The sequence below is a fragment of the Pelodiscus sinensis genome, chromosome 27 (genome assembly GCF_049634645.1).
Source record: "Pelodiscus sinensis isolate JC-2024 chromosome 27, ASM4963464v1, whole genome shotgun sequence".
NCBI classification, from domain to species: Eukaryota; Metazoa; Chordata; order Testudines; family Trionychidae; genus Pelodiscus; species Pelodiscus sinensis.
In genome coordinates, this window is record NC_134737.1 from 6,402,497 (window position 1) to 6,468,420 (window position 65,924).

General features: G+C 46.4%; 2 protein-coding genes across 3 annotated transcripts; one reads left to right on the plus strand and one right to left on the minus strand.

The window, feature by feature from the left end:
- Window positions 1–306: 306 nt before the first annotated feature.
- On the minus strand, window positions 307–17,305 carry RHEX (regulator of hemoglobinization and erythroid cell expansion). 2 transcript variants are annotated; one of them, XM_075910366.1, is made up of 7 exons: window positions 17,211–17,305; window positions 13,921–14,088; window positions 9,049–9,120; window positions 7,523–7,620; window positions 4,411–4,518; window positions 3,567–3,628; window positions 307–2,560 (listed from the first exon to the last, which is right to left on the minus strand). In XM_075910366.1, the coding sequence occupies exons 3-7, from the start codon at window positions 9,060–9,062 to the stop codon at window positions 2,354–2,356; spliced, it is 489 nt and encodes a 162-aa protein (XP_075766481.1). In that variant the 5' UTR covers window positions 9,063–9,120; window positions 13,921–14,088; window positions 17,211–17,305; the 3' UTR covers window positions 307–2,353. The 2 variants fall into 2 exon arrangements, with proteins under 2 accessions (XP_075766481.1, XP_075766480.1); XM_075910365.1 differs by lacking the exons at window positions 13,921–14,088; window positions 17,211–17,305 and adding an exon at window positions 3,213–3,378 and having other exon boundaries at window positions 9,049–9,090.
- A 13,253-nt stretch (window positions 17,306–30,558) lies between these two features.
- On the plus strand, window positions 30,559–56,015 carry CTSE (cathepsin E). The gene is made up of 9 exons (XM_075910034.1): window positions 30,559–30,921; window positions 44,312–44,468; window positions 45,622–45,739; window positions 48,298–48,416; window positions 49,480–49,679; window positions 50,031–50,153; window positions 52,260–52,401; window positions 54,062–54,160; window positions 55,233–56,015. Exons 1-9 carry the CDS (start codon window positions 30,914–30,916, stop codon window positions 55,395–55,397), a joined length of 1,131 nt encoding a protein of 376 aa, XP_075766149.1. The 5' UTR covers window positions 30,559–30,913; the 3' UTR covers window positions 55,398–56,015.
- Window positions 56,016–65,924: the final 9,909 nt, after the last annotated feature.

The following is a 65,924-nucleotide window of genomic DNA, read 5'->3' on the forward strand; positions in this document are numbered from 1 at the left end:
ATTTTTTTAGAGACAGGATTTTAGAATCTTCAGCAACACACTTAGGAAATATTTTTAAAACAAATTTTAAACAGAGGCCCTGTCAAATCAAACACCATAAATTGACAGAGCTTGGCAAATGCCTGTTAAATGGCTTTGTTACTACGTGAATGGCTCTTTCACAGGTGCTGCTAACAGGCCTGGCCGGCTTTTTCACTTCTAAGTCAACTAGATTCTCTCGGGAGGAAGCAGAGCCGCAGAATAGGGAGGCGGCGGGGGGGGGGGGGGGGAGGAGGGGGGAGCATTAAGACCCAGCAGTGCCCCAAATCTTTGGGTGCCCTCTTCAGCTGTGTATTCTATGTCTGGGTAAAGACGGCTCTGCCTACAGGGAAACCGTGTGATGTGATTCTGTGTGTTCAAATGCATCTTGTGCCCACGGACTGTCAAGCGTGTTATTAAATTCTGGCTCTGACATTACACCTGACATTTCAGCATCAGGGCCCGCTACTCTGAAAGGGAATTGCAAGGCAGGCCGGGATTCAAAGCTGCAGGCTGGAAATGGCAGTGGTGACTGAGGTGGCATTTTGGGACTGGATTAGGGAAAGGCTCACGGAAAATGTAGGTGGAATTTCATTTTCATTGAGTGAGAAGGCCAGCACATTATTGCAAGACAAATAGCGCAGGACTAAACTTAAAACCCTTCCGGTCTCAGGCTGCATCTTGAGTTTTAAAGTTTATTTTAAGTGAAACTCTCTTCCCCAAGTTAGTCGCCAGATACTGGGATTGGGTCTGCTCATGTGGAAAGGGTGAAATTTGCCAGTATAGACAAGGCCTTAAGGTCAGCATCTAGGCATGTTACAATTTTGTTTTATACATAATCATTTGTTTCCAAAAAAATCTGAGCCACGGTCATGTGAATCTCTGTTCTCTGTTCATCAGCTTATTCTTGTTTTCACCATCACAGCACCTTTGTGCTGTCATGTTAACTGAGGATCACCATTTCACTCAAGTCTTAGAAATCAGTGTGCGTAGCTCTGTTGGTACCAGCAGGCCTTTTTGCTCTGTGGGTGGATGCTGCAGAGACACTCTTATGCCAGGTCTACACTAATGGGGAAGGTCAAATTAAGATACGCAACTCCAGCTACGTAAATTATATAACTAGAGTCCACGTACCTTGTTTTGAAGTTTTCCTGCCATCCCCACAGTGGGAGGCTGACGAAAGCAAATGCTCCTGGTGGCTTCCCTTACTTCTCGCAGAAGCAGGAGTAAAGGCCACCACTCGGGGGTACCCTCTGAGTTTGATTTAGCAAGTCTTTACTAGACCTACTAAATCAAACTCTGGAAGATTGATTGCGGTGATGTCAATCTTCCCCAGAGTGAAGACATGGCCTGAGGATGCTTGGGCTGGTGTGTGCCTATTGCTACCTGGTCAGAGACCGCGAGGCCTGTGGGGGCTTAGAAGGTAGCACCTGTACTGCTGCAAACTGGTGGTTGCAGGGAGCTGCTTCTCAGCTGGCACAGAAAAGACTTCCTCACATCCTAGACAGATGGTGGAGAGGTGCCCTGCAGCCCTGTGTACCCTGAGGAATGTGACAGGGCTTACTAAAGCCTGTCACAGGCAAATCATCCTCAGCAAAGAGAGCCCCTGCCTCTTGGCTGGATTTGACTGCTGGCAGACATGCGCTCAGAACTGTCACTCAAGCACTGTCAAGAACTTAAAAAATAAAATAGAATCAGAGAGGAACAGTGAAAAAAAGTCAGTATTGGTCAAGGGAAAAGACAAAGGAGGCCCAGAAAATATATTTATGCATTTTAAAAGGTGGGTATTTTAAATTCATTTGATATCAAGCAAATAAAACAGAAGTCAAGTCAAAGGGCCAGGGCAATTAGCATAGCCCCATTGAAGCAGAATTAGGTTTTGCACCAGCTGTGGATTTGGCCTGTATTATATGTATTGGGTGTTCTGAATTACTCTCTCCTTTAACATGAAAACAAGGAGAAGTCAATGAAATGGAAGGGCACGATTGTCTGAGAGACAAGAAAATTCTGTTTTTACACAAGCTGTGACTAACCATTGTATCAACACAGTTGAGAGCTTTGTAGGACTCAGAAAGGGAGAGAGCGTTGTATGGACAACAAGAACATGCACAGTTACATTAGGCAGAATAAAATGTCAAAAGGAATATAAAATGTCATGCTTTGGGACATGGCAGTGGCTAATTGACGAGGATTAGGAGGAACATACCTATATGAACAGCTTGGCAGGGATCAATGTGCAGAGACAGGATTCTGACTACCAAAGGCTCACTTATTTGACCTGCTGTGGCAATTGTGATGTTCCTGCGGAAAACTTGGTCAATAGCATCTCCATAAATCACAATTTCACTTCGGTATATTCTATCGGTGCGGAAGCTACAGGGCTCAAGCAAGGCCAGAAATCCACCGTCCTTTTTTTGGGATCCACATTGACATAGTCTGCTCCCGTCTTCATGTTCTCATAGTCCCCCGTGTTGCTTGCGCTGTGACCTGCAGCTTGGAAGACGAGGGATGTGTAATCGATTTCCTGTTCGGACCGAGGACACTAGCAAATGAGAAATCAGAATCAGACCAGAATTCAGTCTAGCTTTCATGGGCATTGTCGGTTTTGATTCAGCCATACTGGCAAGCAATACTAGACGGGTCATAATACTTAATATACTCTCTAAGGCTAAGCTCACTGCACAAATCCTACCCGTGTGTCCATTCCACTATAAGCAGAGGTGTTTGCACAGCACAGAGAACAACTCCCATTCAAATCTTAAGTCATTTTGCTGGCTAGTTTAGTAAGATATTGAAGTGACTTTGCTTGGGATTTTGGATCAGCAGCAACAGCTGCCAACAGCCCAGAGGCACAGAGATCATGAACACTCTGTGTTATCTTTCAGCCTCTCTCTCTCTCTCTCTCTCTCTCTCTCTCTCTCTCTCACACACACACACACATGAACACTCACACACACACATGTATCCTGAGGTCCTGGATCATTCAGGCTATCTGTCTGCTCTTTTTGGCACCCTCCCCTCCCCAGGATGCTTTGACTCTTTCTCATGTGTTTCCTCCCTCTGACCAGGGAGTGCTCTGCAGACAACAGACAGCCCAGCGTCACTGTCTGAGAGCCTGTGTCCTATAGGGCGAACCCGGAGAGGTCATCATCAATGAGTAGGACCAGGAGAAAAATTCAAGTGTGTCATCTGACCTGGCCAGCTGCACCCTTGGCAAAGTTCCCACTCTCTTCTCTGATGCCCGCACCCTTTCCCTTGGTTGTCTGCTGAATGGTGCAGAAGCTGAGAGTTAGGCCGACGTCTTGCAGGGCAGGGATTGTCTCTTGCGATAGGCCAGATTCCCACAAGAGTTTGGCTCCTCTTTATGCACCAAACAAGAGGGAGAATTTTCAGGGGGGCTGCTCAGCCTTAGGGGAATCTAGTCTCATGTAAATGGAAAGCAGGATCTACCACAATGGGGCTTCACCCTGATTCAGGGGGACCCATTAGGTCTACATTTAAATAAATAGATAAATGAATAAATAACGAGGGTGGTGCAGTTCCATTACCTGTCTCGAGGAAGGGCTGCTGTCTGAGCTCTCGGCGCTGTCTGAGGAACTGTCGCTGTCACCTTAGAAAAAAGATGACAGCATGTGTGTCTCTAAGCACTCTAAAAGGTGGAGAATGGGCAGGGAGCAGTTATCTGGCGAAATGGAATGGGGGGCAGCAGATGACTTGAATTGCTAATGCCCATAGCTCACATGTACAGGTCTTTGCTCTGTACTCAGTCCCTTGCACTGACTCAGGCGGGTAGAGAAGCCTTTTCAAAGCTAGTGAAGGAAGACGTGATTGTGTGACGAATACATTATCGCGTAATGAATAAACCGTTCCCCCTCCCCTGCCCAAACACTGAAATATGAAGGCAGGAGCCACACCTGATAGCATTTGCAAAAAAAAAGGTGCAAACCATGTGTAACACACTCCCATTCCAGAGGCGTAACATGCTATTCTCCCTTAGCGTCAGTGTTAAGTATCCACACAAGGTGAGACACAGGGGTGAATCTAGTCCTATGTTTATAAATACCTGTCGGCCGAGGTTCCCACTGATTTTTTTTCCACCCATGTGCAGCATACATTTTGTTATGTGCACGGAAGAAGTGTACCACCAAGCGAAACACATGCTGCCGGCCGTGGGCACTCTACTAATCAGCTTTAGATCTCTCTTGGGTGGCTGCCCGAGCACTCAGCTTACAGCGTTGCTGTCAGCAGGGACAAGTACCTCATGTCAGAGAGTCAGCTGGTGTTGGGCCACTGCAATGCATGAAGCTGCGCCCATTTGCAGCTGGTGCAAGCACAGATTTGCAGACTGCAGCTGAGCTCACCGAGCCGAGACCCCCAAAGGTGCAATCTTACCCTGGACGGCTGGCCTTCGCAAAGCCTCCTTTCCTGCGGGGGACGTGTTGGGCTGTTCTGGTTTTGGGAAAGGGGTGCTACTCGCCTGCTTGCTACAGGCATGGTTGTCTGAAAGAGAAAGTCAGATTTGCTCACTACTTCTGCTACGGGAGGGAAAACACGACAAGGGCTATCAGGGCTGGCCACTCGGCAGGGAGAATCCAAAACAATTTAAAAAAATCCTTCCTATTCCAGTAAAGTAACGCACAAGAAGCCAGTCATTTGAGATTTTATTATTTTTGCCATTTCTGCCTGCCAGTGGAGCACATAGGGTTGCCAGATGGTTTCAACAAAAATTCCGGACACACTTGACATGACATCCCAATCTACATGACATCGTATTTAGACAATACCGGACATTTCTATTTTCTATTTCATTTATATTTTCTCAATTTGTTTCCTGAACAGAAAGCTTGAACACTGGACTGTCCGGTTCAAAACCAGACACCTGGCAACCCTACATAGCACAGGGCATTACAGAATGACAAGCCACTGAACTACAAGGAAAATTGGTCCCTCCTAGAAGTGCCCAGCACTTATAAATGTAACAAAAAAATAACAGTATTGGTTTGAGAAAGTCAGCCCCCCGACACACACACACACACACACACACACACACACACACACAGTCCTGTGTATCCAGGCTTGGCCTTTGGGCAAGTGAGTGAAGCGGTTGCCTTGGGCCCCGTGCATTCAGGGTACCACGCTGCCCAGCTCCTGGTCCTGCCCACCTGGTCACTCACTTGCTGCCCTGACTGGGAGCTGCGCGGTTGTCATACTGCATGCTGCCTTGCGCCCCGCAAACTCTTTGGCTGGGCCTGTATGCCCCCGACATCCAGAGCTGCCAGTGCCCCTGAATCCACATCTCAGCATCCTCTGTTATTCCACTTCTGGGACTTCCACACGGGGTGTGTCTGGATTACAGGGTTTTTTAAAAAAAAGTGGCTTTTTTTTAAAAAAAAAAAAACTTCCTCTGCTTCTAGACTGTTGCCGCATTCTTTCAAAAGTAAATCAAAAGAACGTGGCGGTTTTCTCGACCGTGAAAAGCCTCGTTTTACGAGGAAGACCGCCTTTTTTCAAAAGTGCTCTTTCGAAAAAAGGCACTATGGAATGCAAAATGTGCTATTTCAGAAAAGAGCATCCAGAATGCCTGGGTGCTCTCTTTCGAAAAAGCGGCTCACTTTTGTAGTTTAGATGCTCTTTTTCGAAAGTATCTTTCAAAAAAGTTTCTTTTGAAAGAGGCTTGCAGTCTAGATGTAACCAGGGAACCAACTCTGAACTATTGCCCACTTCTGGAGCACCTCCTGTCTCCCCCGTCAGGGTCACTCCTGAGCAGAAGTACTAATTTATATTATGTAACGTAAGAGGTGAGTGGGCTATTTTATTTCTGAGCTGAGCAAACGAGTGAGAAAGTGAAAAATGACTGAAGCTGCCAAATTGTGATCTGAAGCAGATTTGGGCTCAGATATCTTGCGGTGAAAGGTTCGCTGTGCTTCTGAATCTCAATCTACACAAATACATTATCAGATTAAGCAATAGGGCAGTTCGGAGCAAGTATTATATTTAACACTTGCCAATGGCTTTGGTATGAAAATGTTTCTCATTGGAAAATGTCACTTAATCAAAATCAAAGGCTGATTTTGGTGAAAATGTCCTAACTTTCAATGGGGAGAAGTGAAACAAAACATTTTCAAATCAGCATTTCAAGATGCAGTGGCATTTTTTGTTTGTTTAAAATTGTTTATTCAAAAGAAAAAAAATTGTTTTGAAACACAAACAATGAAACATCAACCTGTTGGCTTGTTTCATGTTGATCAAACGGGTCAGAATTTTCCGTTTCCACATTTCTGATGCAAAACTTTCTGGAGTTTTTCATTTATTCATTTTTGCTACAAAAATATTAATTATAGACCAGATTCTGCTTGTCTCACTTGTGCAACGGACCCTGTTGACTTCAGTGGGTCCGCTCATGTGAATAAGGCTGGCGGGATTTTAGCTTTCTTAGTATGCATGTGATAACAACATGGGATGCCTCTGCATCGGTACAATTCTCAGCTTGGGTAGCCATGAACTCACTAGCTCTGCATGTGCTGGCCCAGTGATGGGCAACCCATGGGCTGCGTGCAGTTCTGTGTGTGGCCCGTGAGACATTTTGTTTCCTGTTGTTCATGTACAGGGTTGGCAGGTTGTTCTGATTTCCATCTGCGTAGTTTTTACCTATCACAGCCAGGGCATGTGAACTGAGGTGCATGCCGACTGCACACAGCACTGACGTCAAGAGCTGTGCACTTCCGCTGCATCTGATCACGGTGCCACTACAGTGCAATCGGCACCCCCTGCAAATTCGAGCTATGCAAGCGGAGTGAGCATCACAGCCCTATTCCAGGAGACCGTCTTGGTTACGACAGTCTTGTGGCCCACTGAGATGAAGGAGGGCCCCTCATGCAGCCCCCTCAGTAACCTCGCTTGCCCCTCATTGCGCTAGCTCAAGTGACACTTGGGTGTCTAGTCTGAGCCAGCTTCTATTTTTAGGCACTCGCACGTCATACTTCCCCCGCGGCCATGTAGACATACCCACGCTGTCCTGTTCTAACATTGCTATGCTGCACAAAGTAGGCTGGGCTGCAGCCAAGCCACGTCAATGCTAATTCTTTTACCCCCGGCCACTACTCGCTTTTCCACCCCCAAAACATGCGACTTGTGTGGGCCCCTCCTGTCCTGTTTTTTTCACACACTATCCAGAACCTCAGCTAGTGTCAAGCAGAGTAGCTCCATTGGTTTCAGTGCATAGAGTCAATGGTACTGCGATTTATACCTGCTAAGGAGCTGATCCATCTCTTTTTCAAATCTCATTGGACAGTGTTTTAAAAGGATCCCCATTCATTCCCCTCTCCCATCTCTTGGAGTGCTTGGCATTTCATGAACCAGACTAGCCTTGTGCAATTCAACAGTGCCCTTCATAAACCAAAGAGTTACAGCTCTTGGGCCAAATTCATCCCATTCGCTTAAATTGATTCACACGAGGGATGAAGAGAGGCACATTATAAATTAAACCAATAAGAGTTGAAATTACCTATTTTCCTGCTGAGCTTGATGTAAAACACCACAAGGAGAAGAACATGAAAAGCAGAGCTCACAGCTGAGATGAGAATGGGTATCCACCAATATATGCTAAGGGAGCAAAAACAATTAGGTTATGTTGGATCTTTCAAGTGCTGATGGGCTGACATGGTGTCAGACTAGGACGTTGTTTTTAAGGTGATTTCCCAAGGATTTGGGCCAATATTTTTCAAGAGTGACCAGTGGTCTGAGGTGTCCAGTTTGCAAAAAACTAACTGATTCTGATTTTGGGTGCTCTGCACTTTCTGGGGAAAAAATGGGTCCTTTTCTAAGACTCAAGTTGAAAGGCATCCAAACACGGTGGCGCTAAGCATGGTATAAGACTAGACTAGAATAGAAATTGGGCTCCTGAAAATAGAGATATCCTAAACTGCTTGTGTTTATTGACTATCGGACCTGTTTGTCCAGCAAGAATATATAATTGCCCAATGACTGACAGACAAAATGAGATTAAAAAACAAAAAAGCAGAAGAATCATAGAATCATAGAATACTAGAACTGGAAGGGACCTCGAGAGGTCATCGAGTCCAGTCCCCTGCCCTCATGGAAGGACCAAATACTGTCTAGACCATCCCTGATAGACATTTATCTAACCTACTCTTAAATATCTCCACAGATAGCCCAGAGCAATCTTTTGGAATTGGACACCCTTGAATTTTGATGCCTTACAAATCGGGATCCATTTCTAAGTTCTTCAGATTTGGTTAATGGGGTGAAGATTCTCTGCTCAATTCTATAGCAAACTGATCATAGACTTTTTAGAACAGGTTTCTCTCTATATTATGCAGCACAAATGGCTACTGCTCTGTATTATGGGTGGGCACAATGCAGGGCAGAATTGTTTTATGGCGATGTGATGGATGGGGGGAAGAAATGCCTATAAAGGGTTAAACTCAGAGAATCTGAGAATCCCTGAAAAAAAAGTGATTTTATTAACAAAACAAAAAGACATACTTGGTAAGTATACTTGGTTGCTAGGTGTTATAAAGCAACTGAAAAAAGAATAGATTAAAGCACCTTAGTGCTTAAGCAATTCTTAAATTGCTTCCCTGGGATTCAGCTTAGTTACAATGTATGCGGGGGGGGAGGGGGGGGGCGGGGGAAGGCACATGGACTCAGCACAGAAGAGTTTAACCAAACAACAAAACAAAGAAAATGACCCGATCACATCTAACTAAACATTCCCTATCACATGCCCGTATCTTCAAGGTCCGGTCCATTTCTAGGCATGGGAATTCCTTTTCTGGGCATGAATATCCCTGTGCTTCAATTCATCCGCCCTCTCCCCCCAGCTTATGGTTTAAAAACTCCCACAAAGAAAAGCAGCAAGCAGATTCCCTTTCAATTCAAATCTCAACACTTTCTTCCCATTGGTTCTCCTGGCTCCCTATCAACACTTCCTGGATTTTTCAGGGATTCTCTGAATTTAACCCTTTGTAGGCAGTACTCTTCCCCCTCCCATCCATCACAAGAGCTTACCTTTGAAAAGGCATCCTCCCAGGAAAGGGTCTTCACAGGCTCGACAACTGCTGAACAAGCAGCTAAGGGTTTCTTTTAAGGAAAGAAAAAGAGACAAGCTAAGGATATCCCATGTCCTGATAGCAAGAACAATGGGCATCATCACCTTCAGGGTTAGATTAATGCATAAAGGAACATGGCTGGGTTCCCCTGGCTCCTGTAAAACAATCACACTGTTTTATCCAGCTGTGTTGCAGGATAGGGGGGAAATGCAGACACAGAGAGACTGAGCAACTTGCTCAGAGCAAAACAATGGCTCAGGAGCTGAGCCACGGAATGGAATCCATAATACCTAACTCCCAGTCCTGTACACTGACCACTAGATAAAACTCCCGCCTGTGCATCTTGGGCTGTCTATTGTGGTCCTCCTGGCTTCCATTCTCCTGGAGGTACCCTGAGCCACAGAGGTGAAAATCATGCAGTGTCTCACAGAAGCCACCGGCAACCCATACATCAGGGGCCAACAAGAGGGCCAATTAATGCTAACTATGGCGCTGACCTGTACCAGGCAAATAGCAGCTTCAATAAGTCTTTCTTACCACCCACTGAACCTTATATGGGCTTGATGCTTCACAGCCAACAGCAGTGAGGGGACCAATCTGATGGAGCAAAAAACGCAATAGTCTAAGCAGACTGATGCAACAGGGAAAATAAACCGATGCGGCACTAACATAAGCTGAGTGGCAAAGTTGTAAAACAAGGGCAATGAAAGGAACTGTGTGCTGGAAACAAGGGAGCGAGTAGGGTTAAGTCAGAGGAGCTGTTATCATCTCTAGGCCAGACCCCAGTGCAACTCAAGTCGATTTCCACCAGCCAAAGATCTAGCCCATTAGGTTTCTCCAGTAGCATCAGTCCAGTAGGACTTTTCCAAAGCTTCAAAAATTAGCGATAGGAAAATAAACAAAGGGACTTCTTGTTATTTCTAATTCATGGCCTCTCTTTTATGAAGTGTTGTTCCTAGACCCATCTAACCAGTTCTCCATCCTGTAACAAACGCACTGAAACTCACTGGCTTGCTCTGTGGTAACCCAGGGGAGAATACAAGTCCCTTTGGCTTGTAGGGGAGGTTCTCCACTGACTGCAGTGGGAGTTGGATCAAGAGCTGGGAAGGGAATCTATTGTAGGCATGATAGGACTCCAGATATGTATCATGTCTGTTTTGCATTGTTGTGGCCCCTACTGTTTGTACATGCAGTTATTTTCCATATGCTTTGCCTAACCTAAATTTACTTTACATGTACTTCTACAATATAAATGTTTTAGAGGGAAAAACAAAGCAATACATTATCATTCAGGCCTGCAGCAAGAGGTGCTTAATAAAAACTTGCCACACATGATATAGAACTGTAAATAATAATGTAATTTCCCTGTCTCTACTGCCATTAGACAGCATCTGTCTTACATTCTCCCCAGTACAGCTGATGTGGGAGCAGGATTAGGGTTCCATAAGGGACTCTCTACGTAGTATATAACAAGCAATTCATAAAAGGACTTGACACCAATGAGAAAACCACTTCTTATCCAATGTTAACAGCTGGCTAGATGGCCCCCTTTCAGTGCAAAGCTCTGTTCACTGCAAATTGTGGACCTGCTGCACGACAGACTCGTCTTACTTCAGCAACGCTGGTGTTCTTTGCAATCCGAAGCACTATTCCAAAGAGTAAGTTTCTCTATGGGCCCTGGAATCTACAAAGCAGCCACCATTTCTATCGACTGCAGTGGGAATCAAATGGTACTGTAGCGATTCCGCATCTCTCCAGGCTTGGCCCAAATGGTGCAAGCAGGGCCCAAAGTTATTCAGAAACAGTAATGAATAATCTCAGAGAGGGAGCCGTGTTAGTCTGTAACTAAAAACGAGTGGTTCTGTGGCACCTTAGAGACTAACCAAAATATATGGGGTTTGTGGCGTTTTGCTCATGGAAGCTCATGATTCCATATATTTTGGTTAGTCTTCAAGGAGCCACAGGATCACTTGTTTTTAAAACTAATGAATAATAAATACCTAGCTCTTGTATGATGCTTTGAATCCAGATATCTCAAGGTAATGCAGCCTCAGACATGCAGATTGCTAGCTTCAAACCCACAGCTCCATTCCGCATCCTCGATTCACATAAATAATCCATACTCGTGCAAACAGCCCCCTGACTTTGGAGAGACTGATAAGGCCTATCATTAGCCTTCACTCATGAGAGGGAGCAAATGTTCACTTGCTAATTTTTGGCGGCATGCTGTGATAACAAACCGAGTGAGCTTTTGTGCCGGGGAAGTGTTAGAGAATTCACAGCGTATTATGCAAATGTTGGTTATTTAAAAAAAAAAAAAGGCTGATTTGGCTTTCTTTGCCAGAGGTTTAGGACTTTCTTAGAATGCTCCTGCATTGATCCACTGCTCTCTGGGGAAATCTGTGGGAATGTTACACTGTCTGCAGCAGTGAGAACTCCCAACCTAGGTCGGCGGCTTCGAGCTAGGGGGTTTCATGCTGGCGTTCTAAAAATAGCTGTGTAGACAGCACTTCGAGGAAGTGGTTCAGGTTGAAGCTTGGGCTCAGAAGCCCAGCCCACCCCAGGCTTCAGGGCCCGAGCTACAACTTCAAAGTGGTGTTTATATAGTTACTTTTGTTGCACAAACCTGAATCTCTACATCTGCCCATCCAGGCTGGAAGGCCTCAAATCAGGAGAACGCTTAAGCATGTACTGAACTGGAGCAATTTGCTTACATCCCCGTGTGTGGAATGAGCACTCCTGGAATAGGGATGCTTCTTCAAATTAGTTTGGGACAAGATGTACCTGACCGTTATCCGTGAGTTTTACCAAAAGATGGCACCCTCCAAAGCTGTGATCCTGGGCACGAGCACCCAGAGGGTGTCAGAAATCATTAGCCTGTCTCCGGCCATTTTGTGGGGTTTTCCTGGTGTACGTTACAAAGGCTCGTTCAACAAGGGTTGTATTGACTTTGACCTTCCACTGGAAACCCCAATCATTACACTCTGCATAGGTCTCACCGGCTATTGTTTAAAAGTAAAAAGAGTCATTGCATGAGTGGGACAGAGACACGGCCCCTTGTGTGTGTATGTGCTCTGTGCCCTTCTCAAAGGGGCCCCGATCCTTCATTGGAACTTCTGAGCACTCCTGCAATCCAATAAAGCATCACAATGGGCAATTACTTAATAATGAATAATTAATAGTTAATTATATTAATAGTTAATATAATAGATAATAAAAGTTAATATAATAATATAATAATTAATGCCAGTTAATATAATTAATAGTTAATAATATTAATATTACATAAGAACATAAGAATGGCCGTACTGGGTCAGACCAAAGGTCCATCTAGCCCAATAGTCTGTCTGCCGACAGTGGCCAGCGCCAGGTGCCCCAAAGAGGGTGGACTGAAGACAATGATCAAGCGATTTGTCTCGTGCCATTCATCTCCAGCCTTTGACAAACAGAGGCCAGGGACACCATTTCTATCCCCTGGCTAATAGCCTTTTATGGACCTAACCTCCATGAAATTATCTAGCTTCTCTTTAAACTCTGTTATAGTCCTAGCCTTCACAGCCTCCTCTGGCAAGGAGTTTCACAGGTCTACTATACCCTGTGTGAAGAAGAACTTTCTTTTATTAGTTTTAAACTTGCTACCCATTAATTTCATTTGGTGTCCTCTAGTTCTTCTATTATGGGAACTAATGAATAACTTTTCTTTATTCACCCTCTCCACACTACTCATGATTTTATATACCTCTATCATATCCCCCCTCAGTCTCCTCTTTTCTAAACTGAAAAGTCCCAGACGCTTTAGAAAAAATGGATTGTTAACCATTGATAATTGATGATAGTAACTATAATTTGTTTTTCATAATTTTATCCTTTTATTTCTTAATACCCAAAGGGGCATTTGCTCTATTGAATTTAAAAAAAAGATGAAATAATCAATAAAAGCCACAAACCATAAAAGGCTAAAGGTTAGGCTCCTAAGACCATACTTAGGCACCTAAATAAAGGAGCCTGGATTTTCAATGTGCTGAGTGCCAGCAACTCCCAGTGGGATTCGTAGGCACACAGTACGTCTGAAAAAAAAATCACACCTCTTTTATTTAAAGCCAACACACGGATTTAAAAGCCTAACATTAGGTTCCAGACCTTTAAAGGTATTAGGCACCTAACTCTCGTTGATTTCAGTGCCTAGATGATTTAGGTGCCTAAATACTTTTGAGGATCTGGCACTCAGGTCTTGATTCAAAAAAGACCTTTTGAAAATCCCAGTTTAAGCTAACGAGGTGCCCAAATCCCCTTGCAAATTAATGGGAATCAGTCATCCAGTTGCCTTATACGCCTTTGAACATCCCAGACTTGTGTTTAACTTGAAGTTAGTGCTTAAATTCCATTCTAATTAGTGTGACTTAAGCATATAGATAAAATTAAACATGTGCTTTGCTGTACCGGGGGCCCACGCTTGAAACTTTTGGCCATAACGTCCAAGAGAATTCAACTTTATAACTAAAACAGATTGAATTTGCATGGCGTGATTTCATTTTTGTAAGGGCGTGTTCAGTTTTAGCTCAAAGCCTTAAAATGATCAAATAATTATGATGAAATAAATGTTTATGCCTAATTATTAAACAAATGTCTCCTCTACTGAGGCAGGGTTTAGACACCACGTGGAGAAGAGTCTTAGAAATGAGACATTGGAGGCTCAGTCTGCACTGCAAACCAGAAAATTATTTTCTATTCTGATCCCAGCACAGAATTTCCAAGAGTTGCTCCACAAAACATTTCTTGAGCATCCCGTTGAACTTCCCTCTGAATCCATCTTCCATATAATTCTACTTACCTGAAGTGCTAGGCAACTACCAGACTAGAAGTCCATCCACACTGGATTTTTTCCACCTCCCCAATTGAACTGATACATCCCCCGAAGTATCCTTCTTAGATGGCTGTCATTCTTAAATGGTTCATTTCCTATTGCGGCGCAGGAGATGATGCTGAAGCAGATAGCAATCTGAAAGTGAGTCGGTGCAAAGGAAATTACAAAGAAAGACCCAAATCCAGAATTCAGTAGCAGGCGTCTTTTTTGCTTATATGGTGATAGTTAGATAGAAGAGATTATTTAAAAAAAATACATTTAAATATATATTTTAAAGATAAAACCTAATGAGATATTGACTGCAGCTGCACTTGCTTTGCTTATTATGCTCTCTCCTGTGTGCCTGCCCCCTGTCCCTCGCTTCCTCTCCAGGTATTAACACTGCAGATTTTGTGAACCCTTCATTCCTGTTTGTAGCTCTGGCTCAAGGAAGATACCCCATTGAAATCAAGGATTTGCAAGGAACTTGTACTACTAATGTTTATTGAATGTAGCAATCAAGGGATATGTACCTGGTCCAAAGGAAGTCACCAGAAAGACAATATTAACATCAATAAGCGTTGGATTAGGCCTTTATAGCCTCAATCCAGCAGACTGCTTAAGTACACACCTTGGGTATGTCTACTCTACAGCATGATTTTGAAATATCTTATTTCGAAATAGTTAATTCAGAAAAAGCTATTTAGAAATAATGCGTCTACGCACAAAATGCATTTCGAAATAGCGTTTTGCTATTTCGAAATAGAGCATCCACACCAAGTGGACGCTAAATCACATTTAAGGCCAGCCGAAACCAGGTCTGGCAGTACATCAGGTCAGGAGTTTGTGTGGCTGCTGCCTGAGACTATCTGAGGCCTGTGCTTAAAGGGAACTCCCCTGGACAGCCGGTTCTCAGCTTTCCCTGCTTGCTTGCCTACCTCAGTGAGGAACAGCAAAGCATTTTGTCTCTGCGTGCTCTGGTTGTCCTCACTCGGGACACCACAGTACTCTGCAACATGGAGCCGGAGCCGCACCTGGGCACTCTGGTGCTTCTCTTGGACATGTTGTTGTGAGCCTGGCTGCAGTTCTGCAGGCTGCCATCTGGGAGGTCCATCGGGGGGCTGTCAGTATACAGGAGGCCCTGCGGGAGAGCTTCCACCCTGAGGAGCACTAAGAGCCTCCCTGGTCTGCCCCACTGGAGGCTTGTGCCTCATTCCTCCCTCATGGCCTTCCACTTACCCCTCCTTAACCCCCCTTCCTGATGTCAAATAAAATAAAGGTATTTTCATGAACACAAACTCTCTTTATTTAACAAAACTGGGGTGGGAAGAATGAAACTCTGGTGAGACTGGGGAAAGGAGGTGGAAGAGGGGAGAAGAGAAGGTGGGAGAGGGGAGGGGGAAACCTGAGAGGAGGGAGCTGGAAGGAGGAAGCAAGGGGAAGACGGGGGAGAGGAAGCTCAGGGTTGGGGAGTCTCGCTGGACCAACTTGATTTTCATGCGAACCTGCTCCTGGGTTCACATGTGGCTTTTGGTGGCCAGGCTGGCAGCTATCCTGCCATAGACGGCCACGTTCCTCTGTCTAGAGCGGAGATCATGGATGTTGGGGGCATCCCCCCCCCAAACCTGAATAAGGTCCATGATCTCCATCCTGGACCAGAAAAACGCCCACCTTCTCCGGGCCCTGGAAGGCTCCTGGGAGCTGGCAGATTGCTTGTGGGCTGCCAGTGGCTTGCTGGCTCATGTTTTGGGGCCACTGGGTCAGGGGCAGTGACTGCTGGCTCTGGGCTGGCAGGCTTGGAGCTGGCACAGGCACTGTGGCCAGAGTCAACCCCTTTAAGGGCTCCGGGGGGAGGGGGGAGAGGAGTGTTCTTGGATGAGGCCGGAGTGGCCACCAGGGCACCCTGGGAAGGCTGGAGGCCCCCTATTTCGATATAAGTGTCTACACAGCACTTATTTCGAAATAGCTATTTCGAATTTGGTGTTATTCCTCGTGGAATGTGGTTTACCAAATTCGAAATAAGTGCGCCACTATTTTGAATTAATTTCGAAATAGCGGTTTGGCTGTGTAGAAGCTGGGAAAGTTATTTCAAAATAACTTTGCTGTGTAGACATACCCTGAGAGTTAAACATGCCTTTGAATGCTTTGCTGGCCTGGAACCCATATGAACAGTTACAGTCAAATCTTCCCCTTATTACCAGCCTCTTTGGTGCCCATGCCATACCCACTGCTCCACTGGTTTGAAGCCAACGGAGTGGGGTGAGCAAGCCAGCTTGTGTATTACACTGGAGATTCAGGCCTCGGGTAGGTTTGTTTTCCTTCAGCAATCCTGAACTAAGAAGTCCCAGCCATGTCGATATGAGGATTTGAAGAGGTGATGTTAACAGTGGAGGTTCACGATGTACTAACCGGGCTGAGTTGAAACGTAGGCTTTCTTGAGTTTCACTGGCCAGTGCAGTGCACATTAAAGGCAACATGCTTTGTCTACACTTAGAACTTGTGTCTCAACCTGTTTCAACAATCTCCCTCCCCTTTTCTCCTGGTCTAGACCAGGTGATACACACCAAGCAAGTGACGCTAATTAATTGAGTAGGAGAGGGATCCTCATTCAGGCTGTTTAAAGCTTCTTGGATTGATGCTCACATCTATTTAATTCAAATGCTTGAATAAACACTAGGAAGAAAAGCTCTTTCATTAAAGACTTACCAACCCTATGCCTTCCAATCTGAGTGGAGAGGACTATGCACCATGTACATCCTATCTAAGGTTAATTATGTGACTGGAGTTAATGTATCTTAATTCAAATTTCCCCACCATCTCCACAGTGGGAGGCAGGCAGGAGCAAATGCTTCTGTAGACTACCCTTACTCTTTGCAGGAGCAAGAGTACCAGCCGCTGATGGGGGTCTCCCTCTGAGTTCAATTTAGCGGGTCTTTACTAAACCTACTAAATCAAACTCCGGAAGATCGATCACAGCAGTTTCGATCTTCCCCCTAGTGGAGAGATGGCCAGAGCTTATCTACACTGAGATTTCAAGGGATGCTATTAAGAAAATAGTAGCTAACAAGAAGGTGGTAGCCAAAGCATTCTAGAAGTCTAGTGTAGAAAAGGCAGTGTAGATTTTAGTGAGGACAACAATTCTCAACTCCCTCCGTAAAGTGCTTTGGGATCTACAGATGCAGAATGCTACATAGGAGCTATGTATTACTAATTATTATTTACATGAATTAAGATGGCAGAGCCTCTTGGGAGGTCAAAGGCTGAAGCAGTACACATACCTACTGCTGGCCCTGTGTCTAGGGGTGCTTATTCCACATGATGGGGTCCTCCAAGGAAAACAGGAAACACAAGACTGGACCTTCCTGGCATTGCTAGAGTAAAAGGCACACTATTAATATTAAAAAAAAAGAAGAAGGAACAAATATGCACAAACTCAGTTATGTTCCTTCCCACATTCAGATTGCCTTTAAACCCTGGAACTAGCTATGTGAGGGGGGCTCTAAGTCATATGGGAATGAAAGATGCCTTTGGTATTTATTTATTTATTTGTTTATTACTGGAATAGAGCTGAGACCACTCCTTCTACTGGCTTCGTTTTTTCTGTCCCTTCCCCCCGTATTTTTCTGTATTTTCCTTTGTTTGCCTGCTCTCTTCTGGCTTTGTCACCATTGTCAAATGACCCAGCATCTGCTCAAACAATGAGGAGTTCTGTGGCACCTTAAGGACCGAATACAATTTATTAGGGCACCAGCTTTTTGTGGTTTCATGGCTTTCATGTCTGAAGTGGAAGCTTCCGTCTGGCAGAGCTGTATACACACACACAGAGATAGGAGTGTTACATTAGTGCTGATGAGGTTAATTCAATCAGGGTGGAGGTGGCCCACTTCCAACAGTGATAAGAGGAGAATGGGCAATGAGCTAGCCATTCCTAGTCTCTATTCAGACCCATTCTGATGGAGTCAAAGTTGCATGGGAATTCCAGCTCTGCAGTTTCTGGCAGCAGTCTGATTTTGAAGGTTTTTTACTCAAGGATGGTAACTTTCAAGTCTGTAACTGTGCGTCTAGGAGATTAAAGAGCTCCTCTACTGGATTTTTGTATGTTACCATTCTTGATGTCTGATTTGTGTCCTTTTATTCTTTTGTGTAGGTCAATGTACAAGGCAGAGGGGCATTGCTGGCCCTTGATGTGTAGGTGAATGAGCCCCTGATGGTAGGGCCAAAGTGGTTAAGACCTATGATGGTGTTGCTTGAGTAGATGTGCTGGCAGAGTCAGCAATGGGGTTTGTTGCAGGGATTGCATCTGCTCATGTGAGCTGAGTGAGACGTTCAGATGCTGCCTAGGTTCCCATGCTCCTGGGACAAGTAGCTGGGAGGGGGCAACAGGGATGTGAAAGGCTGAGAGAAGAGGCTGCACAGGATTAAACCCACCTCACTGTGGGCATATCTGTCACATTTAAAGATCTGAATTCAAACCAAAATCAGGGTTGGCAGAAGATTAGCAATGGAAAGTCCCATACGCCATTAATAAAGAGCATTAATTATTACTACTCATATTCCAGTACCCCTTAAAGGCCCCAAATAAGATCAGGGGCCCACTGTGCTAAGTGGTGTACATAACACATACTAAGGCCAGGTCTACACTGTGGGAGGAAGGTCGGCTTAAGGTATGCAACTCCAGCTATATAAGTAATGTAGGTGGAGTCAACGTTCCTTAAGCTGATCTTGGCTCCATCTCCACAGCAGGAGATAGATGGAAGAAGCACTCCCATCAACTTCCCTAGTACCAGCACCAACCGGGGTGCCCTCAGCATTTGATTTAGGGGGTCTTTACTAGACACACTAAATTGAACTCCAGAAGATTGATCACCGGAGCATCGATCCTTTGTAAGTGGAGACATGGACTAAGGAACAGTTCCTGCTCTGAAGAATTTACAGTCCAAATAGATAAGAGAGGTGAAGAGGGGGAGAAAGGAAGGGTTATTTTACAGATGGGCGACTGAGTTCCAGAGAGAAATTAAATGATTTGTCTAATGTTTCATGCGGAGTCTGTGGCAGAGCCATGAATGGACCCCAAATCTCCTAACTCCCAGACTGATGGCTTAACCACAAAAGCATCCTATCTCTGTAAAACATTTCTCTTCTCTGATGAGCATAGTGTAATGACCCAGTCAGAGAGCTATCTGGGGGCAGAAAAGAGGTTCAAATCCAGCCCAGGCTGTTAGTAGAATGTGTAGGAAAACAGGTTTTCCATCACAGAGGAATTTCCGATGTTCCAGCATTTATTTTCATCCTGAATGAAGATGATTTTTTTCCCCAAATTTCAAACATTTCACAAAATGAAACATTCAAACAAATTCCTTTCAGAAATGGTTGGATATTTTTGAATGAACAAAACTTTCTGTTATTCAAAAAAAAAAATTTTTTTTTTGCCTTGCACGGGCAATTCAAAACAAAACCCTTTGGAGTCGACAATTGCACTTACTTCAAAATGAACATTTTCATTCAGACTTTTTCTGCACGGAAACTTTAAAAACCAGAATCAATCATTGATCGTTTCCCACAACGAATTTTCATGAAAGCCGCATTTTCCTGTGGAAAAACTGAGTTCAAAATTTTCAACCTGCTTTAGAGCTTAATGGCCAAAAGCTGTTGCTGACTCTTTTGGGGTCCACCTGAAGAAAGTTTTGTGAATCTCAGCCAGATCGTATCACAAAGCCACTACAGTTAATGGCAGACTGGCTGGCTTAAAAGGACAGGTGAGCCCTAAACGCCCCAGATTAGAATTGAAGGCCCTGTTACCTATCAATGTACCTATCCGGTAGATAATGAGGTGGCAGTATCTTAGGGTATGTCTACAGTAGCCACCCTAGTTCGAACTAGGGTGGCTAATGTAGTCATTCGAACTTGCAAATGAAGCCTGGGATTAAACTATCCCGGGCTTTATTTGCATGCTTCCGGGCGCCACCATTTTTAAATGCCCAGTAGTTCGGACTCCCTGCCCGCGGCTACACGAGGTACGAGCTAGGCAGTTCGAATTAAAGCTCCTAATTCGAACTACCATTACTCCTCTTTGCAGGGAGTCCGAACTACTGGGCATTTAAAAATGGTGGCGCCCGGGAACATGCAGATAAAGCCCGGGATAGTTTAATCCCGGGCTTCATTTGCAAGTTCGAATGACTACATTAGCCACCCTAGTTTGAACTAGGGTGGCAGTGTAGACATACCCTCAGTCTGTTAGCTCTCCACCTGCTTACATGAATTCCACTGGTTTGTGCTTTAACCCCTCTATTGGCTCTGTGAAGCAATTCCTTTCCATTGCGGGAGGTGTGAGGGGAATTCATGCAGCTGAAGATCAGAAGACTGATTAAAAAAAATACTGTAACAGTGTAACGGCAACAGGAAGTGGCTGCTAATCAGATAGCTCCACGGGGCTGCTGGCTTTATACATGTCGCCTGAGAGAATAAACCTGCGCCCCCTACTCCAACTTGTATCGCTCGTTGCCCTCTTCTAAAGCTCACGGAGAAGCACTCCAGGCAGTTTGGTCTGGGGTTGATGGAGAAATAGTCATACAAAGTCTCAGAGGGGTAGCCCTGTTAGTCTGTAACTTTAAAAACAACTACCCAAAATATATAGAATCATGAGCTTTCGTAGGTAAAACCCAACCCATCTGATGAAGTGGGTTTTACCCACGCAAGTTCGTGATTCTATACATTTTGGTTAGTCTCTAAGGTGCCACAGGATCACTTGTTTTTAACAGTGGTACAGTTAGATGGAATGGATCAACAGCGCTTGTTGATTTCTAGTCTATGCTGTTGGTCCATCTTTCTCGCTCTGGGAAATAAATGGCCTTTTGGTGGGCTGAAACCTGCCAGCTGCACTCCCACACACAGAGATGCTGAGCGAGTGTTAATCAGCCTTGTATTTTTTAATAGATGTAGGCTAGTAGCTCCCAAAGGCCTCAGTCAAGGTTGGAGCTCTGTCATGCACACTGAGGATGCCTTGCCCGAAAGAGCTGGCAATGTGCATACACAAAGCAGTTGAAAGGTGAGTGGGGAAGCAGGTCCAGGGTGGGGAAGTGGTTCACTCTCATTGCTTGGCCAGTGGCCGAGCTGGGAACAGAGCCCAAATCTGAGATGTTTCCATCCTCCTAAGAGAGTTAGGAGCTCAGATGGCCAGAATCTCAATCCATTGACCTAACCACTGGGCCTTGCTGCCTGTCTGATAACGGCAGGACTATTCTGACTCCAGCTGAAGAGCAAGCCCAGGCTGTTGCACTGACAAGTGGTCCTCCAGGCAGGCAGTGTCGCTGGAACTAGTGTTGGAGTGCTCCCCCCCCCACCCTTAGACCTGTTGAGATCAGGTTGCCAACTCTCCCAGACTGGACCGATCTGATTCCATTACTGCAAATGGTGTCTGATCCATCCAGTCCGGGAGAGTTGGCAGTCCTCTCAGCTCCAGGCTGGGGCCACAGCTGGGGGCAGCTACAGTGCCCTGGGCTGGCGGCAGGACCCGGGGCTGGCTCAGCAGGATTCCAAGGGCTGGCATAGCCAGTGGACCCAGAGGGCAGCAAGCATGTGGGGCCAGCAGGATCCTAGGTGGGCTACCCACAGGCTGGGACCCAGGGCTAGGGGAACCAGCAGCAAAGCCAGTCTCCGGGTGTGAGGAAGCCTGGTACAAAACCTGGGGGTACTGCGGTACCCCCTGCATCTCTACTTCCCATGCCAATGCTGGCAGGGCTACTTGTGTCATTAAGTGCCAATGTGCCCTCTAACTTTCTCCATCCACAAGTGGAATAAATTTTGTTCTGCGCACTGAGGCATGTGCCAATGTGCACCAGCAAAAACACATGCTGCTGGCTGTGGGTGCTCTGCTAATCAGCTGGGCAGTATTTGAATCTCTCCTGGGTGGCTGCCCAAGCACCTGGCATACAGGGAACATAAGAACATAAGAATGGCCATACTGGGTCAGACCAAAGGTCCATCTAGCCCAGTAGCCAGTCTGCCGACAGTGGCCAGCACCAGGTGCCCCAAAGGGGGTAGACCAAAAACAATGATCAAGTGATTTGTCTCCTGCCATCCTTCTCCAGCCTCTGACAAACAGAGGCCAGGGACACCATTTCTATCCCCTGGCTAATAGCCTTTTATGGACCTAACCTCCATGAAATTATCTAGCTTCTCTTTAAACTCTGTTATAGTCCTAACCTTCACAGCCTCCTCTGGCAAGGAGTTCCACAGGTTGACTCCTTGGAACACTGGTAAGTGCTACGTGTTGTAAACACAGGTTGCGGAGATAGGCGCTCTGTGGTCACAGACACTTTTGCAAGTCGCGTGGCAGCATACACGCACCCTGAAGGCCAAATCTCAGCCACTTTCCTATCCCAAAGACCCTCAATACAGAGCTCTGTTTTCAAACTGTCTCCAGTTGGGCCTCCAGCCCAGGCCAGCAGAGATCCCTTCCTTCCTGGCTGCTGAGGGGCCAATGGGAGGAGAGTTACAGGCTCTACAGGTGGTCAAATATTGGAATAAATTGCCAAGGGAGGTGGTGGAATCTCCCTCTCTGGAGATATTTAAGAACAGGTTAGATAGACATCAGTCAGGGATGGTGTAGACGGAGCTTGGTCCTGCCATGAGGGCGGGGGGTTGGACTCGATGACCTCTCGAGGTCCCTTCCAGTCCTATGATTCTATGATTCTAACCCAGCTGAGTGCATATATTAAATATTTACTACCACAGCTGGCACTAATTGGCCCTTTTATTGGCCGTCGCAGTCTCAGCCTGGAAGCTAAAGACTGGCTGGGCCCTGGAGGCAGGCCGGAAGTGTCTTGGCAGAGCAGTATGGAGAAGGGTGACCAAGCTGCACCTGTTGTGAGGAGGGAGAGGATTTCGCTCTCTGGGGCTGCTGTAAATCGAGCACCTCTCCCCAGCAAATTCACTAACAGGGCCAACTCCTCAGCCAGCGTCTCCAGAATCCCATTGATTCACATCAGCTAAGGCTCTGGCCCGCCAACTTTCACAAAAACAACGTGTTCCCCACAACAGAAAATTGCCCGAGGCGCTGCGGCACATTAGCAGGCGCGAGAGGCAACACGCACGCACTTTCATTCCAAGACGCTACGTCAACGCACATACAAATAGACAACAGATTCAACGGGGGAAAGGAAAAACGCATCCCAGGACAGATACTTTTTCAGCACAAGAAGAAATATCAGAATGTACGAACGGGCGTATTGGGTGAGACCAAAGGTCCGTCTAGCCCAGGATCTGGTGTGACAGTGGCCAATGCCGGGAGCCCCAGAGGGAATGATCAGAACAGGGAATCAGCAAGTGATACCCGCCCTGTCACCAGAGCTGTTCGGTCCTTAGGATGGTTTGGAATGGCCACCCCAGAGCTCGCAGTGGCCGCCTCAACCATCCTATGGGCAGGACCCATGGGATTACCATGGGGCCTGGCACAGGCCGGAAGGAGAGGTCTCTTCCCCTGCTCACCATGGCAGTGGTAGCCGGAGCAGCACAGCATCCTGCTCTGCCCTGCCATCCCTTTGGGCCCACTGCGCTCAGTGGCAGCAGAAAGCAGAGCATCCCGGCCCCAGGGTGCTCTGTTGCCGTGGAGAAGCAGAACACAGTGGGCTGGGAGGGGGCAGTGGGGAAGGCCCAGAAGGCAGGATGCTGGGCCATTCTGGCTCCCGTTGCCATGGTAAATGTGAGGGGAGGGCAACCTTTGCTGCTGCCCTATGCTAAACCCTGGTAATCCCCTGGTTTGTGTCGTGTAGGAGAGGGGGAAAGGAAGGGATGGAACAGGGGCGAGAAGGGGCATGGAAGGGGTAGAATAGGGGCAAGGCTTGGGGAAAGAGGTGGAGTGGGGGTGGAGCAGTGGCAGGGCAGGGCCTGCAGTGGAGGGTTGCCCCAGACCCCGTGGTCCCAGTAGGGACAGCCCTGCTTGTCACCCATTCCCAGCTTCTGACAAACAGAAATGAGGGACACCATCCCTCCCCTTTCTAACAGCCATTGATGGACCTATCCTCCATGGACTTATCTAGTTCTTTTTTGAACCCTCTCATAGTCTGGGACCTCTGGCAAGGAGTTCCACAGGTTGACTGTGCGATGCATGAAGAAATACCTCCTTTTGTTTGTTTTAGCTGTTAATTTCATTTGGTAGCAGTTCTTGTGTTATGGGAAGGAGTAAATAACTCTTCTTTATTCACTTTTTTCATGCCAGCCATGATTTAATAGATCTCTATCATACCCCCCCCTTACTAGCTAAGGGGGGGATGTGATAGAGGTTCAAGATGAAAAATCCCAGTCTTATTAATCTTTTCTCATATGGCAGCCATTCTGTGCCCTACTTATTAAATTCATTTGGTGACCCCTAGTTCCTGTGTTATGGGAGCAAGTCAATAATTTTCCTTATCTACTTTCTCCACACTGGTCATGATTTTACAGACCTCCACCATAACCCTCCTTTGTCTTCTTTTTTTCTAAGATGAAAAGTTCCAGTGGTATTAATCTATCATACTATGACAGTCATTCCACACACCTAATCATTTTTGTTGCCCTTTTCTGAACTTTTTCCAGCGCCAAGACATCTTTTTGAGATGAGGTGACTACATCTGAATGCAGTATTCAAAATGTGGGCGTACCATGCATTTATATTCAGGCAATATGATATTCTCTGTCTTATTCTCTATCCCTTTCTTAATGATTCCTAACATTGTTTGCTTTTTTGACTGCTGATGCACACTGAGGGTGTGTCTAAACTACATAGCTCTGTCGACGGAGCCATGTAGATTAGTGAGGACGGCCAAAGGGAAATGAAGCCGCGATTTAAATAATCGTGGCTTCATTTAAATCAAAATGGCCGCCACTCTGTGCTGATCAGCTGATTGTTGGCTCAGCGTGGTAGTCTAGATGGGGATCTGAGGACCGCAAAACCCTCTGTCAGCAGATCCTTTATGCTTCGTGAAACGAGGCTTACAGGAACTGTTGACGAAGGGTTCTAGGGTTGGCAGATCCCTGTCTAGACTACTGCGCTGAGTCAACAATCAACTGATAAGCACAGTGCGGCAGCCATTTTGATTTAAATGAAGCCACGATTATTTAAATCACAGCTTCATTTCCCTTTTTCGTGTAAACTAATCTACATGGCTCCGTCGACAGAGCCATGTAGTTTAGACACACCCTGAGTGGATGTTTTCAGAGAACTACCCACAATGACTCCGAGATCTGTCTCTTGAGTAGTAATAGCTAATTTAGTCCCCATCATTTTATACATATAAACTGGGATTATGTTTCCCATTTATCAACATTAAAATTAATCTGCCTTTTTTTGTGTGCCAAGTCACCTAGTTTTGTGAGACACAAGGTAAATTACAGTTCCTAGGGGTGTAAATGTGATTCCTTCTAGACTCTTCCTTTCAGCGGGCATCCTGACGCATGCTATGCCAAAGCTTGCATTACTAAGGCCAAGTCTACACTAGACACAGAGGACATGTCTAGACTACATCCCTCTTTCAAAAGAGGGATGTAAATTAGACAGATTGAAAATGCAAATGAAGCTGGGATTTAAATTTCCTGTGCTTCATTTGCATAATGTCAGCCATGTGTTCTTTCGAAAAAGGGCTTTTTGAAAGTAAAACCGCCGTCTAGACGGGGTTCTTTCGGGAAAAAAAACCATTTTTGAAAGATCCTGTACTCCTCGGGGGGGGGGGGGGGAAGGGGAGGTGGTTCGAAAGAACCCCATCTAGATAGCAGTTTTACTTTCAATAAGCCCTTTTTTCGAAAGAACGCGTGGCTGCCATTATGCAAATGAAGTGCAGGAAATTTAAATCCAGGCTTCATTTGCATTTTCGATCTGTCTAATTTACATCCCTCTTTCAAAAGAGGGATATAGTCTAGACGTGCCCAGAAGGTTGGCTTAAAGTACACAACTGCCGCTATGTAAATAATGTAGTTGGAGTCAACTTACCTTAAGCCAATCTTGGTGCTGTCTTCATAGTGGGAGGCTGGTGAGAGTAAACACTCCCATTGGCTTTGCTTACTCTTTGTGACAGTGAGGTGCTGACCAGGAGCAATCTCAGTATTCAATTTAGTGGGTCTTTAGTAGACCTGCTAAATCGAAAGCCAGAATATCGATCTCCAGTGTGGGAAATGGAGATGTAGTTCCTATAAGGTACTCATCACTCTGATAGCTGAGTACCATCGTTTTCAGAGATCTCTGTCCCTAGTATTTACTGCACGATTGAAACGCAGCCACTTCATGCTGCTTTGCCATCACCAGTGGGAGGATCTTAAGACACTTTACAAACATTGTGGAGCTTGGCTCCATTGCGAGGCAGGGAAACTGAGGCACAGGGGAGGTGATGTGTCTTGCCTGTGGTCACACTGTGAGCCTATGACTGAGCCATGAGCACAGTTTGGATGTCCTGCACACAACGGATGATGTTCATGGTCCTTGGGAGATTGTGGAATTTCCATCACTGGAGATATTTAAGAGCAGGTTAGACAGACACCTGTCAGGTGCCTTGATAATTAATTATTAATTAATTATAATAATTATTATAATTTAATTATTTTCTCATAGTCAGCCATTCACCCCTTACAGGAACCTTAATTGTGGACTTGGTGGCACCACCTTTCAAGAAAGATGTGGAGAAACTGGAGGGTGTCCAGAGAAGAGCAACAAAAAATGATTAAAGGTCTAGAGAACATGAGCTGTGAGGGAAGATGAAAAAATTGGGTTTGTTTAGTTTGGAAAAGAGCAGACTGAGAGGGGACATGACAGCAGCTTTCAAGTACCTTAAAGGCTGTCACAAGGAGGAGGAAGAAAAATTATTCTTGACCTTTGAGGATAGGACAATGGGCTTAAATTGTAGCAAGGGAGGTTTAGGTTGGACAGTAGGAAAAACTTGCTAACTGTCAGGGTGGTTAAACACTGGAATAAGTTGCCTAGGGAGGTTGCAGAATCTCCATCACTGGAGATATTGAAGAGCAGGTTAGACAGACATCTGTCAGGGATGATCTAGATGGTGCTTGGTCCTGTCATGCGGAGAAGGGACTGGACTCAATGATCTCTCGAGGTCCCTTCCAGTTCTAGTGTGCTATGATTCTATGACTTACATTTGGAGATTGGAGTGGGATTGCTCATGTTTATATCATTAGAGGGTCTGGCCAAGTGAGAGCAAGTGCACTCTGGGAACAGGAGGAAGTGTTGCACTGTGTGAATCAGTGATGCTCTAGATAGATTTCTAAGCAGTTTGGGGACAGCACCAAGACATATCACCATACACAGTGACACTGTACAAAGACGGAGCTGTTGGAATGGTAAATGTCCACAGAATGTAATGGATTATCGAGTCCTCCTTTGACGTTCCACATACGTCAGACCTTCTGTAGAGTGTCTCCTGTGACTGCTAGGGGCACTATCAGGACTCAAAGAGAACAAAATAAAGCTAAAGTCCCTTCGCTCACATAAACAGATCCCAGACAAACTCACTCCAGAGGAATGACTCACAAGACGGAAGCTGGATTAATCATAGTCAGCCAAAGGACGGCTCTCCTGGAGAAAGGAAAGGAGGTAAAAACCAGGCCCACTCACCTCAGTGTGCACAGACTCTATCTATCTGATTAAACAGGCAGGAAGTGAGCCAGGCAGAGAGATAAAATTCACTATTTGGTACTGGAGGGAAGTTAACACAGACGTTCAAACCGGAGTCCTATTCGATCCCCTCTGGTTCTTTGCCACCTTTTTTTGGTGCACATTGATCAGTATCAACTGATTTTTCAAGGAAACAAATGGTGTGTCTGTGCCGGGGTGACTGTCTATTAAATACTGTTCAAACCACTGCATCTGGAGTTTGAGGGGGCAGAATGACCGTTTTGGAGGTCTTTAGCAGCTCCTAGCATGGGACACCATGACCTGCAGCCCCGCAAGCTTTCCATGCACGCTGCCTCCTACCAGCATGAGACTACGGCTGTTTGGCCTTGCTGTCTGCTGCCCCACACGCCAGATAAAGCATTCGTGGCTGTGGATGTACTACATTCATGGGCTTCAGCAAAGGCTAACCCCTGAATACTTCCCCAGGGGCAAGGTGGGCAAGGTATTTTTCTTATATTAGATCAACTTCTGTTGGTGAGAGAGAGACAAGCTAGCAAGATGAAAGCTAGTTCCAGCAAGCTGCCGGATATAGCCACACACTGTGAGACCAGGTCTATACTAGACCCGGCAGATCAGCTTAAGGTACGCAACTCCAGCAGCGTAGAATATTTTGCTGGACTTGACTTACCTTAAGCTGAGCATGGTGGTGTCCCTACAGTGGGAGGCCAACAGAAGCAAACACTCCTGTTGGCTTCCTTTACTCCTGGCAAGAGCAGGAGTACCAGACACCGGCGAGGGCACTCTCTGAGTTCAATTCAATGAGTCTTAAATAGACTCGCTAAATCAAACTCCAGAAGATTGATGGCGGCAGCGGCGGTGTGAAGACATGCCCAGACTAATGCCAGGGACAGAGAAGAACTCTTTCAGTCCCCTTTCCACTGGCAGAGCTGTGCTAAGAGTCTACTGCAATAAGAATCAGGTTGAAGGTGCAGTGACGGTACGAGAACCGTAGGTAGGCAGATGAGTTCTTTGTCCTGTAGTAGACTAGATGGAAGGATAGCAATGGTCCAGAGCCTTTAGATTATCACCCTCAGGTACAGCCATTGTTCATCTATCATCTGAATAATCTTACCATTGGAGAGGTGCATTGTACGTGACATTTAACATCATGACACTGCCCCTGTGCCCGTGTTCTCTAGTGGTCCCATCATGATGACAGGGAATGTTCCATTTTCCCTGCTTTCTCGAATGGCTGCCCAGCCCTGGTGCGCAACACTGGTATTCCCCTGAGAGTGCACAAGGCTGAGGCACTGCCTGACTGCATGTCTGCACCACAGCTTCTCCAAGGCACTGTTCTCAGGGGCGTAGGGTCAATTATCTCACTTCTCTCCTCGGCTCCTGCCAGCCCACGGAAACCCTCTGGCTTTTCATAGAGATCATGATCAACATGAGCATTTCTGTAGCCCTTCACCCGAGGCTCTCAAAGCACTTTAAAGCATTCAGTAAGTCTCACAACTCCCTGTGAGGCAGGCAGTGTTATTACACCCATTTTACAGGTGGAAAAACAGAGGCACAATGAGGTGAACTGAGAGGTTAGTTCGTTAGCACCAACAGCTGCTCAGCAGTTTATGAGAAGCATGCAGAACTTGGCAAGATCATGCCCTGAGGTGCATGGAAAATATGTATGGAGACTAGCAAGAACTCAGATATGCTGACTTCTAGTCTTATCAGCTAGCTTCTCTTCTCTTCCTGTCTAATCAAGATATATCGTGCCCATTATGGTAGTCTCTCAAATATTCTTCACCTGTAAATAAGAAAGGAACTACAGCTGTTCAAAGACTAGCATTGTCTGCACTAATTACAATTAATTAGGGCATCATTAATGTTTAATCCTTCTATTTAATGGATATTCAAAACAACTTGAATTTGCAAATAATAATGTTAATTAATATCCTTAAATACCCACACAGTTAATTAATGTCACCAAAGATTTGCTGGCTTAGATCTGTGCAAGATTTGCTGGCTTGGCACTGAAGTGGAGTCCAAGTCACAGGGCTAGTAACCTGCTTCTTAATCTTTTTGTAACCCTGTTAAGCTCTAGTATGAGCAGAAACCAAATTGCAAGCTCTCTGGGGCAAGGACTCTCCTTTTAACAAGTGCTGACCCTTGAGTGGGATGCTAAGATATTCCTCTTTTAAGTCAAGGAGACAAATAAAGTTGATCATCAAGATGCAGATGCCTTCCCCTAATATATAACACATGGGAATGACTGTTTAAGCCATGAAAAGCAAATGTGTTCTGAGTCAAGTTTCCCATTCTGTCTAATCATTTCAGTATGCAGAACCCCAGAGAAAGGAGCTGTTTACTCTGTCTCCTTTTCATTTCAGCAGCTGGATTCAGCACTGCCACAAGGCTCATTCAGAGGTGAAGCAAATTGGTTACGGGGTCTATGTGTCACAGTAGAACACAGATCCATGATCTGCATGAGTTCTGTAGCCAAGCAGTTTGGTAATTATGATATGAAATCCTTCCAAAGTGACATAAGTTTCCCACTGCAGACATGCTCGGCAATTATTTTAAAACAAGTTGTTAAGGACCAGACCCCACTCTCCATTAGGTTTAGAAGTTAAAATAAAATTTAAAAAAAGTTAAAAATTACTTAGAAAAGTTAGATGTCTGCAAGTCACCCGGGGAAATGCATCCTAGAATACTCAAGGAGCTGATAGAGGAGGTATCTGAGCCTTTAGCTATCATCTTGGAAAAAATGACGGAAGGCGGGAGAGATTCCAGAATACTAGAAAAGAGCAAATCTAGTGCCTGTCTATAAAAAGGGAAATAAGAACAACCCTGGAAACTACAGACCAGTCAGTTTAACTTCTTCAGGGAAGATAATAGAGCGAATAATTCAGGAATCCATCTGCAAACGTGGAAAATAACAAGGTGATAGGTTTCAGAAGGGTAGCCGTGTTAGTCTGTAACTGGAAAAACTTAAAAAACAACGAATAGCCTAGCAGCACCTTAGAGACTAACAAAACATGAAGATGATATCATGAGCTTTCGTGTGCACCGCCCATGACAACTGGCTAGATAACCGGTCTTAGAGAGTAGTTATTAATGGTTCGCAGTTATGGTGGAAGAGTGGCTCCACAGGGGCAGTAGCATAGGCTGCACACATGGCTGTAGCCAGGACAAATCCCTGGGACTGATGGTCTGTTAGTGAACTGACTTGATGAGGAGGTGGAAGATGAAATTGAACCCATTGCTCATTGTCCTGCAGAGAGATCAGGAGTAAAAGGACACAATGAAAACCCATTTGATGGAGGAACTGGCTCTTCTTTTTTGCTGTACTACAGTGAGCTGATATGACTGAATGCACTTCTGGGAAGCAGAATGCTGAGGTACAAAGGTGTCTTTTATGGCACAGTCATATATCCAAATGAAGCTACACTTTAAATTTATGAAAACTGATTTGTCTGGGGGAGAAAATTGCCTAAGCAGCCAATTTAGCCTTAATTACCATGCCAGATTTAAACAGTGTCTATTATTAACTGAGATCTTTCAAGGCAAAAGAATCATCTGGACACCAATGCTAAATTTTGGATTTTTAAAGATTTTTATATATAAAAATAAGGGATTAATCAAGACAATTACTTGGAAAATTCAACTAGCCCCTCACGATGAATTGACCCATCTTAAATTCAATTATTTAACAGAAGGAGTTTTAGTCCTGCTTTAAGTGGCCATTGGAACACAATGGAACTACAAATGAAAATAGAAGTGAAAATGTAACTGAAGTACTGTCCCACTTTAATGAAGAACATTTTTTCTTATGGCTCTGCAGCTGTCAGGTTTCTAGTTTTCCTAATGCTTCATGATTTATAAGCAGCTTAACAAATTAAAAGTATTTTTGAAAAGTAAAGAAAAAAGCCTATTTAGCACATTCCAGACAGATACATTTGAATCAGTCAATACATAAAACTCTCAGCGACAGGGTTACTAGTGGCAAAGTTGCGAGAAATTTAATACACATACAATGAAAGAGCATAGACATTTTTATCATGAAAAAGGTAATTGAAAATGAATCAAGTAAAATACATAGCCCTAATGTGTATTTCAGATGAATTTTAATGTTGATAAATGCAAAGCAATGCATATTGGAAAACATGATCCCAACTATATGTACAAAATGATGGGGACTAAATTAGCAGTTACCACTCAAAAGAGAGATCTTGGAGGCATTGTGGATAATTCTCTGAAAACATCCACTAAGCGTGCAGCAGCAGTCAAAAATGCAAATAGAATGTTGGAAATAATTATAAAAGGGCTAGAGAATAAGACAGAAAATAACTTATTACCTCCAGCACACCCACATCTTGACTATTATGTGCAGATGTGGTTGCCTTACCTCAAAAAAGATATCTTGGCTTTGAAAATAGTCCAAAAAAGGGCAACAAAAATGATTAGGTGTATGGAACGGCTGTCATATGAATAGAAATTAATAGAAGTGGGACCTTTTCAGCCTAGAAAAAAGGAGACTAAAGTGGGTTATGACACAGATCGATAAAATTATGACCAATATGGAGAAAGTAGATAAGGAAAAATTATTTACTTACTCCCATAACGCAAGAACTAGGTGTCACCAAATGAAATGAATATGTAGCAGATTTAAAACAAACAAAAGGAAGTATTTCTTCACACAATGCATAGTCAACCTGTGGAACTCCTTGCCAGAGGATGTTGTGAAGGCCGGGACTTTAACAGGGTTCAAAAAAGAGCTAGATAAATTCGTGGCGGATAGGTCGATCAATGGCTATTAGCCACAATGGGCAGGGATAGTGTCCCTAGAGTCTGTCAGAAGCTGGGAATGACCAATGCAGGAGGGAGCTCTTGATGATTCCCTGTTGTGTTCATTCCGTCTGTGGCACCTGGCATTGGCCACTGTCAGAAGACAAGATACTAGGCTTGATGGACTTTTGGTCTGAACCCCTACGGCCATTCTTATGTGTATTTCATCTGTATAATACATATTTAAATCAACACAAAAGGCATTTATTATATAAAATGGAATAAACTAAAATATACTCATGGATTACATCAGGTTAATATCTGACTGTAACTATACACCCTGTATGTTATTTATGTAGGCTGGGATTTTCAACTAGTTAGGCACTGGAATTCAACAGGATTCAGACCCCTAATTTCTTTGCATACCTTATTAGCAACACAGATTCAAAGGTGCCAGTTCTGCAAAAACCTGTACATATGCTTAATGAGCGGCGGCCCCATTGTCTTTAATGGAACTATTCACATCAGTGGAGTTAAGTACATGAATACATGTCTGCAGAGCTGGCGTTGCAGATTGTAAATCCAGTAGGTACCATTAAGAACTTTTAGTCTGATTTTCTGCATAGCACAGGCTACAGATTTCATCCACTGATGTACAGTAATAACAAATGTTGTGTTTTATGGATCATCCCACTGATAACTGCAATATATTTGCAATATTGCTCATATAGCATGGCTGTGGGCGAAAATGGTGATCGGGGCTTTTTTGCGCAAAAGTGCGTCTAGATTGGCACAGACACTTTTCCGCAAAAGCACTTTTTGTGGAAAAGCATCTTGCCAATCTAGATGCTCTTTTCCGCAAATGCTTTTAACAGAAAAGTTTTCCGTTAAAAGCATTTGCGGAAAATCATGCCAGTCTAGACGTAGCCCATATGTTTGTGTGATATACTTTAGGGAATAAGTGACAGCTGATTATTAGAGTTGGCCAGAAACATAAAGTGCAAATATTTCCCTTCATTAATTTTATCAGAATTCAAAATTTTGGCAAACATGTTCATGAAAATTATGAAATTTGAAACACCAACTCCACCCTATTACATCTACATTGACCAAAATATATTCTCAGTAGATGTTTGTTCCATTCAGGACTAACACTGCTAAATTAGCGTGCATGGCATTGAATTCAGGCCTGCAATTAAAAAACAGTACTCGCCACATTGAAGTCAGTGGTGAAGCTTCCACTGAGTTCAACGGAACCAGGATTCCACCCCATAATTCTTCAGCTGTGGTCATAAACTCCTCCTGCCCCAGTGAACCATGCCAAGTCCTGAAGTCCTTTCCCAGTTTCATCAAAGGAGCTCAAAGCATTTTTTAGAAACATTTTGTTACATAGTCATCATACACCATTGATGTTATGCACTAGTTTCAAACAATTCCATGGTCATTCACCAAATGTTTGAATCCTAAATATGGGAGAGGGCTTCCTAATTCATACTTCCTGAATCTGCAAACACAACAACTATCTCCCATTATTCGGTGATCCAACCCTGCTCCTCAGCAAAGACTGAATTACAGTACACTGCTGCTAGAACACTACAGTTTTTTCAATATTACTGATCAGATTCACTAAATAGTGCTGTTATAATCAAATAAGCTACTCCGCTAAAATTCTAGTCGCAAACCATTTGCACTGTGGGTTTAACATTATCCAGTGACTCCACTGTTTATAAAAAATAGTAGAATTAATAAATAAATCGAACAGCTCTTCCTATTAATTCCCAATAGTGTTTTTGTATACTGAGAGATAGCGTAAGTAACTAAAAGTTTCCTGTGATTGTCGTATAAATGAACAAAGTGATGGAGTAGTTTGATTCATTTTATATATTGTTTATTTATTCCCTTGCTACCTTCAGAAGCTCAGCAACACACAGTTGTGTGACCTGCTGACATCTTACACAATCTTTTGTTTTTAGCTTAGTGATAATTGAGCAACAGAAATATAAATCGGACAAATACATCCATATCAATTATGAATGGCGTGATAAGGTCACAGGAACATTGTGGCCTCAGAATTATTCAGGCCAGTTTTCTTAATGGGGCCATTGGACAAGAGTGAGTATTTGTGGTCTGATTCAGCAATGCATTTAGGTTCCAGTTCAACAAAATTCCAATCTTTAAGTACACACTTACGTTCATCCCTATTCAGCAAAGCATTTAAGCCTCTGAAGTGGGATTTTGGAACTTGTGCTCTTAAATCACATACGCCCAGATCCTCAAAAGGGTTTAGGGTTTTAATTCCCTCTTATTTCAATGGGAGTTAGGCACCTAAATATCTTTGAAGATCTTTTGGAAAGCCCCATCGTTATCGCCCATTGAAGTCAATACATGCTTAACTGTATGCTTATGTGCTTTACTGAATTAAAACCTGTATGTTCAGACTCAAGCATTGAAAAGTGGAAGTAGGACTAATGGCAGTTTTGCCTAAAAAGCTGGCGCTAATAAAATTCCTGCCTAAAAATTAAGGTGAAGTTGCATTGTTGGTACATAACAGCAGTATGAAAGCATTCTGGTGTTTTAGAGTTAAATAAAACCATGAAATGTTATCAGGTCAGGAAATACAGAATTAAGCTGCACTTCTCAATGAAGGAAAATGTTCTAACTCTTTCTCCCTCCCCCTCTCCCTCCTGCCTTTATTTTTCTTGGATACAAAGTGGCAAGACAAAAATTAGAAGAATTTTATTACTCTAAGAGCTTTAATTTCAGGTGTCATAATTCAAATCCCTTTGTTCACTCTAAATTTTTCAGGAAAAATTCTACCTCAGCACCAAATGTAACTCACAAGTTTTGAGATGGCTATGGAGTTTGTTTTGTTTCACATCTTTGAGGATCATCAAAATCAGGCTTGCAATGGAAAGCAAAGCGCAACCTAAAAGAAATTTGAACTAAATCCTCTGAATCTGCTCTCACTTAAACTGGTGAAAATCAGTTGCAACTCAATGGTATAAAACTAGCATGAGATCAGAATCAGATCTCATCAGACTTGCTGTTCATTGCAGGATTTTCAGTTTATAAATGTATGCTTGCACCATTCATGCTTGTGGCTCTCATGTTTTGGCCAGGCTGATTTTACAGCTTCTTCTTGCATTTTATTGAAATAAAATTGTTCAGCTGAGGTTAGATCTGATGTGTTGGCTCAAGTGCTTGGTGGGGGAAGCTTGCAGATTATAGATCAAATTTTAAGCATGCTTCCAGTTTAGGTTCCATTTCTCTGCATATAAATATGCACATATAATTATTTTTGTGAATTTGTGACTGCAAATGACTATACATGTGCACAGATTCCAGTTGAACTTGATCTTCATGTGCCCATTGGACTTCATCATTTTTGGTGCAAAAATTTGCAATCACGACCCTGCGCATGAAGAGAGATGGTACTCCATGGACGTGTGGCCCTGCATGTATCGAAAACTCTATTTATTATAACAATATTTTGTACTTCTTGGGAGCGTTTCCTCTGCAGCTCTCACTGTGCTTTACATCTCAAAGGCAGGCAGTATAGAACAAACAGATGAAGTAATTTCTGCCATTTTTACTGTGGGTATCTGAACAGAGCGCAGTTCACATACATTCGTGCTAATATAGGAGAGATGCATGTCATACTAGGAGACTAACTATGCAAACATGTACTATTATGATAGCATATCGGGGTCCCAATTAGCATAAGGGACCCATTTGGCTAGGCACTGTGCATAAACAGAATACAAGCCAACCCCTTCCTCAAAGAGCTTACATCTAATTAGCCAATATCAACCCCAAAGAATTGCCAAGCAAAATGTCCAAGATACAAGCCTTTAGTTACTTTTAAAAAACAAGATTCCTAAATCTCTCCATCCTACTGGGCACTGAGAAATTCCCTTTTACTCCCACCCCCTTTGTGGCATTCCTTTTCAATTATTGCAATGGTATACTATATATACTTGGAAAACAACCTCTATGCCAGATAGCGAATAATAATAGACTGCTTTAATCATTTCACTGGAGTGATCTTGGCATGCAGAGAAGAAACACTTCAATCACATGTGGAGACTTATTGGATTACAATAGTTTTTATGATGCACTTACTGCAGCTCAAGGAGAGGGCTATTCTATGTTAAAAAAGCATCCGTCATTTCGGCAGCATTCATCAATCCCTCCATGGCAACACACAATTCTCAAAGAACAGGATTTAATTACACTACATTAAAACTAGACTTTCATGCAGTTTCTCAATCACAACTGGAACTTAACCTGTTACATCAGTTCACAGACTGTAAAACACTGAAAATACGTTTCCTTCTAGCAGGTTCCCTTTTGTCATTTACTTCGGGAGTCCAAAGCTGCGGTCGTGACAGGGAGAGAGCTGCCATTTCTCTGTGCCCCGTGCAGCCATTTACACCAGTCCCCGTGCAAATTGAGGGCAAGATGCCACCCTGCCAGAATGGTAGCTGTTTTGCACCCATTGGTGTGAATAACTTCTCTGTAGAGAAGTGGGCATTTTTTGCCTGGGGAAAGAATGTAGGATCACCATGGTGTTTACCTGACCCCATCACCCGCAGTAGCCGCCGCAGCATTGCAGGGGAATCCATGAACCTGGGAAAAGGTCATTGGTGTGCAGGATTCTCACTCGGGCTATGTGTTATCTCCACAGCTCTTTCTCGGGCCCCCTTTTCCTGCAGAGCCGCCTCACTTCCTCTGCATTCGGGCTCCGTTGAGATGTGCACACCAGCTCAAACTGCCGCTTCAAAGTGGTAGTGAGAAGGGGCTGCCTCCACAAGACCACCAAAAGGAGCAGCAGCTGGAGCGAACTCTCCTTTGTCCACCTGTAGCATCCTGTCTGACATGCTCTTTGAGAGCTTCCTGGGACAGGAGCTATCTTTGTTACTTGTTGGCAGCATACCTAGCACAGTGGGACCCTGATCCTTGATTGGTCTTCCTGCCGGCTTTTGTAGTAATTAATTAATAATTAGAATAATGGGGGGTGGAGGGTGGGAGAGAGAGAGAGAGAGAGAGAGACTGACTAAATTTTCCCTCCAAAACAAGTACAGTGAGTTGCTGAGTGGGGTGGGCTGTGTTCATAAATCAAGCTTCCTGAAGAAAAATGAGGTTGTTTATTCTGTGACGATAATTTCTGGAAGAGCCAAGCTGCTTGTGCAAATCATCTCTTGCCACCTTCACTAGTCAGTAGGGACAAGACATCAGCTCATTCAATAAAGTGACACGACCCCTTTTTCCAGGATAGTCAACGAGCCCTCAAGTTGGGTGCAAGTCCAGCAATACTGTTTCTGTTCCCACCAGGGCCTTCCTGGGTGCTGCCCCCCTCTGCCAGGCTCTGCTTTCCCACACCCCGGCTCATAATGCAACAACAGAACCACACACTTGATTCACCTCTTGCCCACTCCATAAACCCGACTGCAGCTCATCCACAACTCAGCCTCCTGCAGCATAAAATAGATGTCAGGGCTAGTGGCCTTCTCTGGGTCAGGGATGCTTGGTGCCACTCCTCCATAGCAAAATGCCCCTAATGCTGGGATGGACAATAATTTTTGCAGAGGGGCCACTTCATGAATTTTGCAGGATGACTCCACCCCTGGAAGGGGCGGGGCATCTGGCAGAATGGGCGGAGCATCAGGTGGAAAGGGGCCAAGTGCCCCTGGCAGAGGAGGAGACTTCATACGCTCCACCATCCTCAGGCTAATTGGCATGTGGGAGTAAGGGAAGTGTGTGAAGTCATCTGCTGTTCAAAATGACTGGTGGCTCCCTCTAGGCACCGTGCGCTCCTGGCGGGGGGGGAGAGGGAGCCGCCAACCACTCTGAATGGTGAATGACTTTGTGCACTCCCCCGTCCCCAGCTCTGAATTGGTCTGGGTGTAGAGGAGCAGGAGGGCTTGGGAGGCCGAATCTGTCCCGTGGGCCATCTCTTGCCCACCCCTGCCCTAACGCCTACTTACCTCGCTTGGAAAATCGCCTCGGCTCAGGGGATCCCTTGGTGGCATAAAGCCACCAAGGTAGGGAAATGCCTGGGGAAAAGAGAAAGTGTCAGATACCCTAGCGATTCTGGGGCCCTTGGGTCTGTTGGCAGCTTGCATAACTTTCTGCAGTCGTCAGACTGCTCTAATTTATACTGGTGGGCCAGCCCAGCCTGGCCCCAAAAGGGGGAGCAGCTAGAAAACCCCACCTTTTTCCACAAATCCCTTTGCTAAGCTACACTGTGTCCCCCTCTGCTGCAGCCCAGCCTAGGACTGCAGGTCTCCCCAGTACCTCGTCTTCCCTGTGTCAGACAAGAGCTCCTGACACGCACCAAGCCCTGGGCCTGATTGCTAGTGTGTTTCATCCAGCCATCGATTTTCCTCCTGCTTTGCATTCATCTTCGGACGACACTGAAGCAACCAAATCCAACTGTGCTTCAGAGGGCTGTCTCCCAATAGACTATACAAGTGTGTTCATTTCCTGCAGTGCTGCACCAGTGCCTGTCAGAATTGTTATAAGGAAAGGCAATCTCTCCCTGGTGTGGATTACTTGCCACTGCCAGCCAGCCACGTCATGCTGCTAAACACTGCCACGGCCACGGCACAGTGGAATGGAGCACAGGATGGAACGCCCCCCAGCAGAACACACTCTGCTTTTGCATAGCAGCTTCCACGCAAATGGCTTTGCATGTCATTTCCAGTTCGATGAAACAAGGCAGCAAGTGACGAATGGCTGTCAGGTCTTCAGCTTCATAAGCGTCCCCTTCCCAGCCACAGCTCTCAGATCAATACCAAAAGGACGACAGCACTAAGCTCAGGATGCATCACTGAGAGAGCTGAGCCAAAAACTTCTTTTCCCAAAATGGCTTTTTCATGGGGAAAAAATTTGTTTCTCTTGAAATGTTTTGCCATTTTGACAAAAAAAAACCCTGCAACCTAAAGCAAATATTTGGGGGGTTTTCACTCCTTTTTTTATTTTGTCAGTGGGGAAGGAGGCAGGGGAAAAGGAAAGGGAGAAGGGGTAGAGAAAAGGATTCAGAGAGGATGAAAAAGAAAGCATTTGTCTTTTCATGGGGCGGGAAAAGAACTTTTTCATCCGAGGAAGTGGGTTTTACCCGTGATAGCGCATGATACTGTACATATTTTTGTTAGATTCTAAGCTCTGGTCTACACTAGGGAGTTTTTTCAAAATAGCTTCCCCTTATTTTGAAATAATAAGCAGAGCGTCCACACTACCAAGCCCGTTCTTTTGAAACAACAGGCTGGTTATTTCTAAATCTGTACTCCTGCTTTCCTCAGGGAATAACACTAATTTTATTCCAGTGCTGCTACATCGAAATTTTAGCTCTTGTGCCGCTACATCGAAATAACAGTTTCCCAGAGTAATTCAAACTAATTATTCCGTAGTGCTTCCTGGGGCTCTCAGTTGAGGTAGCACATTCACACTAAAAAGCCTGCCTCGGACTCATTTCGAGACTTGCCAATAGTGAGGACGCACTATTTCGATTTTGTTATTTTGGGAGATATTTTGAATTTCAGTTATCATATATCTAGTAGCCCATATATATAGTAGCCCAATGTCTGTGAGTCTGTAACGCTGAAATGCTGGCTGTTCCCTCTGGGCAGCCCATGCTGCATGGGGAGTGTGGGGCCCAAACAGCCACTTGCTACCCTGCGGTGGCCTGGCTGAGTGGTGCAGAAGTCAGCTGAGCATCACGGTGGGAGGGGAAGGGGGGCAGGGCGGTGACGTGCAGTGTGACAGCGGCTCCAGGCCCCACCCCCGGCCGTGAATGTCTCCGCCCTGTCCCCCTTCACCTCCCGCTCGGCTGACTTCTGCGCCGCTCAGCCAGGACGCTGTGTGGGAGCAAGTGGCGCAAGCGACCGTTTGGGCTCCCCGCTCCCCATGCAGCACGGGGAGTACGGAGCCCAAATGGCTGTTTGGGCTTCGCGGTCCCCCGAGTGAGAGGCAGGAGGGGGAGGAGAAGAGAAAGAGAGAGACGGACAGAGAGGCAGGAGGCAGAGGAGAGCTGAGAGAGAGGGGGGGGAGGCAGTAGGAGGAGGAGAGAGAGAGACGGAGCGAGAGACCAGAGGCTCAGGAGAGAAGACCGACGTGGAGGAGAGACCTGAAAATCCCGTCTTATGATGGGCTAATTGGCTAGTTTCAAAATAGTTTTCCAGTGTAGACATGCCTCAAGGTTCCACAGGACTACTCTCCATTTTCACAAAAAATAATCACCAGTTCTTGCAATTTCCCTCTCTGCTCTGAAGGTGGCAGGCCTGCCCCAAAGCTGTGCTTTGGCTATCAAAAAAACCTGAAACGAAGCGCAGAGGTAACTGACGAGGGCTTTGTCTGCACTGCAGGGTTTTGCGCAAGAAGCTTTTTGCGGATGAGATTGTTGGCAAAAACTTCGTGTGCAAAAGTGCGTCCACACTTCAAAAGCGCATCGCAAAAGCCATGTGCTTTTGCACAACAGAGCATCCACACTGCATGGACACTCTTGTGCAAGAAAGCTCTGATGGCCATTCACAGAATGGCCATCAGAGCACCTGTGCTTTTTGCGATAGGCTCTTTTTGCGCAAGAAACCCCTGTGAAGCGTCCACACACACCTTTTTGCACAAGAACTCTTGCGCAAAAAGGAGTTGTGTGTCATAGAAGGAGGTATACCTACACTGCAAAAAGCCCTCTGTTCTGTCGATTGACTGCAGGTTTCCTTGTGCAAAAATACGCTTGAGGTGTGGACGCTCCTCGGGTTTTTGTGCAAAAACCCTGTAGTGTAGACATAGCCTAGGAGAGGAACCCCCATCAGCGTCTGTGACCTGTGGGTAAAGGTAAGGCAGTGATTGAGCAGGTCTAAAGAAAGAGGGACTGTGAGGTGTAAGACAACAAGCTGCCTCGAAGGACGAGAAGGGGGGCAATTTGCCTCTTGCTCAGATTGAGAAAGAAATCTCAAGGGCCAGAAACGGGGGAGTGAAAATCCAGATTGGAGAAGGGAGTTTCCACTATGTCATTTCATTCCCTGACTCAGACACTGCCCTGTAGGAACTAGCAGAGACATCTGTGCAGAACTGTCCCATCCATAGGATGGTTTGGCCGCTCCAGACCCTGCACTTTGAGGGGGCCCGTGGTAGCTGCCTCAACCATTACTGGTGTGGGGGGGCCTGGCATGAGGTAGCAGAAAGGGTGTCCCCCCCCTCACCACAGCAGCCTGTTCCGCTCCACCCCATCACCTTCTCCTGGCCTGCTGCACGTGGCTTCACCAGGGGGGCACGACTTGGGGAAGGCGTGGAGTTGGGTGAGGCGGAGCAGAGGCAGGGAGAGGCGGGGGGGTTTACCCTGACACCCCTCCCCCAGGGCACTGGGTGGGGGAGTTATCCTAGGCCCCGTGACCCCCTAGGGACAACCCTGCATCTGTCAACGGTGATGGAGAAGGGAGAGTGGGGAGAAAACGGTCAAATGAAGAAAGCAACCTAAAGGTGCACAGGGAGCCTGAGCTTCAGGGAGTTTGCGGGGTTGAAGGATGGAACCCTCAGCCAGCAATTTATGGCCAATAAGGAGGTGAATCCCATTGTCAACATATGACAGAAGCACCTAGAGCAGCAAGGGGCAACCGAGGCTAGTGAGTGGGCTGCAAGAGTGGCCTCCTTCCTCTCAGTGGGCTGCAAGATTGTCCTAGCCAAGACAGCCTCCCAAGACAGGGCACTTTTGCTAACGGCGCCTGCATGCCTAGAATTCGTGGGGGGTGTCGATTGCACCGTAGCAGCCCTGTGATTGGCTGCAGAGGGAGCACATGGCTCTCATAATATTTTGTGCGATCAGTATGTACCTCACTTCTTGGGCCCTGCCTTTGTAATAGGAAAAAAAAACATGTGGATGACAACCTGCAGAATCTGGCAGCCCTGCACATGGCTGGCCACACAAAATGTCTCGCAGGCCACACATAGAAACCCCATGGGCCGCGGATTGCCTACCATTGGCTTAGACACTCCAGATAAGCTCAGGACTCAATGCCCTCCGTGCTGTACATACATATAGTCAGAGACAACCCCTGCCTTGAAGATCTAACAACTACATAGAGAAAGGCTGGGGGAGGAAGTGTTACTGTCCAGTGTTCCCTCTAACTTTTTCCACCCATGTGCAGAATACATTTTGTCATGTGCACCAAGGCATGTGCAGAGGTGCACCACCAATAGAAACACATGCTGCTGGCGGTGGGCACTCTGCAAATCAGCTAGGCAGCACCTGAATCTCTCCTGGGTGACCACCCAAGTGTTCAGCTTACAGGGAATACTGTTACTATCCCCATTTTACAGATGGGGGCACTGGGGCTGAGAAATTCAGAACAATACTTTCAGATTTGTCTAAGAAACTTGAGTCCCATTGAAAACTTAAGGTCTGTGGCCAGATCCTCATCTTCTCTCCTACCACAAAACCATGCTCCCTCTCCCATATTGAAGGAAGGATTCCAGGGAAACTCCATGAGCCCAGGCTATGGGAGATTCCCCTGCGTTTAGGTAAAACTCTCCCATCTCCGGGAACAATATGGCTTTGTCTTTCAGCCCTCATAGCCACGGCTGAGCATGTGTGCTGTGATTAATTTCTGTTGTGTTGACATTCGGAGGAGCCTTATCGCAGGGCTCTGATCCTTTGGGGTTGGGCAGTACTGGGTGCGAGCAGGGCTCTGCTTTTGTCCCATTCTCACGAGTCAGAGAGAGCGGCTGAACACGGATTAGCGCTGAGCCCCCAGAATGAAGCGACTGATCCTTTTGGTGCTTTGCCTTTGGCTGGCCAGTGGGTTGCAAAGGTAAGCCAGCTTCCTTGGCCTTTCCTCACTTCCCAGCACCCAGGCAAGGGCAGCTCTTGCATCAGGGCTTGCAAGGACCCAGGGATCCTGGCAATGGTGAGTGTTAAAACAATCAACAGCAGACGGAAGCAGGTGCCCCAGGATTTGAACAGCACCAAGCACACTGTTGCTGGGTGGGGAGGTAGACTGCAGTAACGTAATGCTCATGAAACCGAGGGGGAAAGCACTAGCCAGGCCCAGCTTCGTAGGGACTCAGCACTGTTTCCATTCCCATCAGAGAATCCCAGTGTCCGGCCCCTCACCCCAACAGCTGGTAAGAGGGCTCTAGTGGCTGGGGACCTGATTCAGAGAAGATGGTGGGTTCATAAGAATGACCTGTTGGTAAATGGGTACAGGAATCTATATTGATGTAACTCACTCATGGAGGGCCAGTCAAGAAGGATGTATCAGCTGCTAGGATGGAAAGAGGACCAGGCATAAACTCGACTGTGTTTTATTGTTGGCCTACACTTGCTTCCACCTCTTTATCTTGTAATTAAGGGCACGTCTTCACTCCGCGGAAGATCGATGCTGCCACAATCGCTCTTTCAGAGTTCGATGTAGCGAGTCTAGTTAAGACTCGTTAAATTGAACTCAGAGGGCACCCCCGCAGGTGTCCAGTACTCCTCCTTTTGTGAGGAGGAAGGGAAGCCAACGGAGCATTTGCTCCCATTGGCCTCCTACTGTGGGGACGTTGTCAAGCTCGGCTTAAGATAGGCCGACTCTAGCTACGTATTCTACTTAGCTGGAGTTGCGCACCTTACGCCGAGCTGTCAGACTTCTTCACTCTCACTTACGTCTGCCTAAATCACCTCGGCACTTGGCCCTAGGATTCAGGATTCCTAAGCTCTGCCTGTGAATCACCCACTGGGGAAGCCCATGTATGTGTGTCCGATATAAAACAGGGATCGTGTCACCTTCTGCCAGGGCAGGGCTCTGAGACCGCGCAGTGCGGGGAAACAGTGTGACTTGGGGATCGCCACCCACCCTGCCTTTGCCCAGTATACAAGTACAGGATGCACCTTCTATCAGATGCCATGCATTGTCCGATGGGCCAAGCCAGACTGTACTTCTGCAAGCTTTTGTTTAATTTGGGCTCCCGGGTTCTTGTTGCTCGGGGCCGTGTTTACTGGGAGAATGCCTTTTTCCCCTCCAGGGTGCCCCTGAAAAGACACAAATCCCTGCGGAAAATCCTGAGGGAGCATGGGCAGTTGTCCAAATTCTGGAAGGCCCAGAATCTAGACATGGTCCAATACACTGAAGACTGTTCTGCCATCCCAGAAACTAACGAGCCACTCATCAACTATCTGGATGTAAGTGACATAATGGGGGTGGGAGGAAGGGAGGAGGTCTGGGGGAAAGGCTTTGCACATAGATACTCAAAAACAAAACAGGAAACAAAGAGAACACATTATTTTGCATGAACAGTCTCGAATGCCCCACATTCTGATCCTGGAGCTCAGCTCCTGTTAAACAGAGTCTGAGCAAAGCCAGCAATAGCATGACAGTGTGCTATAGCTATCTGCCTGGCCTACTTTTTGTGGGTCCTTTGTCCTGATTTGTGCAGGCAGCATCAATACCATACAAAAAGTGCTTCATGTAGGCCACACACACAGACACACAAATCCCACTCTGCTCCTAGGCAGACACAAAACTAGTGACGGGAACTTACAACCAAGAACCAAAATCCCCTTCAAAACGGCAATACAATAACTCAAGTAAAGCCAGGTCCAAGCCAGAAGGTTTGGATATAGAGACAAATTTTACCAGGGATTGGAGATATTTCCCACACCTGAGGTTTTTGTCCAGCCTGGTACAGTGTCAGTGGCTGAGACAGTTGGTTCTAAGCATGGCTGTGGAACACAGAGGATGCTGTGATGACGAGGACTTTAACAGGGTTCAATGGCTATTAGCCAGGATGGGTAGGAATGGTGTCCCTAGCCTCTGTTTGTCTGGAAATGGGTGAGAGAGGGATCACTTGCTGATTCCCTGGTCTGTTCACTCCCTCTGGGGCATCTGGCATTGGCCACTGTCGGCAGACAGGACACTGGGCTAAATGGACCTTTGGTCTGACCCAGTTTGGCCGCTGTTATGTTCATTCCCAAAGTTCAGGACATGTTCGGATTTTGATGGGGATTCTTCCCAGGCCTGTTCCTGCTCTTACTGCTGCCGCAGGAGCTGCGCCGTGGAGATTGATGGGAGCAGAACGGAGTTGGCAATTGCCATCCACTTTCATTCTAGTTGTGTTGCCATTCTTTTAGGCTCCTGCTCCATCTGGCTCCCTCTTTCCACCTAGCATCATGCTGCAGTCACAGAATCAACTTCCATATGGCGTCAACCATTCCAGGAACGCACCCAGTTCATTGCCAACATCTGTCCCAGAGCTATCCCCCGGGAGCTTGGCTCTGCTGAGGGTTCACATGGTGCCTATGCCTGACAAGGGTTGTTGCTTTGCTCTTTGGCTAGATGGAGTATTTCGGACAGATTTCTATTGGGACCCCTCCTCAGAATTTCACCGTGTTATTCGACACTGGCTCCTCCAATCTCTGGGTTCCATCGATCTATTGTGTCAGCAAAGCCTGTGGTAAGTAGCAATTCACCAGCGACCTATTGCTTCTGCTCCTTGGATAGGGCAGAGTACAGAAACTAGGTCTGATTCTCCACACAGCACCAAAGTAAATTGAGAGTAAGCCAAATGAAATGTTTGAAGTTAGACCAAGGTAAATGGGAGTTGGAGGGGGAGGGGAATCAGCAATGTTCCCTCTAACCTACCATATGTGGATTTTTTCCATCCATGTGCAGAATAAATTTGTTTATGTGCACCAAGACATCTGTGAATGTGCACCACCAGTAAAAACACAAAACCTAGCTGCAGGCACTCCGCTAATCAGCTGGGAGGCATTTGAATTTCTCCTGAGCGACCGCACGAGTACACAGCTTACAGGGAACACTGGAAATCAGACCTAAAGGGCTTAGAGAAATCCCCCACTTCATGCTCATTTTACTAGCTTTACTAAGGCAAAATGCAAGCAAAACTAAATACGCTCTGAAACAACATCAGGTGAATGCACCAGCCTGGAAACCACGCCCTCGGCAGTGAAACCAACCAATAGGAAAAGGGGATGTAACAAAAATGGAAACCTTGGTCATGCACATTTTTGTGCCAGGTCCTGAAAAAAAACCAACTGATTTGTTTTAAAGGTCATTGCATGTAATATCAGTGGCACTAGGCAGCAGTCCTGGAAACTTCACGGTAATTGAGATTGCAGCCTGGATTCTGGGCAGCAGTCCCAGGAACTCAGCTTAATAGTAGGCACAGTGGTGGCTCTGGACAGTTGCAGTGATATTTCCTGGGGAACAGACTGGGGGGAGGGATCTGGGCCAGGCGTGTTGCAGCTTTCAAGGCTGGGTTGATCAATGGGCAGGCTGCTAACAAGTCAGGTCACTGCACGACCCATGGGCATAGTGCCACGGAATGTCTCTTTGACAGAGACTGGATGAGATTACTGGGTCATGGATGGGTTAATGTATTTTTCCTTAGCAGCCAGGAAAGGCCAAAGGGGCCTCAAAAGGTGGTGTTGATTTTTTTGGGTCCGTTTTGTCTAATTGTAGACATTGGCTCCACTCCCAGATACAGTTCTCCAGTGAGCACGGCCCACTTACAATTGCTCCTGCCCAAGTGGCTTCTCTGACTCTGAGTGCCCAGCTACAAGGGCTCCCAGGCTGAACACCCGAAATGGGAAGGACTCACAATCAATGAACCTCGTCATGCCAACGCTCTGCAGTGAGACGTATTGAAAATGTATCTATACGAGGACAGAGAATCGTCTGGAGAAATCACTTACTAGACTGTGTGGAAATCAGGATTCTCTCTTACTCCAGCTCTGTGCTTACCACAGGACATGAGCTAGGGAAGGAGGAGGAATAGATGGCTTTATGCACTCATTGTAGCCCATGGTATGAATTAGATCAACCTCAGGGCTGCTCTAATCAGTATTCTGCTTCCAACAGCCCTTTCTTCTCCTAAGATCTAAGAGAAACAAAGAATACTGAAGAGTGCAGCTATTCTCTGTGCAAGTCTCCTACACTGGGAGAGGGAAGGATTGAAAGAGGAACTGGCTTATGCCTGGTCTTCATTAAACCTGGAAGGTCGTCTTAAGTTATGCAACTCCAGCTATGTAGAATACGTAGCTAGAGTCGGCTTACCTTAAGCTGAGCATGGCGGCATCCACACAGCGGGAGGCTGATAGGAGCAAACACTCCCATCGGCTTCCCTTACTCCTCGCTACTGTGAGGAGTTCAGGCGCTGGCTGGAGCCACCCTCAGCATTCGATTTAGCAAGTCTATACTAGACCCGCTAAATTGAATATCAATCTTTGGCCATGGCAAGTATAAAGGTACCCTTAGTGCTTTGCTGGTGGCAGTGCACCACCACCTGGGGATTCCTCAGGGGGGGCTACTATTTTCTTTATCCCATTCTTTGATGATTTCAGAAGAGAAGAGAGAATCAGGCCTAGCATTGTAGTAGGTAAGCCACTTTCTTTCTCTGTGTCTCAATTTTCCTGTCTGTAAAATGGGGACAATAATACTGATTTCCCTATCACAGAAGAAAGCTGTGAAGATGAATCAGTTATGTATTGCCTGGTGACTTGAAAATGTAGCAGTGCTATCAAATTCTTGCAATAATATGTTTATTTGCAACATTTTATTCAAGCCACCAGTGACTCCACATCTAGCATAGCGTTCCTTATGGGTTGTGGTTCTTGGTAAAAAAAACAGGACACAGTGTTGGAACACAAGCTCTGTGGAAACCTCTCTCTGTCTGCAATTTGTTGCTGTTTTCTTTAATCAACCTCTCCTCTTTCAGACCAACTGTAATCGGATACATTATGACAATGCTAAGAATTATTATTCTGTGTGATACAGAAAATACTCTCTGAGAGTACATTTTGAGAGAGCTCTGGCCAGGTACAAGTTAAACTGATCATTCCATTGCAGGGGGTGATTTCAGTTGCCTCATTTTCTGTCCTGTATTTGGACAGCACCTGGCACAATGGGGTCCTAGTCCACAGCTAGCGCTCCTAAGTGCTACAGCAATGCAAGTAATAAATAGTAATACCACGGCATCTTGTTTTACTACAGCTGTGCATTCCAGATTTCATCCATCCGATTCCAGCACCTACAATGAGGTTGGGACTCCCTTCTCAATTCAGTATGGGACTGGCAGTTTGTCGGGAATCATTGGCTCAGATCAAGTCACTGTGAGCAGAGTTTGGTTTTCTTTTTCATTTTAAGTTGTCTTTAGAAAAATTAAAAGGGTTCTAATCACATTCTCTCTCCTGTCCATTGCACTGTGACTGCAGGACTTTGTCAGGCCATGAGCCCATCTTTTATTGTTCCTTCCTGCCTGGCTCAGCTCTCAGGGATGTCAGTGGGAGTGGAGGGCAAACTGCATTATATGGAAGGCACTCAGAACATAAGAACGGCCATACTGGGTCTGACCAAAGGTCCATCTAGCCCAGTATCCTGTCTGCCGACAGTGGCTAGTACCAGATGCCCCAGAGGGAGGGATCACAACAGGTAATCCTCGTGTGATCCCTCTTCTGTCACCCACCTGCAGAGAAACAGAGGGGCACCATTGCTACCCATCCTGGCTAATAGCCATTGATGGACCTAACCTCCGTGAATTTATCTAGCTCTTTTTTGAACCCTGTTAAACATCTAGCCTCCACCTCATCCTCTGGCAAGGAGTTCCAGTGGTTGACTGTGCAGGATGATCTCCTGAGGGCACGCCTGTTGTAAATGAATGGATTCCTCACCCCACTCCTGCCACCACACACACAACTGATACCATTAACCTCACTCCTTCACCCCTTTTCCTCCCCATGTTTGCCTTTATTCTTCATAGAAAAAAGCAAAGCCTTAAGGCATGATGCAGATTACAAACAAAAGCATTAGTCCCCAACTCCTTCCCAAGGGGGCTGATTAGAATTTCCGCCTGCAAGACTCCTTCCTCTTTAGTGGGCTGCAGAGTAAACTTTGCACCTTTGTGCTCTTGCTGGGAGCCAACGAGACACGCCCCCTGCTCTAATCACCAAGATGAGTCAGCCTTATAGCTCTGCACTCTACAATCAGGACCTATCCTTGGACCACCTCCTTTTCCTGTTCCCTGCTGTTACGGTGCCATTACTGCAGGCCCCATGAGATGGTCTGCAGAAGACCAAATTTTTCCTATTCTTTTCTGCGATGGCACTTTAAGTGGTCTGCTGCTGAGTTTTCCAATGGAAGTTTAGAAACAAAAAGTGGCTTTTCTTTCCCCTCTAGGTTGAAGGCATCACTGTCAGCAATCAGCAGTTTGCAGAGAGCGTCAGTGAGCCAGGAACCACTTTTCTGGATTCAGAGTTTGATGGGATTCTTGGGCTGGCCTACCCATCGCTGGCAGTGGATGGGGTTACCCCTGTGTTTGATAATATGATGGCGCAAAATCTGGTGGATCTGCCCATCTTCTCAGTCTACATGAGCAGGTGGGAACACAAGTCTGTACAAAATGGGCCACTGCTGGAGCAGCAGGCCCGGTTCTCAAGGGAACTGGGCGCAGGGTGCCCCCCCCCCCAAGAGGGTGGTTAAAACAGGAAGGGATTTTTTTTTTACTTAGCTCTTTTTGTTCAGTTTGTACAGCACCAGACACAAAGATGTCCTGGCCCATGACTGGGGCTTCTAGGCACTACCACCGTCCAAACAATAATATTAAACATTTTGAAGAGAAAAGTCAGTAGTTGAAAGAGCTATGAGCACCGTAAGAGGATTATCTACAGTCATGGGGAATGCTTCTGCTAATGGAAAACCCGGCTGTAACCCAATCCTCTTTTCTCCAGGAATGCGGATTCCTCTGCTGGGGGAGAAATATTATTTGGTGGCTTTGATCCTTCTCATTTCAGCGGGACTCTGAACTGGGTGCCAGTCACTAAACAGGGATACTGGCAAATCCAATTAGACAAGTAAGTGTCTGGGGTGGGGTTCCCCACGACGGCAGATCCCAGGGGAGGGGGGATGCAGATGTGGTAAATGGCATAATCATTACACCCTGTCAGTTACCATAGCAGTGAGGCAAAGCCATTCATCCTCAAAGCTACATGCACTCAGCCTTGAATTGGGTGCTAGGGGAAGGGATAGCTCAGTGATCTGAGCATTGGCTTGCTAAATTCTAGGTTGTGAATTCAATCCTTGAGGGGGCCATTTAAGGACCTACGGCAAATTTGTCAGGGATGGTATTTGTTCTTCCCATAGGGACTGGAGACAATGATCTCTCAAGGTCCCTTCCAGCTCTATGAGATCAGTATATCTCCATATATTATTATTATCAACCAATGGAAAAGGGGATTCACTGAGGGGAAAACATGCTCCCAAATGTCCTGTCTTCTCTGGCTCTTGAACGGAGATGAGGGATGGCCCTGTGTTTACACTACTAGCCTAGGACATGGAAAAACCAGTTCCCTGGTCTGTCTGAATGTGTGACCCTGAGCAAATCATTGTGTGTTCCATGGCCCAGGGCCCTAAGTATCAAGTGAAAGCAACAGTCCTTTCCTCCTTCGCAGAGACTGAAGGGTTCACATGGGCTCCTAGCACCGAGAACTGCATCTTATGTTTTGACACAAATGTTTGTACTCAAGTCAGTTTTCTAGAGTCAGTTTTTTAAACAGGCTCAGGGCCAGATTTCCAGAGTGACACCGGTGGGCAGATTTTCAATGAAGTTAGCTCCCAAAAGGCCAGATTCCTTCAAAAAGCTGTCCCATACTGGGGAATGAAAACAAAAACATTCTCTTCAAAAAGTTGCCTGAAATAGTCTCATAAGCAGACCTTGTTGACTTTTCAGCTCTGCTTAGAAGTAACATGTCCTAGGTTTGCCCAGAGACCTAACCCAAAGAGAATAAAAAATATTTAAGGAAAAGCCTCACTTTTATTGTACTAGCAGACTTATCCAGCATTGTCTCGGTCTTTTGGGGCAGGGAGGCTACTTATTCAGGGTGCATCTACAGCACATTCTAAACTTGATATAAGATACGCAATTTGCACTATGCAAATTGCATATCTTATCTGGTGTGTCTACACAGTGCCAAATTTCGAAATAACACACTATTTTGAGACATCCCTTAACCCTTGTGGAACAAGGGTTACAGGGATTCCAAAATAGTACACCCATTATTTTGAAAAATATTTCGAAATAATGGGCAGCTTGTTAAGACGTGGAATAGCTGTTTCAGGACACCTCTGGTATCCCGATATAGCCATGCAGTGTAGCCATATGATATCCTTGGTGTGCAGGCAGGCAAGAAGGCGGAGCCCCGGCAATGATGGCCACACCCTTGGACACACTGCAGGAGAGCTCTCCCCTGTGCTCACGGCCCTCAGTGGCCACTCTCATATTGTGTCCCTTCAAACAGCAGACTCTCCCTTTGTATATTGTGGAAAACAATCCTTTTCCTGGGGCTTCTGGTTGTTCTGGCACAATCAAACCCTGACCTTGCTTTAAGTTAGGAGAAGAGGAAGCGGCATCCAAATTTGGCCCGAGCTCCTACCATTTAAGAGGAGTTCTTGGACAAATGGACTTGCAAACAGACACATTTTAAAGTGTGTATATATATAAAATCTCCATCCTTAGTCAGCAGCTACAGAATCCAACTTTAAGAAGATAACCTGCAAGGCAAGCATGCCACACACTTGCCAAGGGCAATTTGTTCCTACCTAGAAGCAGAGAATAACAGCCTACGAACTTCTACCAGCCAAGGAAATTATTCCTTTTGCTGAAGTAACAGAGGCCTATGCGGTGATACTGTAGGTCCCCAGTTCAGCTCCTGCTATATATACACAGAAAGCACTGATGCTAATTAATTGACTGTCCTTTCCTAGGGAAGTGTCTCGCAGACACCAGAGCCTCATTACTGACTCTCTAACCAAGTGCCCAGTCTTATCCAACATCCCCCTGACTCAGGAATGGCGGCAGTTCTGACATGCTCTCAGCCACATGCTGGGGCAGTGGGAAGAGGAACGCAATTCCCCCTAGACCCTCATTTCTCCAGGAATTATCCCATTTCCTTCCTCCCCAGCATACAGGTGGGCGGGACCGTGGCCTTCTGTGCAGAAGGATGCCAGGCAATAGTGGACACCGGGACATCTCTCATCACGGGTCCTTCCAAAGACATAAAAGAGATGCAAAATTATATTGGTGCGGTGCCCATGGATGGCGAGGTAAGCCACTGTGGAATCAAAAGCAAATGGGGTGCAGGACCTGGGGCACCCCACCCCCCAGTGCTCTGGGTGCGGGGACCGGGGCAACTCCCCCTCACATGTCACCCTCCTGGCCTGCTTCTCCGCGGCAGCATCCTGGGGTGGGGTTCTCTGCTGCCTGCCACCAATGAGAAGCCGAGCTCAGCTGGCCAGGAGAGAAGGCACAGCAGGACAGGGTGGAGTGGATTGGAGCAGGCTACCAGGCCGCTCTGACTCCTGCTGCCCATATGGTGAGTGGGAGTGACCCCAGCTGCTGCTGCACCAGGACCTTGTAAGCCCCCAGGTCCCTCCTGTCCATAGGACAGTGGGGGGGGGGGGGGGGGTGCACGCTGCTGGGCCCCCAAAAGCACAGGGCCTGGGCTGGTTGTCCTGATTCATCCTATGGACAGGACAGCTCTGATCAGAAGCATTCCAGGGATGGGAGGAGGATAGCACATTTCCTGGACGCAAGAATTCCTGTCTCTCCATACTAGATATTCAGCCACGATGTAACTCCTTAAACAAAGTATTCCAGAAATATTAGAAGTTTGGCATCTCTGCAGCAGAAGAGAGTGAAGAAGGCTCCAGGTTTCTAAAGACCTGCCCAAACCTATACAGTATGCCAGCAGACAGCCCTGGTAAAGAGCTAAAGGCATGAGCTACTGAAATCCTGCCTTTACCATTGTACCACTGATGGTCATATCCTTGCTGTGACTAGTCCTACTGCCTCAGAAATCACAGCTTTTCCCATGTCAGCAGGGGTCTCTGTATATAAACAATGCAGTCAGATTTCAATTAAAATCTGGACACACCTCCTTCTCCTGTCCCCGTAAAAGCGACAGATGCTTTTGCTGGCCTAGTCCTGTTAGTTTAAAACAATTATTACTTTTGCAGGATTGCAGCAGTTAGAGACTAAAATGCCTAATAGGTAGAGCCCTATGTGGATATAAAATTTGTATCTATATCTGCATCCATATCCACAAAAATGAGCTGCAGACATTCGCATCCATATTCGCGGGTGCAGATAACTGTGGATATAAAGCAGATATCTGGGGATTTGCAAGGCTCGATTAATAGGTCCATGTGCTCCTATAGGAGGCAGCATGGCTTAGGCCAGGTCTACACTAAAGGGGAAAGGCCAATCAAGATACGCCACTCTAGCTACATTCATTATGTAGCTGGTGTTGATGTACCTTGTTTTGAGTTTCTCTGCCTTCCTCCCAGCGGGAGGTCGACAGGAGCAAATGTTTCCATCAGCTTTCCTTACTCCCTGGAGTACTGGCCACCGATAGGGGCACCCTCTGAATTTGATTTAGTGAGTCTTAACTAAACCCACTAAATCGAACTCCAGATCGATCAATCGCAGCAGCATGGATCTTCTGTTTAGTGATGACCTAGCCTGAGAGACCAGAGTCCTGGACTGAGAACCAAGTAAGATAGCTCCTTCTGATATGAAGCCACGGACCCATGACATCTACCTCTGTTGTGTGCTGAAATCCATACAACTCACTCCCAAGGTCAGCTGCTTGGGAAGAGAAGAGCGGTATTGTTTGGGCTTCCCAGCCTTTGGGGTCAACCTGCTAGGTAAGCCATCCCTGCCACCTGCCATGGGCCAATCTGCATCCTGTCTGTCCTTTTGCAGTATGCCGTGGAATGCAATAACTTGAACGTGATGCCTGATGTTACCTTCACCATCAATGGGATCCCATACACCCTCAATCCCCAGGCCTACACACTCACGGTACAAACGTCTTCCTCATTCTGGTGTGACAGCATGTGTTCCCTCATTCCACCATAGGTTCATGGGCAATACAGCCTCAAGATGAGGGCTGGGCTGCATGAAGTTCCATTTCTAGCTCGGGCAGGAAGTTCGGAAACACAAGAGAGCCCGCACTCTGTGAAACTGTTTAACATTCAGATTAGCTGCTGTTCTCTAACAGTTCAGAGTCTGAAAGGGGTAACAGCGAGAGAGCATGGTCTGATGGTTAGAGCAGGGGGGGTGGAAGTGAGGACTCCTTGATTCTGTCTCCAGTTCTGGGAGGAGGGTTGGAGCGCATGTCCTGGAATCTATTCCCAGCATTGAGTGGGGGGCGGGGGAGCAGGGGTCTGGGAGTTTTAGGATTTGTGTAACTTCTAGAGACCCGCTAGTTCATATATGCACAAAGCCACAAGCCCTTTGGCCTTGTTCTGGGTGCAGAACAGAGGCAACAAGGACAGCACACAGGATACAAGGATGCAAAGCTCTGTAAAACCTACTCAGTGACTGGTCTTGGTGCTAGGTGCTTTGCAGGACCCCTGCTTCAGGGCAGAGTTGGGGGGAAGATCTCAGATGAGATCCGTATATGGAACAGCTGCATTTGCTTTTTCCAAGATCTCCCTCAGGGGAGCGGGGGGAACAGAGCAGCCTTTCTAAACATCTGCAGGTGGCTGGGTTTTGCGGCTTGAAGGTGTCAAGGTCAAAACCCAGGTTATTAAGCACAGCAGGAGAAAGCTGAAAAATGGGGCTTAACCTCTAAAGACCTTGATCTCTGGGCTAGACTCAGAGAAAGAACCCAGGAGATCCAAGGTCAAAGGGAAGAGCAACAGGCAGAGGCGATCCTTAAAGCAGCCAAAGCTTCTGGCCTTTCTTCTGCCCACTGGGTGATCGTGAGCAATTCACTTCTGCCTGTGCCTCTTTCCCCCACAACTGGAAAATAGGATAATAATACTTGCCTACCTTTGAGATTGATGCATGAAAAGCCCTTGAAGAAAACCTGGCTTCCTCCATGAAAGGTGCCATTTGTTCTTATATTGGCCATTCCTCTTCCTGCTAGGATATTAGTGACGGCATGACCTTCTGCACCAGCGGCTTCCAGGGACTGAACATGCAACCACCAGCTGGGCCGCTTTGGATTCTGGGTGATGTTTTCATTGGCCAGTTTTACTCTGTCTTTGACCGTGGAAATAACAGAGTTGGGCTGGCACCAGTTGTCCCTTAAGAGAGTATGACCTAATGATCAGAGTAAGGCAGTGAGAATCAATGGCGAGCTTGATTCTGTTCCTGCCATTGCCACTGTGTGACCTTGGGCAAGTGACTTCATATCACTTTGTGCCTCAGTTTACCCACCTGTAAAACATAAATCATACTGATCTCCTTTGCAAGCTGCCTGGAAATTCTTGATGGAAATGCGCTATGGAAATGCAAAGTTTATCCAGAGGCATGTCTGTGATCAGTACAAAAATGTCATTGGCAACTTTGTTATAGCCAGTTTACAGCTTTTTTTTTCTCCCGCTTGAATCAATGCAGATTTTCATTCAATAAAAAGAGGATTTCAATTATCATTTTCACATCTAAAGCTGCAAGAATCAAACAAAATTAGATCTGGAAGCGCCTGCAGAAAACAAAGCTGGTTTTGCTAGGCTGAATTGTGCACGGTGGCATTACCCTTCATCCCCAGGAACTAAAAGCCTTGGATATGCCTCAAATAATTCCTCATGGAATCTCCATCGTTGGAGATATTTAAAAGCAGGTTAGACAGCCATCTATCAGGGATGGTCTAAATGGTGGTTGGTCCTGCCGTGAGGCTAGGGGACTGGGCTTGATGTCCTCTCAAGGTCCCTTCCAGTTCAATGTTCTATGAGTCTATGGGGTTGTGTCTAGACTGGCCACTTTTTCCAGAAAAACTTGCCAGCTGTCTACACTGGCCGCTTGAATTTCCGGAAAAGCACTGACGATCTCGTGTAAGATCGTCAGTGCTTTTCTGGAAATACTATGCTGCTCCCGTTCGGGCAAAAGTCTTTTTCCGAAAGACTTTTGTGCAAAAGGGCCAGTGTAGACAGCACAGTACTGTTTTCTGCAAAAAAGCCCCGATTGCGAAAATGGCGATCGGGGCTTTTTTGCGGAAAAGCGCGTCTAGATTTGCCACGGACGCTTTTCCACAAAAAGTGCTTTTGCGGAAAAGCATCCTGCCAATCTAGAAAGCTTTTCCGAAAGTGCTTTTAATGGAAAACTTTTCAGTTTAAAGCATTTTCGGAAAATCATGCCAGTGTAGATGTAGCTGGGTGAATTAGCAGCATTGGACTGGGAAGAACCTTGACAGTGCAGAAGGATGTACTGGCTAAAGCTATCACCGCTGAGGAGGAAGCCTTTTAGTTATATTGGAGGGCTGTCTCTAGGTTGCAATTTTGCAAATCAGGCCAAGAGACTTAGGCGCATGAGTTCTACTGAAAATCAATAGGACTTGGATTTCTACCTCTCTACGGTGCTTTTGAAAAGCCTGCCTTTAACTCTTAAAGGTCACCTTATGTGGTCAGGGGCAGAGCTAGCTGGACCATTCCTAATGAAAATCTGGTATCTCAGCCATTTTCGTCGAGGTTGATGAACACCAGTGTTCCCTGTTAGCTGCGCTCTTGTGCAACAACTCAAGAGAGATTCTAGTGCCACCCAGCTAATTAGCAGAGCGCCCACAGCTAGGTTTGTGTTTTTCCCTGTGGTGCACATTCACACACACCTTGGTGCACATAAAATTATTCCACACATGGATGGGGAAAAAAACACACACAGATGGAAAACATTAGAGGGACTTTTGGTGAACACCTGGGCAAATGTGGAACAAGGCTGAAGTGGGTGTTTATGCTTTGCAAGGTGCCCATTTTGAGCGGTGCTTTCCAGTGAGTTTTGCTTTGAGTGTCTTGGTGCTTTGCCAAGAGGTAGGGAGGCTACACACACTTGCAGAGTGAGAGTGAGTAAAGAAACCTTTGGGCCTGCCTCTGCAAACAGACAGCGCTGCGGTTGGCACTGCTGGAAATAGATGTCCTAAAATGGGCAGTGCAGAAAAAGAAAAAGCAACTGTTTTTAAAATCTGTGTGTCTTAGTAAGGCTCACACGGGTGCATGGAGCATGTGACTTGCTAACAGCGAGCATAGGGCTTAAAGAGTGCACGCGAGTGAATTTAGTGCCCGCGGCCACACAGACGCTATCTTAAGAAATGCACGCAAGTCAGCAGGGAAAAAGGGAAGAGGGGGAGGGTTATTTTTAGCCACACAACTTTACTAAGATTTTCACACTTTTGTGGAAACAACCTCGTGTAATCAATCGTCAGCACCTGACACAGCAAACAGACCCTATGCCAGCATATCCTAATGATGGAGGATAGTCAAGCGCAGAATTAGTCATGGTGGATATCAGTCATGAGTCTGAACCAACCCCTTAAATCCATATGCTATCAACTTGGCAGGCATTTGTGTCAGGGTTGGGGGGGAAATTTGCAGCTGATCCCCTCTCCAAAGTGGGCTCACTTGTAAAGCTGAATGTGAATCCTCCAAAGCGCAGGGAGTGTATGGATCTGAACCAAGCAGTTGGGGTTCACTGCTCATATCTGCGAGCTGGTGCAAACCAAAATGGAAGGGTGTGCCTATCCGTGTGTCAATAAAAGGATTGTGTTGTTAACCAACCTATTTATCATCGGGTCCGTCATCCCCAGTCCATTCCTGCGCCAACGCCCCTGCTAGTAGCTATTTATCCAGGCAGACACATTGCTAACTAAGGAACCACAAAATGCCAAGCAACAGTGTCTTCTAACACTGCCAGTTACGAATCCGGATTAGCCACAGAGATGTTTGTTTCTGCCCCAAACAAGAGTTACCAGGCATTACTCCACCACACATGGAAAGAGGCAGCAGCTGCAAGTTGCTTCGTATTTAAGCTCTTGATCACAATACGATAGAGTAGGATTGATTTCCCAATACCCTACTTACACCACCCGGGAGCAGGCTGAGGAAGCACTAGCCAGAGAAACATCTGGAAAGAATCAAGAGCTAGGATGCCCCAAGACCATTAACTGGAATCTTTTGAAGCATCGTTAGTTATTCCAGAAGAAAAGAGGGAGATTCCCATAGGCACTCCTATTGTTCCCTTCTGAAAGGTTCACAGAAATATAGATGTTAATGCTACTATGGCCCAGGGTGCCCTAGAAACACAGAAGAAGAGATCCCTCGGGTCTTTCCCTGTCCCTCTTACCCACTAATGCAACGTGGGCTCTGAGGAATAATTTCCCAGTGTTTCACCCCAGTAATTGGACGTTCCAAGCAATGGGACCTCCACCTTTCCCCCTAGGAGTACTGCTGATTGAATCATTAACCACAAAAAATATTGATGGTGATTTTACACCTTTTTCCATGGAATTATCCATGAAGAAGTGCTTCTTTTATTCCAATTCCATTATCAAGTTTTGTACCATTTGGGACAAATCACAGTCAGGAAACTTGCTGATATTCAGCAAAAGGAATTTTCCTTTTCGTATCCCTTGTTGATCTGTGCACACTACACTAAATATTCCCTGACTGGGCTTTTTCTTCATAAATTTCCCCACTATTGTAGTTCTATTGATGGGAACTGTAGGGTAGATAGGGCTCGGGCAACTGCCAATGCTTCAACTATTTCTTCTCTGAGGTCTGCTCTGAGGTTGGGATGGGGTGCGGTTACAAGTATGCCGATCATGCCACTGACACATGCCTTCTTGCTCTGCGGCTCCCCACCACCCTGTCCTGCGGGGTCAGATCCTCGGGTCTCCCCCAGATAAGGCACAGAGTTGGGGTGACCGCCCCCCTCCCAAGCAGAGCAATACAGATACTGAACCACTTCAGCTCTGGGAGGATGCAGTTCTGAGGGCTCAGACCTCAGGAAGCTAACCCCCGCAAAGGGATCAAAATCCCAAATGAGTCCATCTTTTTCTGCGTAAAAGTTCAATACAGTGAAAGCTCATGAGGTTGTTTGTCCTCTTTATCAATGAAAGAGAGATATGAACACTGGTAGTTCCTCCCAGGTAACAATCACTTACACTGGACCTGATAATAAAAACATGTTGGTTTTCAAAGTACAAACAGTAGGATTAAGTGGTTGCAAGTGAAAACAGATGAATCAAAATAAGTTACTAAATTAAAATGCAGAGAAAATGAATGGCTAGTTCTAATTCACTAAAAAACGTATTGCAAGCAGATTCTAACCCTTGAGAACTGTTCTTCTTTTGGTTATAATCTTCAGGTCAGAGAAACTCTTTTACCCTGACCTGGGTCTCCAGCCATTTGTATCCTTTCAGGGTTTTCCAGGCCAGCCAAAGACCAAGACCTGATAGCTTCAATAGTCTTTTTACCAGGGCGGGAATCTTTGTTCTACATCCCCGATGCCCCTTTCCATGGAAAAATACCAAGGTCAAAATGGAATCCCAATACCAGGTCGCATGTTTTACTATCCAATCTCCTTTGGATTTACAGGACTCACAAAGCTGTTTACAAGTCATTAAGTTGCGCTTCTGGGAGGGGCATTTAAAAGTTTAAACAGTCTCATACTTCCTATTTCTAACTTCGCATACAAGAATGACACATGCACCGCAATGGCATATACAGATGCAGCTGACTGTAACATTAAAATTGATAGGTTACATGAAGTATTTTGTCCAAAGCACCTCCAAGTTGTGTAGATTTATATTCATAAACCAATTTTCATAAAACATGGTTGGGGGAAGGGGGGGGAGGGACTGTCATGGAAGTGATGGGACTTTTCCAAAGCACTCAGAGTTGGCTCAATGTTTGGTCTCATTGAACTCAGTGATGAAGCTTTGTTTCAATGGAAGTAGAAATAGGCCAATGGTTGCCTGAGAACACCATCCACTCCTGAATACAAGAGCTACAGTGATTGCTGTCCCTGGCAGAACAGAAGTGGTGGAAATTTTTAAACAACATACTAATATGGAAACAGCTTTTGGGTGAGAGCTCTTAAAGGGTCAGCATTCACATTGCACTGGACATCAGTAACCAGGCCAAGCTGGGAAAGCTAATGTTCTCACCAGCAGGCCAAATGTGGTGATGAATCCTGGCCATGTACCACCTGGGCCACGCTCAGAATGGTGCAAGCTAACTGGCAAAAATTTCTCTTGGGGATTCCTATGGCCCCCATTGTATCTCAGCATCTCATGAGCTCTCCTGTAAAAACAAGGAGGAGTCCTGCGGCACCGTAAAACACTAGCCAATTTATTTGGGCATCAGCTTTTGTGTGTGAAAACCACTTCGTCAGATGCATGGAGACAAAGTGGTCTGGGCCCACAAAAGCAGATACCCAAATAAATCAGTTAGTGTTGAAGGTGCCACAGGACTCCTCGTTGTTTTTGCAGCTACAGACTAATGCAGCAGCCTCTCTGAAGTTCTTATGTTGTGTTTATTCTCACAACACTTCCATGAAGTGAGACAGGGCTGTGAACCCCATTGTAAAGATGGGAAACAATGGAAGTGAGGACCCTCAAGACCTCTGGGAATCTGAGCCTAGATAACTCATCCAGGGTCACACCAGGAGCCTATGTCAGAACTGTAGTCTCGACCAGCCATCCCCGCTAGCTCCCTGGAAACGCCCGTGTTGTTTAGAGATGTTGTTCTCCACTCTGTCATGACTACGTTAGCAGTTCAAGCCACACCCCCAAAGACTGTCATAACCAGCTGAAGAGCACCTTCAAAATGAGTCACTGAGTGGCAGAGAAAGGATGGGGGAAGGCAGCAGAGTCTGAGCACTGCCAGGAGATGAACCGAGAGGGAGGATATGGAGAAGCAGAAGCGAGAAAGCTGGGGCCACAAGTGTTTGACACTCCCTGTGTCACTTCAGATTAGGACATCGTGAGCATCCCAACCTTTGAAAGGAGAAGTAACCAGAGAGCAAATTGCTGCTGGGTCAGAGGCGGTGAAGCAATCCCAGCCACAAAGCCTGTTGCAGAGCTCCCACTCTGAGCCTGCGATGGAAATGGATCAATCAGATGACTCTGGGCAAAACATGTCCATTCAGCGCTGAGTGCCTGAGCATGTGAACTGCAAAGGGGCCAGAAGTAGCCACAGAAAGTGACAAAGAAAAACTAACCAGGCCAGGCTTGTGATATATTACCACAGGTTGAACCTCTCTAGTCTGGCACTCTCAGGACCCGACCGGTGCTGAACCAGAGAATTTACTGGACTGAGAGAGGTCAAGATTGTCTAACAGCATCACCAACACTTCCACTGCTTACTGGACTCTGAGGAGACATGTAGGGGTAAATTGGAGCTAAATAACAGTACAGAACACAGAGTCAGGACTGGTAGCTGCAAGCAAACTTTATGGGACCATGCGAAACTTGGCCACACCCATGATCAGTGGACATCCTGCTAACTACACTCATGCCAGACCACGCATGTTGCTGGACCAGAAAGTGGACTAGAAGGATTCAACCTGTAGTAGGATAACTAGATGCCAGGATTCTGTTGGTGAAAGGTTGAAAGTGAGAGAGTGACCCTTTGAGCAAGGCCTGAGGAGGAGGAAAGGGACAGACAGGCTTGGGAAAGGAGGACTCAAGAGCTCTGGGGTAGGATATGGTGACATGCCAGAGCCTGAGAAGTAATTGTAGGGATTTAAATCCTTATCCAAAGGCCTTTGGCGGTAACTGGCTTTGGATCAGGGCTGCAGGGCACCACCTAAGCCCAGGGCAGCTTTAGGAGTAGAGGAGAGAGAGTTCTCCAGAACATAGCCAGCTGAACCCAGCCTAGGGTGCTATGTGCCCATAACATGCTGCAACATCTGCATGCCGGGTCCTGGACCGGTGTCATTAAGAGCAGGTGTTGTGTCTTTGGCTGATTACAGAGCAAGAACAACGTGAAGAGGCCACTGGGGCACCGTTGGGCCCTCACTTCACCGTACACTAAGGTGCCAAGCCTAGCGACTGGGGTGCCGCTCCTTTACGCCCTAGCATAGCAGAGTAACATGGAGCCTTCGGGCTTGGTGGACAAGGGGTAACTCCAGGTGAGCTGCACCCTGCTCAGGGGGCAGGGCTGGACAAGTGTCTCATGGGGAAGATGCCAGGCTGGATTGAATCCCAAGCAGAGTAACGTCCCTGTCCCAGCTAACAAGGCTCACAGCCCTCAGAGAGGTCTCACAGGAGGTTGAGACAGAGCCTGGAACTGCACCCGTGTCCCAGTCTAGTACGCTCACCATTGGACCATCCTTCCTCTCCATCGCCGCCCACTTTCTGCTCAGTCTCCCTTGGCTTGTTTTCATTCTGATTTCTTTGTGGCTCCTTAAGAAAGATCAGCTGGCTGAGTTGGTGTCTTTCTCCCCCTTGAGTCATACGGCAGTCACATGGGCTGTGAAACTGCTGAATTTCCTGGGCCAAGCTGTGCCCCCGTACGGGGAACTTGGTGCTCTGTTCATGACAGAGCCAAGCCTTTCAGGAGAGTCGCTGCCTGTAAGAGAGACTTCCAGCTTGGTTTGTAGCAGTGCCGTGGCCAGAAGGGCCCGCTTGGGTGGGCCACAACTTCAGGTGGGTGGATACTGATGGGAGTGGGGGTTAAGCCCCAGTAACTTGGCCCCCTTCCCTGGCTGGAGCACTGGGAGGATCAGGGTCAGCCCCAGCGCCCTGCCCCTACTCCCCAGCTGGAATGCCGGGTGGAGTGTGGTCAGCCCCAGCGCTCCAGTTCCGCTTCCCAGCTGCAGTAAGAGCTGGGGCACAAGGAGAACCGTGGGTAGACGTGGATGCAAAGTGGATGGGCCACAGCCTTCTCAGGCCCACCCAGGACTTGCGAGCAGGACCTGTGAGGAGATTCCACTCAATCCAATGCGAGGATCAGAGATTTTTCTATCTTCCTTTGATGCCTCAGGTGCTGGCCATGTGCTGAGTGAGAACACAAGAGCGATCTAGGTTTCGAAAACTAAACTGGCTCTTAATGAAAGAGAAGAGGCGGTTCGGCTGCAGAGAGTTTTCCAACCATTTGCACACAGACTGATGTCTGGCAACTCTCCCCTCCAAGTTCCACGCAGGTCACTCGATCCACTGTCAGAGACATGACCCCACAGGCCTGATCCAGTCTGGCCATGCCCGAAGTATCCACAAGAGACACTCTGAGGGAGTGAACTCTTACCACACAACGGTGCTTTCCCCACATTTAACAAAAAGCACAGGGTGCCCTCCCCCAGCCTGTGCGTGACTCACTGTGCTGCTACTATAACCAGAGGACTGCTCCTGCTCCTTCCCCCGTAGCATTAGAAAATAAAACCCAAACACGGATTTCAACAGGAAGATGTAGGAGTCGACAGAAAAAGGCGACGTGCAGAAGTGGCTCCGAGTTACAGGGGGGCCCTGTGTGAGTTCAGATAAGAGGGCCCCTAGGTAGGCCTGGCCCCTAGGCAGAGCTCAGTAGCCAAGTGAACACGTATAGAGAAACGTTGGTCCTTCAGGGATTGATTGCCGGCCTGATAGGGCAGAGGGGAGCTCATCACTGAGGGATGTTGGGAGCGTGGTTTCCCGAGGTTCATATTCCTGGATGACGGAGGTTGGGATGGGCGGTTGTTCAGAGATCAGGACTCCCCACAGCCCAGGACCTGGTCTGACACCTGGCAAATGCCATGGGCTTGCCCCAGCGTGCAGAACGATAACACACACACACCTTAAGTATTACTCGCCTTAGGCAGCAGGGCACTCCCCCCTCCAGCAAGCACACGTTCCTTGGCAGAGCACGCCACCCATGCCAGCTGCCTCAGCGGTTGCCGTCAGAGCAGATGTTCCCTGAAGAAAATCTCTCTAGCGTCCGGCTCCTATGGAAGAGCCCACCCAGCCCCTACGTTCGCTGGAGGCTCAGATCAGAACGGTCACCCGTCCTCGTGCATGCGCTGATCCCGGCTGGGAGATTCCACACACCGCAGGGTGGGGTAGAGATGCAGTTAGGCACACTCAGAAGGAAGGGACTGGTGTCTCTTCAGCTACGAGATCCCAGACTAGTAGATCCTTCATGTATCCACCCTAGCAGCTCCTATTTGCTGACACAAGACGTCCCAGAAGACACACCAATGGGAAACACACATTTTTCTCCAGATGTGACTATAGCTAAAGTTACCAGGAGTCTCAGCTCTCCTTCTAAATAGTCAGCGTCAATGTAAAAAATTAATGTAGATTACCTATCTCCTAGAGACCTTGACAGGACATCACGTCCACTCCCCTACCTTCACAGCAAGACCAAGTACCATCCCTGACAAATTTTTGCCCCAAATTCCCTCACTGGCCTCCACAAGGATTGAACTCACAACCCTACACAGGCTAATGCTCAAACCACTGAGCTATCCCTTCCCCCAATGCAAGGTGGGTGAATGGTGAGCTGGATATCCCTAGTGGCTGCATTGTCCTGTCTGCACAAAGACGACAATGCACCATGCTTTGAAATCCAAAGAACCAGGACAGCGAACAGCCCCACTCCTTGACTCGCCAACATGCCTCCGGCTTGCTCTGCAGAGCAGCGCAGTCTCTGTGGCCCATTCAGCCCTTGGCCTCTCTGCAGAGGCTGCCGCCAGAACTGGTGGAAAGTGTGATGCAGACAGCGGTGCACCAGGAAATGGACTGAGGCCAAGTCCACACTACAAACTTCTGCCAGCAGAGTTACGCCACTCCGGGTGTGCGTGATCCATGCCCGACAGCTGTGTCAACGAAGGCCACTAGTACAGAAGCGGTTACATCAGCAAAAAGCACCGTTTTGCTGATATAAGCGGCATCAACACTAGGAGGGCTTTGTGGAGGTAATGTATCAGTACAGATTGAACCTCTCTAGTCTGGCACTCTCTGGTCCGGCAACTTCTGTGGTCCGGCATGATTTTAGTTAGCCGGATGTTCATTTATCCTGAGTGTGGCTAAGTTTCCCATGGTCCCATAAAGTTTGTTTATAGCCACCAGTCCTGGCTCAGTATTCTGTGCTGTTATTTAGCTTTAAATTTTCCCAAATGTCTTCTAAGAGCCCAGGAAGCAGTGGAAGTGTTGGTGATGCTGCTAGACCATTGTTTCTCAAACTGTGGGTCCTGACCCCCCGGGGGGTCGCGAGCAACTTAGAGGAGGGTCGCAGCATCACAGAGTTTGAGAACCCATGTGCTAGACAATATTGACCTTCCGTGGTTCGGCAAATTCTCTGGTTCAGAACCGGTCAGGTCTGGAGGGTGCTGGACTAGACAGGTTCAAACTGTTCTGCTCTACCAGCAAAATGCTTCTACTGTTGACACACCCTCAGACTCAAGGGTAACAACGCCCTTATCCACCTGGACTAGCCTGCCAGTGTGATACATGTTGACTCATTCACAACTTGGCCTTATCATACAGGCTAAGTCCCGGGAGATCACTTTGTAGGGTTCTGGTGACAATAGCAGAATAATCTGATGTTTTGTTTTGAACCCCAAATAATCATACAACCCACCTGGCCAGGCAAGGGCAATAGAACAGATGCACTGGGTGACCTTTGAGAACAGGATGAGTTAGAAAAACAAACAATTAGGAAAAATCCAACCTTATTTCCTCCATCAAACTCCCAGAACTGAGAGTACCATGCGCTGTTGAGTACAGAATCCTGGGGGGGGGGGGGGGGGGGGAGGATGTTTTCATCCAAAAAGACAGTGAGGATTTTAAGCTAAAGCACCCAGAAATGTTTGTGGGGCTAAAATACGAGGTTTGTCTGCAGATGTGGTAGCAGGCATTCATCTTAGCCTG

Excerpts from the sequence above, each read along its gene's own strand:
- RHEX (XM_075910365.1), bottom strand. The coding sequence starts at position 4,512 with ATGCCTGTAGCAAGCAGGCGAGTAGCACCCCTTTCCCAAAACCAGAAC. Across the intron at positions 3,629-4,410 it reads GCGAAGGCCAGCCGTCCAGG|GTGACAGCGACAGTTCCTCA; the intron begins GTAAGATTGCAC and ends CTTTTTTCTAAG. Across the intron at positions 2,561-3,212 it reads CCAAGGGTGCAGCTGGCCAG|TGTCCTCGGTCCGAACAGGA; the intron begins GTCAGATGACAC and ends CTCATTTGCTAG.
- CTSE (XM_075910034.1), top strand. Across the intron at positions 48,417-49,479 it reads TTGGCTCAGATCAAGTCACT|GTTGAAGGCATCACTGTCAG; the intron begins GTGAGCAGAGTT and ends TTTCCCCTCTAG. Across the intron at positions 54,161-55,232 it reads CCCAGGCCTACACACTCACG|GATATTAGTGACGGCATGAC; the intron begins GTACAAACGTCT and ends TCTTCCTGCTAG.